The 72,089-nt window shown below is 41.1% G+C and overlaps 2 protein-coding genes and 1 non-coding gene across 8 annotated transcripts in view; 1 reads left to right on the plus strand and 2 right to left on the minus strand.

The window, feature by feature from the left end:
- LOC112407033 (general transcription factor IIH subunit 2) overlaps window positions 1–9,500 on the minus strand; it is a 20,518-nt gene extending 11,018 nt beyond the window's left edge. Inside the window, exons 1-8 of the mRNA XM_024756165.1 lie at window positions 9,447–9,500; window positions 6,757–6,844; window positions 6,046–6,123; window positions 5,689–5,725; window positions 5,394–5,480; window positions 4,306–4,356; window positions 3,936–3,990; window positions 219–324 (exon numbers count right to left, since the gene is read on the minus strand). Of these exons, the coding sequence (XP_024611933.1) occupies window positions 219–324; window positions 3,936–3,990; window positions 4,306–4,356; window positions 5,394–5,480; window positions 5,689–5,725; window positions 6,046–6,123; window positions 6,757–6,812 (470 nt within the window). The 5' untranslated portion in view covers window positions 6,813–6,844; window positions 9,447–9,500. The remainder of the gene's footprint in view (window positions 1–218; window positions 325–3,935; window positions 3,991–4,305; window positions 4,357–5,393; window positions 5,481–5,688; window positions 5,726–6,045; window positions 6,124–6,756; window positions 6,845–9,446) is intronic.
- A 3,567-nt stretch (window positions 9,501–13,067) lies between these two features.
- OCLN (occludin) lies at window positions 13,068–59,733 on the minus strand. Of its 6 annotated transcripts, none has more exons than XM_024756195.1 (9): window positions 59,566–59,733; window positions 53,173–53,289; window positions 47,909–48,581; window positions 43,832–43,993; window positions 26,874–27,019; window positions 21,097–21,312; window positions 18,810–18,981; window positions 16,210–16,251; window positions 13,068–14,592 (listed from the first exon to the last, which is right to left on the minus strand). In XM_024756195.1, the coding sequence occupies exons 2-9, from the start codon at window positions 53,220–53,222 to the stop codon at window positions 14,491–14,493; spliced, it is 1,563 nt and encodes a 520-aa protein (XP_024611963.1). In that variant the 5' UTR covers window positions 53,223–53,289; window positions 59,566–59,733; the 3' UTR covers window positions 13,068–14,490. The 6 variants fall into 6 exon arrangements, with proteins under 6 accessions (XP_024611963.1, XP_024611965.1, XP_024611962.1 ...); XM_024756197.1 differs by lacking the exon at window positions 59,566–59,733 and adding an exon at window positions 59,452–59,512; XM_024756194.1 differs by lacking the exon at window positions 59,566–59,733 and adding an exon at window positions 59,392–59,480.
- Window positions 30,719–30,830, plus strand: LOC112407061 (U6 spliceosomal RNA). The gene has a single exon (XR_003004659.1). It is a non-coding gene; the product is annotated as a U6 spliceosomal RNA (small nuclear RNA).
- Window positions 59,734–72,089: the final 12,356 nt, after the last annotated feature.

Genomic DNA, 72,089 nt, shown 5'->3' on the forward strand with positions numbered 1-72,089 from the left:
ACCTTTAAGGATATACCTCAGCGACTAAAATGTAAAATAAAAATTACTTACCAACACCATACTAAACATTATAAATGACATTACATATTTCTTTCAATAATGATTTCATTACAGCTGGGTTTATGGAGACGCATATTAACATATTATATTATCATTTCAACTTAACTCATTCAAAACACTTTGAAATAAATTATAAACAATAAGTGTAAAATACTAACTTTAGAGTCTGCATAGCCATGCTTAAGGAGTTATAAAGAGATGGCTCTCCATGGCAAGTCATATCTACAGCTTTCTTCAAAGATATTATGTGTTTCCTTGAGTTTCCTAAAATAGAAATGGAATAATCTACTTTTAATAAAAATAATCTATATATACATTATATAAATTTACCTTTCTCCCAAATTTACATATCTATGATGTTAAACAACAGAATCCCTTTGATTTACATTTTTAGCAAGTTGCAATTTTTTTTCAATTTTTGAATTTTATTTTATTTTTTATATAGCAGGTTCTTATCAGCAAGTTGCACTTTCATCAGAAATGTTTTGTTATATAGTCTCACTCGTACTGAAAAAACAGAACACAAATAATCTATTAGCACACATTTTAATAATATTAACCTAGAGTGGCATATATTTTTACTCTTAATATTTCCTATTTCATCATTTTTAATACTAATATATGTTCACATTTTAACATCTCTGAAATCACGATGTGTCTTACAATCACTGGCAGCCAGGCAGCGTTTGTGACACAGCTGTCACTGCCTGCTCAAGTGCGAACCTATGAATGCTGTTGATGTGTTGCTGCTTCAACTGTATCATGTGCATTGTTTGTGCTGTTCATGTTGAGTTTAACTGCGATTTAAAGTGTTTTTAGAAAGGCTAATACAGACGGTTATATTTTTATGTAGAAAGGCATGGAACAGAACAGTGAGGTGTAAATTTGTTATTGGTGAAGCAAAAACTCATTGATAGAAGAATGCCTGCAATTCCATTTTTTTCTTCAGGGGTAAAAAACAAGCACTTTATAAGACCCAAGAAAGAGGATTTCCACAGAGACAAAACTGTGTTACGTTGTTATTGAAATAACATCTGAAAAGACTGTCTGTCTCATGCTAAGCAATACAAATGAAGGGAAGAAAAACTGCCAAATTCTTTAGAATAGTTGACAGGCATGTCAAACCACCAAGCAGCTGGTATGAACAATTCACATATCATTTGACATTGTATCAAAGGTTAATTGCTAGAGTGTTTCCTTCTTGATGGCTCATAAAATAAAGGTATCTTACAAATGACAGAATCTGAGGTTCAATAAAATATGGTATTCTTCAGACATTTCCTCCTATTTCAACATTGTCTTCATATTAACAACAATGAAACATCGAGTTTATCATATAGCAAACTACCTTCATACCACTGAACATTTAATTTCCAATTTGTCACTATTATAGTGAGTTGGCCAGAGTTCGTTCAGGTTTTTCTGTAACATCATCGGAAAACCCCGAACGAACTTTTTGGCCAACCCAATACATACCACTCCAGACAGTATATTTGTAGAGTGAGGCTTTTTCTTCTTTCATAACATTTCCTAAGTATACTTCAAGGAATATATTTTTTTAATACCTTTTTTTTTCCCTCTTCACCGTGCCACACGGCTTGCGGGATCTTAGTTCCCCGACCAGGGACTGAACCCGTGCCCTCAGCAATGAAAGTGTGGAGTCCTAACCACAGGACCACCAGGGAAGTCCTCCAAGGGACATTTTTATGGCTCTTTTCCAGAAAATGTTAAACGAATTAACCAGACTATCAGCATTATAAGTACCAGTTTCTCCGTGGTTCAGCAAGCCATATACTGCTTTTGAAACTTCATTTTGGTCATTTAAAATATGTAAAATGTTGTTGAGTGGGCTTTTTTTTTTTTTTTAACACTAGTTTGGCTAAACTGTCTTTTTTAATAGTTATTTAATTCCTCTTTTTTTCTGGCATGCACTGTTTACCTTCTTTGCCCATATATCTACTTGGAGCTTCTTGGTGTTCTTATTTATTTGAATAAGCTTTAAAATATTAACCATTTGCCATAGTTAATATACAGTGGACCCTTGAACAGTAAGTGTTTGAATTATGTGGGTCTACTCATATGCAGATTTTTTTTCACTAAGTATGTGCTACAGTACTACATGAACTGCAGTTGGTTGAACTCACGGAGGTGGAGCCACTGAAACAGAGCACCGACTGTAAAGTTATATGCAGATTTTCAACTGTGCAGAGGGTCAGCATTCCCAATTCTCAAGTTGTTCAAGGGTCAGCTATATACTGCAAGTATTTATTCTTGGAATCATAAAATTTTAGAAATGAAAAGTACCTAAGTCTAATTCCTTCATTTCATAACTGAGAAACAAATCTAATAAGTTAAGTGATTTGCCCAAAGACATATGCCTACCCAGTGGCAGGACCAACACTCAAAATCTTCTGGCTCTCTATCCACTTTTCTTTCTACCATAACATACAAAAAAATTTTTTATCTCCTACTGTGTTATGAGTATAGAAAAAAAGCATACTTACGTTACTGTCAGTGTGGTTTATAGCAGTGATTCTGTTCAGAGGAAGAGAGGGTACTTTCAAGAGGCCTATAAGAATCACCAGAGGATTTTTCATCTCTGTGCACCCACAGAATATTACTATTAACTTGGGGTAGGGGGCATGCAAGAGGGTCGGCCCTACATCTTCTTCTTAGGGGAACTATCCTTCCTTCACTGTATAAGAATCCAGTTTAGACTACGTGGTTCAAATGGAACTTACCCTGCTTCTAACCTACTCCAGACACAGACATGTAATCCAGGCCTACCAACAAAATACTTCATTCCCTTGGCTACTTTGACGGCTCATGGATGCGCAGATCATAATCAGAGTCAATAAGAGTCCTCTTTGGAACCTGTGCTGAGGCTACGGACTAGGAGGGTCATGTAGACTTGGGCTATTAATAGACGTCTTTTCACGTCTCAGAAAACCTATCAGAGAATGAAGCCAGACAGAAACAACTATATGTGAAGTCAGCCCACCTTTCAACATGAGCCAGTAATTTCCCCTTTGCCCTTAAGCTAGTTTGTGATTTTCTGGATTACTTCCAACTGAGTTTCCGGGATGACCCCAGGCTAACATACACTTCACTACTAATTTCATAATGAAAAATTACTAATGATGGAAGTGTGTCAATTTTATGTGTATTGGTGAGGATGAAAGGTTGAGAACCACATTTAAGGGACAGTGTATTTTACAGAAAATAAAATAGAATTAGTGATGTAAGTTTGCAATGGCACATATACCAAAGCAAATAAAATCTGCCATTATTATCTCTTAAGAGAATAAAATTCAGTTAGGCATGTCATGCAAGCAGAAAATCTAATCATTAACAACTACAATTCAATTTGTTTACTCTTTGTTCTTTAGAGGTTTACCTTTAAAAAATTAATTTTAAGATTAAGTGGATCTTCTGAATGGTTAAAATAATTTTATCTTAATGCTTTCAGGATAAGAATAAACACATTTACATTCATTATAATACTATTCATGACTGTGCAGAACTCAAGTTAAAAAAAAAAAAAATGAAAAAACAGAACTCAATTTAAAACAGGTCATTTTAGGGACTTCCCTGGCAGTCCAGTGGTTAAGACTCTGTGCTTCCATTGCGGGGGACACGGGTTTGATCCCTGGTTGGGGAACTAAGATCCCTCATGCCGCGTGGGCGACAAAATCAAACAAAAAAACAGGTCATTTTAGAGACCAAGAGTTTAACAGAGGGTTTTTTAAGTGTTTTACCTAAAGAGCCTGCAGAAAGGCTTCATTTTACTTATTAGGCAACCTTACAAACAGAGTTACAAGGTTGGGTAAATAAAGCCAAGTCCTTGAGTGCTATAGAGGTAATTTTATGCATACCTGAGAGTTCAGTCAGTTTTTCAGCTCTTTTACTCTTTGTTACAATTATTCCAATCTCAAAATAAAAACAAAAATGATTATTAATTTAACAAATTATTTCTTCTTGATAAGAATGTATGTAACTAAAATAAATGACCAATTACAAAAGGAATAAGTAACATGAGAAACTTCTGATATAAACTGAGCTGTGTTCACTGTACATTAACTTCTAGAGTTATCTTGCTTTTCATTGCTAAGTGTCCCAGAAACTTATACACAATCTGAATCACTTAATCACCAACAGAATATATGTACAATGTTTTAAAAAATAAATTATATTTGGCAATAATATCAGGATGCTAATTCTGAATTACATCACTTATCTACATACCTGACTAATAGGATTTTGATCAAAATATTCCTCTACGAAGTATTCCAACAACTGTTCAAAGAAAACAAAAAGGAAATACTAGATAAGGGAAAAACAACAACCACAGAAAACAGGTTTTGTGCAATCTTTTTTTTTTTAAATTAATTTATTTGTTTTTGGCTGCTTTGGGTCTTCGTTGCTGCACGTGGGGTTTCTCTAGTTGCAGCGAGCAGGGGCTACTCTTCATTGCGGTGCGCAGGGTTCTCATTGTGGTGCCTTCTCTTGTTGCAGAGCACAGGCTCTAGGCATGTGGGCTTCAGTAGTTGTGGCACGCGGGCTTCAGTAGTTGTGGCTCGCAGGCTCTAGAGTGCGGGCTTCAGTAGTTGTGGCGCACAGGTTTTGTTGCTCCACAGCATGTGGGATCTTCCTGGACCAGGGACTGAACCCGTGTGCCCTGCACTGGCAGGTGGATTCTTAACCACTGCACCACCAGGGAAGTGCCTGTGAAATCTATTTATGAAGCATTGTTTCTACTGATTTTTAAGTTTATAGATTTTCAAAAAATGTTCAGAAGTAAAAATATTAAATAAATAAAAAATAATAAATTTTGAAATATTAAATAAATAAAAATTAAAATATTAAATAAACCTGAATTTGAAACGGTAAGTGATGAGATAGGTTTGAACTAGGCCTTGAAAGATGGAACCATTTGGACATATAAGACAGAAACAATCTAAACAAGGAAAAGATCCAATAAAGACAAACAGGAGAATAAGCAAAATTGAGGATGGGTTTTAATAAATTAGGAATAATCTGAATGTGTTTATAAGCTGAGGAGATTGATTCAAGTAAGTCAAAGGAGAATGAAGATTCAATAAAGAAAGGGATAACTGACAAAGCGAGATCCTAACACGGAGTGGAATTAAGAGCATAAATAATTAGCTATTTTGGTATACCATTTCTGTAAATGATCCGGTAGCACTTCTACTTAGCTATAGTTTGTATTAGCTCAAAAAAAAAAAAAAGATTGCTTTCTTTAAAACCATTTCTTTTACAAAATTCAGCATCCTTCCTCACATGTAGTATAAATTAGAATAATTTTAGTATACCTTTAAAGTACACGTCAGTCTATTGGGCTTTAAATCCTGGTCTTCCATTGTTCTTGATCCATCTACTACCACATAAAGATGGCGCATCTACCAAAAAAAATCCCCAAAAGAACAATTTTCAAATACATTTTTGATCAAGAAGTAAAAATATCATTTAGTATTCACATATTCTACACATATATTTTTAATATATTCCCTTAAAAAGTTTGTTTTACTGTTGTTTATTCTATTAAGCCAGAATGTTTCTCTAACTCAAACTAGTCCTGTACCAGAAAAGGAAAAAAGAATAACATACCATTCCAAGTCGAACTTGTCCATGGTGCTCAAATACCCTGTTAAAATTATGCAAACATTTTAATGGTATACCATCTACTACCTGAAAAATCATTACAACTTTTCAACTAACCTGCATTTTTTTAGTGAAATAAATCATTAACTTATGGATGCATATAATGGGCATTTTGGACAGTCCCTGAAGATCAATTTCCCTGATGAGGCACTAGGTTGCTGGCTCCTTCCCCCTATTTAGAAGGCTACAAGTCAGTTTCCCTGAAACACAGCTCAAATGAAGTACCAAGGAGTGGCCATAAGTGGACAGAAACACCTAAAGGAATATATTTTACCTTTTGTAACACACACAAAGTTTACCTACCTTTTTCTCTTTGCTTTGAAGAGAATGTCTTCTATTGTAGCTTTAAGTGATCCTGATTCATCTTCTTTAAGAATCTCCCTGTAAGCAATAATTACTTGTTTGAAAAAATAAGCTAAAATTTTATCAACCCAAGAGAAATGAAAACATATGTCCACACGAAGATTTGCACCTGAATGTTCACAGCTGCATTATTCATAACAGCCAAAAATTATAGACAATCTAAATGCCCATCAAATGGTGAAAGGATGAATAAGAACATGGCATAAACATATTAACAGAATACTATTCAGCAATAAAAAGAAATGAATTACTGATTCATGCGACAACATGGATGAACTTGAAACAGTATGTTCAGTTAAAGAAGTCAGACACAACTGACCACATATTATATGATTACATTTACATGAAATGTCCAGAAAGGGCAAATCTAGAGAAACAGAAAGCACACAGTAGTTGCCTAGGACTGGAGGTGGGAATGGAATGAATTGCAAATGGACATGAGGGATATTACTGGGGTGGTAAAAATGTTCTAAAACTGATTTATGTTGATGATTGCACAATCCAGTAAATTTTCTAAAAATCACTGAATTATACATAAGAAACAGGTGAATGTTAACATGTGTAAAATATACTTCAATAAAGTTGTAAAAACAAAAACAAAACCCAAAACAACATCTAAAAGGGAAGGGAAAGTAATAATGCCCTACTTACCATGTTCTTTCATAGCCTCCTTCCCATCGCTTAGTTCTTTCAGGTTCCTCATCCATTCTTTTCTTACTGTTTTGTATTATTCAATATTCTGTTAAAAAAAAATCATTAGATTGTGAATTGATTAAAGATGTTTGTCACCAAATGCATACAATTAAATTTGAAAAGAGCGGAAAGTAAACACACAAAGTAAAAAAAAAAACTCAGAATGCAAAAATCATCTTATTTTTTGCAATTTATTCAATAATTGTAGCTGAATGAAAAATACTTTAAAATCCTCATGGAACTCTTTTCCCATCCCCAAGAAAGAATACGAATAATTATGCACAAATTTGGCACCACCACAAATAAGCATCTCTTTACAATTAAAAAAAAAAATGTATTAAATATGTGTCATAGGACAGAACCATAGAATTATGAGAAGTGGGTACAGGTGTAGATGAAACACGAGCCACAACTGCTGCTTATTATAGCTGAGTGCTGAATACATGGTGATTCACTGTACTATCTTTCTACCTTTGTGTGAATTTTCTCATAATCAAGTTTTTAAATGAAATTTATTATTATTCATAAATGATAAATGCTTATGGCTCATAATTTTTTAAAAAATACAATATTAAACCTACACTATAACCCCAACTATTAAAAGAAAAAGGAAATAATTAGTAATTCAATAAATAGGACAAATGGTTTTGATGGATGTTACGATTAAGGATGATTGGTTTTTTGCTTCTTTATTCTTTTCTGTATTTTCATATTTTCAATATGAACATGTATTTCTTTAATAATCAGGGATACCCCACCTTGATTTTGATCTCAACTAATTTATTTTAAATTTTATTTAATTATTTAATAATTTCATTATTATTTAAATAATTTAAGTAAGCATTTGGAAAGAAACTTTATACATTAGCTCAGGCTGTCTCAAGAGGGAGGTTATATGGAAACTCTGTACTTTTCTTTTTTTGCAACTTTTCTGTAAATCTAAAATTATTTCAAAGTTAAAAATTTAAAACATTTGCGTTTTGTTTTGTCTGGATTTCACATGTTATTTTAGAAAAAAAGATCATAGGATTTGAAAAAATAATAATCAGGAATAAAACTGGTGTTGGGAGTACTTTATTAACCATAACCAAGTAATAAACACCCCCACCACATCCACACCTCCACCCTCCCCAATGGAATCTCCCTCCCCATTCTACATTCTCACTTTCAACTTCCTTCTACCATAGATGAAAGATCAAAGGAATCCTAAGTGCCAAGACATTAAGGACAAAACAAATCCCATCATTGGCAGGGGCAAAGATTAATTTTTGTGATGAGGACAATAACCAAGACCTCAACCTCATTTATTTCATTTTTCCTATAGAAAAATATACTTAAAAATCTAAATATATATCGATTTTTATAAATGGACTTCTGGAATTAAAACCTATTGACAAGTTTAAGACTGCTTTTATAGCATCACCGCTTTCTCTGGCACCTGCTACAATCAGATATTATTTGCTAAAGTTCTGTGTGTCTCTCACTGAATTAACAAGCCACTCCCTGGCGCTGGAAGAGATTCATTTGTTTCAGGAGATCAGGTGATCCACTTTAGTATCCTGAAGTAACAAGAAGTGCATTAATTCTGACATCAGTGCTATTTCAACACACCATGTTGGTGCCTTGTAGGTTTAATGATGAGTGTAGTAACACAGCATACAGTGACTAAATTGAACATTTTGATTTTCCATGGAGGTGTTTTTGTATTTATCATGAATGTCAAAAATCAAAAGCTTAAATTCTTAAAGAGGTGGCTACTGCCATCCATCACATCAATATTTAAACTGTATTTTATTTTTATTTTATTACTTTTAATTCTCTGAAAGTTCAGAAACAAAGTGAGAACTATATGAAAAGAAGCTGCAAGCAGGACCACCTCTGGCTCACTGTATACAAGGACTTCTTAATTTGAACTGTCTGCAATGGGAAATTACAGGGATAGGACAGAGATATTAAGATCCCCATAACTGCAGATGTTCAAAGGGAAGCTGGATGTTTACAAGGCATGCAGTTAATAGAGAAGGGATTTATGCAGCCTGGAGGAAAATGTACTTGGTAACCTCTTAGGTCAGCATCTCCAACTGCCTATGACTGCCCAATATTCCATCTTCTTACAAATATCGCTGGGAATCCAACCCCAGGAAAGCCACTTCCCCCTGGGGAAGGCTGGTGGTATGATTCCTTCATATGAGCTCAGAAAGCTACACGTGAACAAATGAGATCTGCACCACACATCGCAATTTATGAAGCTTTCCCTCACACCTAACCCTGCCAAGCGCTGTGCGACAGGCAAGGGTGATAACTGTCCTGCTTTTCAGGTGTGGAACTCAAGGGTCAGAGGCTGGTAACTCTATTGAGGCCACACAGCTGGAGGCTGGTGACGAGCTAGAACCCAGGACCACAAGTCCCCAAACTCGTGCCCTGCCTTAGAGCAGGAGAGCTACTCTCCACATTGCTGCCCCAGATGCTTCTATGCAACTCCCTAGACGGAATTTGCCCTCCTCCCCCTCCCACACATCCTCATTCCCCGCGAGGCGGTTCTGGGCCATTCAATCCCCGCTTCCAGCCGCGCAGCCCCTCCCGCTGCCACACTTCCCAGGCCTCGGATCCACGCCTCGGCTCCGGGCAAACCTTTACCGCGGCCTCACCTGTCCTGCTGAGGGCCGCTCTGCCGGAAGCTCTGCACAATTTGCTCTAAGGGCGCCGCCGAAGTCCTTCCGCCGCGCACGGGGGCGACGCGCAAACGTTCCGGCTGCTGGGAGCGGTTGTGGCCGGAGCGCGGCGCTCGCAGGCCGGAGCAACCTTGTTGACTTCGCGGGGAGGGACGTCCTGCTTCCTTCCAGCTCTTCGCAAGGAGGCGGGAAGAGTGGTGGGCATTCGCTCTTGGAAAGTTGGAGGCCTGGTTAGCCGTCCATCCGGCATCTGAGACTTGATTTTATTATTTACAAAGGGTTAGCATGAAGGACTCTGACCACATCAGCAGCCTCAGCTGAGCCAGCTTGCTGTGCAGCGGTTTTCCCGGACTGCTCTGCTGCTCCTGCTAAATGACACAAATATTTATTGAGCACCTATTTGGGGCCTGGTACAGTTCTAAGCACTGAGGAAATAGAAATGAAAAACTGACAAAAATCCTTGCCCTCATGACAGTTATGAAGAAAAACATACTGTATCAAATGGTGATTGTGCCATAGAGAAAAATTAAGCATGGAAGGGGGAAAGTGTATGGTTTAAAATAGGTGGTCAGGGGACTTCCCTGGTGGTCCGGTGGTTAAGACTTTCACTGCAGGGTTCACAGGTTCGACCCCTGGTGGGGGAAATAAGATCCCGCATGCCAAGAAGACAGTCGAACCATGACCAGAATGAGGGAGGGAGTTAACCGTGCTGATACTTAGGGAAATATTTCTCCAGGGAAAGGGAGCTGCAAGTACAAAGGCCCCTGGGGTGGAAGCACATTGGTGTGTTTGAGCGACAGTATGGGCAAGCAGGGGGTGAGTGGTGGCAACTGAAATCAGAAGTGCGGGTCTCAAAGCACTGTCAGAACTTTGAAGGGATGATGATGGCTTGGACTAGCATAGTATGGCAGTGCAGCTAGTGAAAAACAGCTGGATTCTCAATCTTGTCAATAGACTGGATGTTTGTTATGAAAAAAAAAATCAATGACTCCAAAGTTTGTTGCTGAGCAGCTGAGAGGCTGGAGTTGCAATTACTGAGAGGGTGGGGGGTTGGTAAGATCAGTTCAATTTTGAACAAGTTGTTTTGAGATATCTGCTAATACACACAGAATTACTAGCATTTCCCATACCTGAGAAATGGAGAGGCAAGGCACCCCAGAGCCTCAGAAAAGGATTATGCCCAGGAAAAGGAGAAAGGAACTGCTGGAACCTCTTTGGTTCCCCATCACTGCACGCTTCCCCTCTGTTGCCTATATTGTTTTGTTGGTACTAAAATCTTTCCATGTATTCTTCCCCCTCAAAAACATAAACAGAAGCCATCCTGCACAGTAGTGGAAAGAACAGACCTGGATTAAAAATCAGGCTCTGCCACACTAGCTGGGTGACCTGAAGCAAGTCACATCCCAAGTCTGATCTATAAGATGGGATTATTTCCACCTACCCTACAGGGCTTGCACATCACATCTTCGCAACTCCATAACCAGGTCCTTTTATTTCTCCCCAGAAGACAAGGTCTCACTGTTTAGTTCTGATGTTGTCTTTGCAAGGTGAGGAGGGGAAATAAGCATTGCTGATTCCCAGTGCCAGTTGGCTTCCATCTTTGCCTCCCCTACATCTTTGACTCCTTTACAGGACTCACACACAAACTCCACCCTTTTTCCTTTTACTTCCTTCCTAGTATCCCCTCTTCCTCCCTCCCTCCCTTCCAGAAACCCCCCCACTTTTCTTTCCTTCTGTTCTGATTAGCCATTCTGTTCCAAGACAGGACTCACACCTATAGAACAAACAGCTACAACCCCAAGGCCCAAGTTTCTCATTTATGTTTACTATCCACCTGTCTGGGAAGACTTTGTGGAAAAACAGGAAAAGGACAGAGGACTCCCCAATGAATTTAAATTAAAGCATATCTGTGGACTGGAGGCCGAATCATTCAAGCTTTTCCCAACTGTAAAGTTTACTCTCCTCTGAATATATCTGTCTCAGATCTTGAGTCAAGTAGGAATGATACTAAGGCAAAACAAAACAAAAATGCATAAATCCATGGTGATCTTTTGCCATTATTATGACCGACACAATATTTTAATTGCTTACAAAGTGGTAGAATAAAGAAATGATATAACCTAGTCAAACGTTTCAATTTGTAAAACTAAGCAACAACTATGAAGAATGGAACAATCTGTTCTCTGCCCATGGGTGGCTGGACACATTCCAGAGAGTTAGGAAATTCACAAACAGCTCAGCCAGTGGAATCAAGCCGAAATTCAAAGTGTACAACTTCTCAAACTGGGAGAGATGAGCTTGCCTATTGCAATACCTTTAGATGGAACCTCAATCATTCAAGCCTCGTTAAAACCCTCCAGAATTGCTTATAAGAGTATCTGATAATCTTTAACTTGATATGTAAACTCTACACTATCTGTTCAAGCATTTGTTCATTATCTATGAGTTATCACAATGCCAAACATAAGGGAATTATCTGCCTAAAACTAAAAAGAATTTACACCATAAAGCTGTACCCAGCACACACCAAACATATGGGATTGGGATGATACATGTACTTTTAAAACCCAGTTTGCTTTTAAAAGCTTGTTTTCACCATTTGGCTTTGGAAAGTAGGTATAACTGGCCATATTTATTTTATTTATTTAATTTATTAATTTATTTGGCTGCATTGCGTCTTCGTTGCTGCATGCAGGCTTTCTCTAGTTGCAGCGAGCAGGGGCTACTCTTCTTTGCAGTGCATGGGTTTCTCATTGCAGTGGCTTCTCTTGTCACGGAGCACAGGCTCTAGGTGCATGGGCTTCAGTAGTTGTGGCACTTGGCCTCAGTAGTTGTGGCTCATGGACTGTAGAGCGCAGGCTCAGTAGTTGTGGCGCACAGGCTTAGTTGCTCCGCGGCATGTGGTATCTTCCTGGACCAGGGATCAAATCCGTGTCCCCTGCACTGGCAGGTGGATTCTTAACCACTGCACCACCACGGAAATCCCGAACCACATGCTTTTTCAACAAAATCTTTGGAACAATGGTTAATAGCAGAAAGCAGAATGCAAACACAACCACAGGAGGTCAGAGATGGAAGAGACCTCTTAAATCTAATCTAAATCTCTATTTTCCAGACTAGAAAACTGCCTGAGTGGTTTTTCAAAGTTATGTCCCGAAGGTTAATGCCAACCCCCCAGGGGAATTCCCTGGCAGTCCAGTGGCTAGGACTCCACGCTTCCACCGCAGGGGGCACGGGTTCGATCCCTGGTCAGGAAACTAAGATCCCACAAGCCGCATGGCACAGACAAAAAAAAAAAAAAGCCACCCCCCACCACCAAAAGAACCACCCTGATCCTGGCTCAGAGATCAAATGTATGTAAGTACATTTGAAAAATTATTTTTTTTAACTTTCAAAGTTCAATTTTATGGCACAATTTTACAGCACAAACTCATGCTATTTGACTTTCTGCATTTAGCTGAATGGCCTTGTTCAGTCACAACACTGGCAAACTTGCCTTCATAAACTAAGTGTGCTGACTTCAGTTTAAATTTTAAGACATATAAAAATCAATTAAGTTGCTCAAGAGAGTCCTTACCACTTGGTATGAATCCAAAAGACATGAAAAACAAACTATTTATTACCTTTTGTAGTATGAACAGCACATAGAAAATTAAGAATTTCTTCAACTTGAAGAACTGTATCAGCATTATAATGGAAACCTTATTTTTATCTCTGGAAAATGATTCAGACTTATATATTAAAAACAATATACTTAAATGAGAGTTCCAAACTGAGGGGATAATCACAATCAACTTGGTTAGCTATATATCCAGTATTATCAGTGAATTTTACTTTACCAGAAAAAAACTGAATTAAAAAAAAAGCTGAGATTTAAGGGCACCATTTGAAATAATTTGGTGTTTTATGATACTGGATTCCATTTCCAGACAAATCAGCCTTCTGTTAGCCAAAGGATTTAGGAAGCTACCAGCCAGCACAGCACCCAAAACCGTTTAAAACAGTAACAGATACAACTTCTGAGTGTAGTTTTCCATAGCTTAGTATTAACAGCACTAATGACATCAAAAAGGTACATTATGGAAAGAAAACACCAGTTTTAATAATTATAAAATATATACAAAACTTGAATATTCCCGTAAGATACAATTCAAGTCACAATTGAATTGTAACTGGATACTTTGATATAATGGAAAAGGCTAGTTGGTTTAAAAAAAGCATGTAAACCATAAAAGACGAAAAGCATTTAAAAATACGCAACAAAATTCTAACCAGTAGGTTTAAACTTTGATTTTTAAAAGGTAAACATATATTTACAATCTTCAAATTTCACACATTTGTTACTTTTACATGATCTTTATTACCAGGATAACATGAAATAAAAAGCTCTTAAGCATTATACACAGAAAAAAATCAATATGGAGGCTGGTAGGACTCAGTATCCGTAGTAGTTAAAATAGGAAAAGGCCAGGGACTTTATCAATGGAGTCATAAAACAGACTTAACCAAAACTGCAAGCTAGGCAACAAGCAGTTTCACTTCAGAGACTTTATTGCAGGGCCCCAGTTTCCTTATTTGAAAATAAATGATTATAAGTAACAGTTATCTGAAGGGAGAATTCTGGGAGAATTAAACTATCCCCTACAAGACCCAATGAGCATACTTAGGTATTAACACCTGATTGCCTAGGGTGTGAAAGTTCACAGCACAGTGTACTCCAGGACCTTCCTTAAAGCTTTAAAAACCTCAAACAAAAGTTCTTAATACAAGAACCAATGTTTAAAGCATAAAGTCCTTACTTGGAGTGTTCAGCCCAGTCGATTATCAAAAGCTATTTATAAAATGATGATGATATACTGATGATATCATTCAATACTGATGATATTAAAACTACCAAAACTCTGTAATGATCACAAAGATTTGGCCTCCCAGGTTAGAGTCCAAAGTCATTTTGACTCCTGATAACATTGGAGAGATGTCAGTCAGATACTTCTTAACCTAACAACGTGGCATCTGCTGTCTATGTTTTCCGTCGATCATAATCTCCAACCATCTTCTTAATGTGTGACAATTTGCTCTTCAACTGCTTGCAATAATTCCTCTTACTTTTGTAATCTGCAGACTAAAAAAGGAGGAAAGAAAAAAGAATCGCGTAAATTTAACAAACTAAAAACGAGTTATGTTTTAGCTGCTGGGAAGGCAGAGGTGAACAACGAAAAGGGAGCATTAGTCATATAGAATTGCAGGGAGTGTTAAATGAAGTAACGTGCATAAGGCACCTGGCAGTTATCTCTAACCACATGAGCAGCTGATTCTCTTTTCTCAATCATATCTTCTAACCTGAGTTTTACAAAGGATACACTCATTTCTAATGATTTGTAAAGTGACCAAGAAAATTTATCGGCCTTTTTTTGTTAAAACATGATTTAAAAAAAACGTAAAAATCAGTAAAACAAGAAACTGGTGATATGGGGTTACTTAGAATAAAGAAAGGGGTAAATAGGGAGTGAGACAGGAAATTGTACTATGTACGTTTTTAAACTCTTGAATTTAAATTCATGACGTTCTGGGAATTCCCTGGTGGTCCAGTGGTTAAGACTCAGCACTTTCCTTTGTTATAAAGCAGAAATTAACACACCATTGTAAAGCAATTATACCCCAATAAAGATGTTAAGAAAAAAAAAAAAAGACTCGGCACTTTCACTGCCATGGGCCCGGGGTTTGATCCCTGGTCTGGGAACTAAGATCCCACAAGCTGCGCAGCACAGCCCCAAAAAATTAATGATTCTGGAATTTTAAAAATTAATATAAAGTCCTTTAAAAACCAAAAATGTTTTAAGGCAATAAAGACTGATGATGCTGGGAAAATTCCCTGGCAGTCCAGTGGGTGGTTGGGACTCTGTGCTTTTATTGCTGAGGGCCCAGGTTCGATCCCTTGCTGGGGAACTAAGATCCCACAAGCCACGCTGTGTGGCCAAAGGAGAAAAAAAAAAAAGAAGACTGATGATGCCAAGTGTTGGCAAGGATATGAAGCAACAGGAATCTACACTGCTTGTTAGGAATGTAAAGTGGCACAAACCAGGGATGCTGTTGACAGTCCCTACCCAAGGCAGGATCCCCACTTGCTCAATGACCTTGCAATTTCATGACTATGTATATACCTAGCAAATGTGTGCCTGTGTACATACACACTTAAAAATGAACCACTGCTTCATGCCACCATCTGAATGATTCTCACAAACAATACTGAGCAGAAGAAATCACACACAAATTACATACTGTATGATTCCATTTATATAAAGTTCAAAATACGCAATACTTATACATGATGTTAGAACTTAGGATGGTGGTTACCTCTGGGGTGAGTGTAAAAATTGGATGAGCATACAAGGGGTACTACGAAATGTATTTCTTTATCGGGATGCCAGGTACAAAGATGTGTGGTTGCTCTGTGAAAATTTACCAAGTTGTATACTTATGATCTGTGTATTTTTCTGTATGTATACTTCAAACTAAAAACACAAAAATTTTTTTTTTTTTTGCATCAGTGCTGGTTGTAGTTGCAAACAACTGAAATTAAGGTTCCAACTTCTTACAGTTTTCATCTTGCAATTATAGGGCCTTTTGTCTATAATCAGTGCATGTGTGACAAGGTATTCAGAGTCATTCTAAAGGTTAAATGAAAAGCACATAATAGATAAGTGCTTCCTAAAAGAATCTTACAACCTGGGATACTTACTCCCTTAACTTGTTTCAGTCTGTTGTATTCATCAGCAGCAGCCTATTAAAGAGAAACAAAGGAATATGTTTAGTGGGGCATTTTCTCTTTCAAAAATAACACTCCTGATGTTACATTTTGAAGCTAAAAATGTCATCTTATGACAAAAATATAGGGAATTAAAATAACGAAGTCTTAAAGTTCTCAAAACTATTATGGTCAGTAGGAGGGCCTGAGGAGTCCAGTGACAGGAAATTTATGACATTAAAATACTTCTCACATTCCATTCACACAGACAGGTAACTATCTGTGCTACTGCCTCTCATCTCTCCCCATGCCAATCCACGTGGCATGTAGACCCCAGAGAACTTTTTCATAAAGCACATCTCTGAGCAGGTTATATCCCATTATAAAACTGGTCTGAGCACTCCATTAAATTCTCTACTAATCTAGTCTTCTACCTTTCCAGTCTCAGTGTCCACCATTTGCAATTCTTTAAAAAATTAAGCACATTAATGCTTCCAGATTTCCGTCATGTTCCCCTTATAGCTGTACTCATGTACCTCCCCTACTGTCTGGAGAATGTGTACTGGTTACCTCTCAGTGAAGCCTCCCCTAAACTCTCCAGGACTTCAGCAGACTTTATTCCTTCTCAGAGAAGTTAGTTGCAGTACTTTCTATACATAATGTAAATATGGCATTAGTCCCATTGTCAAAGTTGTTTAGGTGTCAGTTTCTCTCTTTGAATATGAGCTCTTTGAGGGTGGAAACATGATTTGTCTTTGTAACCACAGCACTTCCACATCAAGGACACAGTAACAATGAATAAGCATTGACTGCCTTAAGAAAGGTTTACGATACCACAGAGAAGCCATAAAAGAAAACAATAAACTATATACGAAGCAAATACTTCGAAACTGGAAAGCAGATCACCCCAATTAAAAATGGCAAAGTGGGGGGCTTTCCTGGTGGCGCAGTGGTTGAGAGTCCACCTGCCGATGCAGGGGACATGGGTTCGTGCCCCGGTCCAGGAGGATCCCACATGGCGCCGAGCGGCTGGGCCCGTGAGTCGTGGCCACTGAGCCTGTGCGTCCGGAGTCTGTGCTCCTCAACGGGAGAGGCCACAGCAGTGAGAGGCATTTCATAAAAGGACTATGAAGTTCCAATAAATACATGATGTGATAAAAAAAGTTTAAATACTGGTATCTAAGACACAAGTCAGTAATTTTTCAGAAGTGAAATGTGGGTCAGAGGAGCCTCTAGAGCGTTACTAGCAGGAATACAGTTGATATAATCTTTCTGGAGGGCACTTTTGCAACAAAAGTTTAAATGTACTAACCTCTGACTCAGCAATTTCACATTCTGGAATTCGTTCTAGCAGATAAGTGGGTAAGTGTGTAAGGATGGAGAGGTTCACCAGTGTATTACTAGTAGGGGCAGAGTGTATGTGTAGCAGTGGGGAGACATTCCTAAATGTCTATTCATAGAGGATCACTCAAGTAAATTATGGTACAACCACAAAATTGAAAATTGTGGAGTTATTTTTTTAACACATAAAAATATTTTCTCAGTAAGTAGATCTTTATTATTGACATGAAATGATAACCATAAATTATCATCGAATAAAAAAGGAAGATATAAGCAGTGCCAGTAAGTATTTAAAAGAAAAACCTTCACAATGATGGGGATATCTCAAAGAAACACAGGAGGCAACCGAAAGAGTTCCCAATGGTCCTAACTAAAACAATTCAAGCAACAAAACTAAGTAGTGTTGGATTATAACCCAAAGTATAAAACAAATATCCATGAGTCTATACTGACATAAATGATTAAATAAATGGGAGGAAGTGACAAATTTCCCATGCAGACAAATTTCAAATAATTTGTGTAGGTATACTGCTGGAGCATAATTCCCCAGTCCTTAAGTGTGATCTATGCATAGTGACTTCCTTCTAAAGAGCACAATATGGAGATGGGGGTTAAAAAGTAATGAGTAGGCTTCGCAAAAAAACCCACAAAAACAAAACAAAACAAACAAAAAAAAGTAATGAGTAACTTTACATGGACAAACACTACTCCAGCCAGGTGATCAAGGAAAAAAAAAAAAAAGAGCCATAAATTATTATTGAGTAAAAAAGCAGGAAGGATATAAGTAAAATCTATGATTCTTTATCAAAGATTGTGTCTAGGTGCACTTCTGCACAGAGGGGACATTTTAACAACTAATATTTTGGTGACAAAATTTAAGGCAATTTATTTTTCTGTATGTAGTTCTGTATTATTTGAAATTTTTACAGAAGGAGCGAACTTTGTTTATAAATAGAAAAACTAATGTAGCGATTTTCTTTTAAGAAGGAAGGGATGTATTATGGACGAACCCAAACGAACTTTTTGGCCAAACCAATATGTACACAGACCATTGCTTTGTAATTCTTAACTACGTTAGTACACTTTTCAATTTGGAAAGACTTTAATCTAAGACTTGATTTCAATTACTCTTCAATGAAATTAGTTTGATAACTACTAGCAAAATCTGTATCAATATTAGTATAAAGGATAATGTAGCTCCATAGATTAGAATAAAATTCTATGTAATATATAATTATCAGATTTCAATTTACCATATACTCTTCACTTTCTTCTCTATAGTCATCCAGTTCTTTATCCAGACGAGAGAGTTCTTTATTGATCTCATCAAGTTCTGCTTGTAAGCTCTTGTATTCCTGCAGGCCAGTGTCAAAATTCCTCTTGTAGAGTTGTCTTTGTTGATCTGAAGTGATAGGTGGATATTCCCTAAAAATTCAGTGAGAAAATGATTACTTATGTATCCTTAGCAGACCTAAGATCCAGTGCTTCTTCCTCAAAGATGATAAGCTGGTGGGATGTGGAGAATGACATTCTCTTGGTTTTATTTTTTTTCTTTTTCTTTGCGGTACGCGGGCCTCTCCCGTTGCGGAGTACAGGCTCCAGACGCGCAGGCTCAGTGGCCATGGCTCACGGGCCCAGCCACCCTGGCATGTGGGATCTTCCCGGACAGGGGCACAAACCCGTGTCCCCTGCATCGGCAGGCAGACTCTCAACCACTGTGCCACCAGGGAAGCCCTTGGTTTTGTTTTTGTTGCTTATGGGTAGAGAAAGGTGGGATGCAAATGAGTTCTTTTAAGAATGATTATGCTTTTTATGTTGCTGCTCATGTTTTTTTTTTTAAAAAAAAAAACTATGCCTACTGATTTTTAGAAATAAGTTGAAAATCATTTATGAAATTTCAGGGTGGTCTTAGGAACTCATTTATTCTGAATACACAACACCACATGAGAATGGATACTTAACGTTAAAAGTGTTAAAACTGGAATTGTGGAACACAAAGGATATTTTCATCACTTCAGTGGCAGAGCAGCTAACTGGCAGCTGGCTGTTTTCTGCTACCACCTACAGTTTTCAGACTGTTTTGAGCATTGTTTTTGTTGAGGCCCGGGGGGGTGGGTGTCTTGTTTTTCCTTAATGGAAATCACTTTGATTGTAAAAGTAGACATTAAAAGGTACATGTATGAAAATGCATGCTCATTGTAAAAATAATCTGGCAATGTGGTAAACTATGAAAAAAACCCTGAAATTCTGTACCACTTGTAATCTCTCAATATGCCAGCTATTCTTTACATATGACAGTGATGCTATTAACCACCCATAATCCACTGAGGAAATACTATGAATTGTTTCATGGGACTAAGGAACTTCACAGCAATATGGAATTTTAAATGTCATATCTAAGACAGTCTAAATATCTTCATTTTACAGACAGGAGAAATTAAATGATTTGCTCAAAAGAGAAACAAGAATTCAGAATTTCTAAAAGTTTTCACTTAAATCTTGCATGATACAAGACAGGCAAATATTTTATAGACAGATGACTGAACTAGGCCAAAACTCTTGAGGGGTAAGGGGGAGATGAAATATGAGAGCCACCAGTGAGTATGGGACTTCTAGCTATACTTGCCCCATCCATCCCTCCTAATACCTTGAGAAGCAATGTTTTGATTAACCACAAGTCACACAGCAAATGTTTCTGATTTGTGTCCCATTCCTCAGAATACTTGGGCAAAAAAAGGCTATAGGTCATACACGAGTACAGCTGGCAATGATGGACTATAACAAAACCACTGACACACAAAGTAACTTAACCACGACACTAAATTGTTAACTCCACTGTTTACAAAACTGTTTCCCAAAGTCCTCTGGATTAAACTTTTAAAAGACTCTCTTGGTCTCATCGTGAAAGCTTAACTTAAAAGTAAATGCCAAAGGAAAGCCATAGCACTGGTCCGGAATTTTATAATTAGTAAAACAAAGTTCCTCTATACTTGTATTTCATTTACTTGAAAAACCTTGCTTGGGTGACTATTGGTAAAAGCATACAGCACTGGCGAAGTTTATCAGTCATTTTGTGGAGGTGCGCTGAAAGTGTTGACAGGTTTTCAAGCCAAAGTGCTTTTTAGCCAAACACATTCCCTCCAGGTCAATCTTTATTACAAAAGAGTACTAAGGGGGCTTCCCTGGCAGCACAGTGGTTGAGAGTCCGCCTTTTGATGCAGGGGACACGGGTTCGTGCCCCGGTCCGGGAAGATCCCACATGCCGCGGAGCGGCTGGGCCCATGAGCCATGGCCGCTGAGCCTGCGCGTCCGGGGCCTGTGCTCCGCAACGGCAGAGGCCACAACAGTGAGAGGCCCGCATACCAGGAAAAAAAAAAAAAGAGTACTAAGGGAAAAAAAAATATCAAGAAACTGTCTCCAGCCCTGGTTGGCAAAGAACGAAGTTGTACCACCCACCCCAGTTGAGGAGGCAACACCACCAAAACCTGGTTGTACAACCATCAGATGCGCAAGGGGTTCCAGCAAGAGGCGCCCCAGTACCTGATCCAGTCCTCCTCCAGCTCATCACAGGACTCGCCGCCCGTCGTGTAGTCTGTTTCATAGTGGTCTTGCTCTGATCTCCTCGACTTTCCTGCCTTGCCCTTCGAGGGAGCCCTTTTTGAAAGCGTCTCCAAGTTACCACTGTTGCTGTAATGAGACTGCCGGAAGTCCTCCACAGGTGAAGTCACTGGCAGCTCCTGAGCCACTTCAGGCACCCTAACAAAACAGGAATCATCTGTCCGCGAGCATTACCAGACTTTGTCAGAGCACCGAGACCACAGAGGGCAGCAACACGTGGGCCGCATTCACTCAACCAGTCACCTGCCCAGCACTGGGCAGATCCCCAGCTTCCTGCACTCAACCCAGCACCAGCCCAGCTCCCCTAATGCACACGAACAGCTTTGAGGCTCTGATGTAAGGGGAGCTCATTAGTAAGCCTTGTACGAAAAATAGATGTAAGATTTCACTTTAGGAAACACGCTGATCTGGAAGAGAATTATTGACCTGACCCGTGCCAGGGACTTACTCCACAAAAGGCTGTTAGGAAAATAACAATCACGACTCTCTTCTACAGGTTCTTCTAGTTCCATGGAATGCTAAGTGGGGAGAGGAATGCACATACGTATCTACCTTTAGAGGCTGACTCTCAGAGATAACCTGTTGGTAATATTAATTTTAGACTCCTCTGTATCAATTCTCTTTTCAAGATACAATGTTGAAAAATGAAAAATACTGAAAATTTAAACTAAAAAAACAAAAAACCTAAAAAGCTTTATATTGTAATGGATGAAAGAGCTTGTTAAGACTTTTTTAAGTTGCACTGTTAATCCTGAAGCCCTGTAGAACGAATGAAATGGAAGAGTTAACATTACACTTATTTTCGTAACGCCAATTATTTAATATTGCATCAGATTTTTAAATTGCATATAATGTTTCTGCCACAAGCAGAAAAACGAAGCCTAACATGGAATAAAAGACCAAGAGCTGTGGCAACTGTAGACTACTTCTGAGTAACAGAAATGCAAAGCTGCACTTTCCCGCTGTAGCAGAGTTGGAGTAGGGCAAGAGGAGAAACAAGGCACCTGAGACTTTCCAACATCAGCCTTGCTATTCAAGTCAACTATTTAAAAGTCTGACAGATTTCGTTTTTTATTGCTTTCAACTTACAGAACTGTCATCTTGAGCTTTATCCACGAGGTGGACTGTTTTCTAGGTGATCCAAAACTGCTTGGTTCTAACCGTTGCCAAAGTCTTAGATTTCTAATCACACTTATTAATTTCTTATAGACTCCTAAAGCTTTAGGCGGGGGTGGTAGCTGGGGTGGTGGTGGTATTTATTTCTTCTTTCTAAATTTATCCAGGTTAACGTGGCTTTGAGTGCTCTGTTAATGCTACTTCTAAAGGAAGGAAAATGTGACTTTCTCTGTGAGTCAATGATTAACGAGTTCCTAGACACTCTGCCAGGTACTATGCTTCTTAGCTTCGAGGTGGCAAATAAAACCTTTAGAATGCAGTGGGTTTGTTTGAAGTGCTGGGGGCCAGAGGGGGAGGATGCTAAAGGGCAAAAGAAATTAGAAAAAAAAACCCAAAATATTAAGGCGGGCCTCCTCCCGTAATTTTATATTAGGTATTGATATTATAAATCTTCACCTTAGAAGTTTTCCATCTCCCCTCTTCCTACGCCCTTTCAAACACTAAACAATAACTTGATACAGCATGGAAGCTAAAAACGAAATGCTTGGCAAGAAAAGTATATATAAATTTAACAGTTAGGGGATATGTGAACTCCTAGTCACCTTCAAACCTACTTTTAGAGACAAGTCTGATTAGTTCAAAAATCTGCACAAGCCAGAAGTAACCACCTGTATACTTTCCTCAGTATCTGACTCAGTCCCCTAGGTGCGGAAATCTGCCCTTGTGTAGTTTTTGACTTCCTTCTTTTTTTAAACTTGCTTTATTTTCTCTCTCTCTCTCTCTCTCTCTCACACACACACACACACACACACACGCCTTTGCTGCTCTATCTCACCCCAACAGTGTAGTTATCATGCACTTCCTTCCGCCCCTGTTGTATTGCAACCTCCATGGGAACACGAACTCCGTATTCCCAGGGGCACCTGGCCCAGTACATGGCAGGGGTTCAAGGTAATTACTGAACTGAAAAGACATTCACAAGAATTCTCTTCATTGAGGACACCCAGTATCAGGGAGGAGGGAGAAACAAAATGCATGATCACGAGTGTCATGACTGTTGGAATGACTGTTAGAATGACATCCATGATATACATGGTATTTTAAAACTGCCATCATCACTGAGGGGAATATCCAAGCCTTGCCAATCAGAGAACTCCATCTTCCTGGACCCAAAAAGGACCAATCAGAATCTTTCCAATAGATTTGATATGTAAGTTTTGGGAAAGTAAATTCCATTCTCCGAATCTGGCGCTAGAAGATCAGGACAGCCTGAGGAATGTGCATGGCTAGCCTGCTACAAAAGAAGCTGTACTGAGAATAAAACCAGCATAGCAACAAGAACCCTGATACATCTTCTGAGTCCCTGGATCATGCTGTGCTCGAAGCTAGCACCATCTCTGGGCCTTAGGCGAACCAGTGAATTCCTACAACCCGTGTAAAAGCCCCAACAGATTATCCTACCAGCCTAAATACTACTACCAGACAACGGTCTCATTGGGCACTCTAAGGTGTCAGCCTGCCCTGAAAGCTCTGCATCGCATCAGCACTCCACTTCTTTGATTTACAAAGGTTAATTCACCCTGGGTGTGGAAAAGAGAGTAGGGAGTGTACCTACTATCTCCCAAATTCACTTAAGAGAGGGTGGAGAAGAAACTATCTTCAGCTACATTCTGCTGTCTCCTAATCCGGGATTAATTCTAACTGCCTTAAAATTCGAAGGTTAGGACATTATGGTGAGAGCAAAAGGAGCCAGACACCAGAATAATTTCCATATGATTCCATTTTATAAGAGCTCTGATATGGTGACAGGCATCAAAACAGTGGTGGTGGGGAAAGGGGGGTACCCGTGGAGAAGACAACGTTTTGGGGTGCTTGAAATGCCTCTCTCTCGGTCTAAGGGTAGTTCCTTCAGTGACCACATGCGTGAACGCTCATCAAGCTGTGTATCAAGATTAGTGCTCTCTACTGAATGTACGTTATGCCTCGGGGGGAAAACATCTTAGTACTGAGGCACCTCATTCTTAATCTGGACCTCAGACAACGTTCTGATTCTAATTCCTTCTCCATCCACTACAATAGTAAGGAGAGGCACTGGTGAGTTACTAAACACCTTCAAGAAACACCTGAAGAAAGACAGGCTATGACTTAACATGCATCCCTTCGTCATCCAGGAGGATGTACGCTGAATCCTCCGTAGCGCTCAATGCTCCGCCACAGACAACAATCAACAATGTCTACTACCCGCCAGAGGCCGCAAGCTCCTCCCGTCCTTACTACACACTGTTGCATTACTACACACTGTTGCATTACTACACACTGTTGCATTACTACACACTGTTGCATTCGTTATCCCTTACCTTGGCACCATCCCCATCCTCCCCTTCTGCTGGGTTCTAAAACTAAGCATCATATTTGCATTTTCCAGGCCTTTTCCAGGAGGAGCCGCAAGCTCCTCCCGTCATTACTACACACTGTTGCATTACTACACACTGTTGCATTACTACACACTGTTGCATTCGTTATCCCTTACCTTGGCACCATCCCCATCCTCCCCTTCTGCTGGGTTCTAAAACTAAGCATCATATTTGCATTTTCCAGGCCTTTTCCAGGAGGAGCCGCAAGCTCCTCCCGTCATTACTACACACTGTTGCATTACTACACACTGTTGCATTCGTTATCCCTTACCTTGGCACCATCCCCATCCTCCCCTTCTGCTGGGTTCTAAAACTAAGCAGCATATTTGCATTTTCCAGGCCTTCAAAAAACTTCTAGGGTGTACTCCTGGAGTACAAACTGGTACAACCCTTATGGAGTACAATTTGACGACATCTATCAAAATAAAATATGCAATTTCCTTTAACCTGGCAATTGTGCTTTTAATATGTTTCCTCCAGATACACTGACATATTTGCAAAGTGATAAATGTGCAAGTTCATTCTCTGCAGAGGTTTGTAATAACAAGACATTGGGGAAAAGTGTGCATCAGTGTGGGGTTAATAAAACTAATTTTAGTATACCCATTTAATGGAATATTATGTAGCTATAAAACAGATCAGTAAACTCTGTATACTGATACGGACAATCACGAAGATATATTGCTAACAATGCATTTAATATGCTATTGTCTTTTTTTTTTTTTTTTTTTTTTTTTTTTTTTTTTTAAAAATTTTTTTTTTGCTATTGTCTTTTAAAAGGAAAAAATAACCAACATCATATTTGGCCAACGTATTTGCTTAAAAATAACCCCTGGAAGGACGTAAAAGAAATTGGTAACACTAGCTGCCCCTGGGGAGAGAAACTAGACAGCTGGGGACAAAAGGGATTCCCTTTTGCTCCTTTTAAATTTTACATCATGAATATACTGGCTTATTGAAGGATAAGTAAGATATTGAAACTGTTCCAAATGAATCTGTGAAAACATCTTAGTTCTTATAACAAGGGACAGCATGTGGGAACGCTGTGAAGCCCTGCAGGCCTTACAATTAATTTGGAGGCACAGCTGGTCACAAGATGCATTGTAGGTATTTATTTTGTATGCATGGAAGTCACGCAAATCATAGCTTGACCCTTTTACAAGGATTGCATCTCTGCTGTGTACCTCTGCCTCTCATAGCCTCACGTGATTTGGTTTTTGTCAAAATCCAAAGAGAAGGAGAAGAGAGAAAATGCTCTTCCTCCAAATCATTTACAACTGAAATCAAAAGTAAGCTTGATGCTGAAGACCAAAATAAAACATACAGAGGGTAAGGCAGAATGCCAGTCTACTTCCAAATTCCATTCCAGGGTGGTAATAAAATCTATTCTCTTCAAACTGATTCCATACTTAACTCACCTGCTGGTGTCATCTTAGGGGCTCCAGGCACCCAAACTACTATGCACTCAGAGTGGATCTCTACAAACTCAGCCCCCTAAGTGGCAGTGGAGGTTGGAGATAAAACTTTGAACAAAAATTTCCCAGCAGATAAACCTTTAACTTAGAACGATCAAATTAGCTAAAGGGAAGGTTTATTTTTTTGGTCTACGAAGGAACTTGGAGTTCTAGAATTATATACAGGAACGTTAATTTATCATCCTTAGGCAAACTACATCCAAGTCCTTAACAATATCCCCAATCTCTCTCTCTTGTCATTAAGGTGAATTAGACTTAGACTTCAGGGTAACCTAAAACCGCAACGGGGATACTATTTCCATAACCTGAATGGCACCTACTCTAGGCCAGAAACTCACTGTGAGGTTTTTCACACCACGGGTAAAACAAAATCTAGAGGTTTTATCAGTTTCACATCCCCTAGCAAACGAGATCTAATAATTATAGGAAGGAGGAGAGACTGAGAACCACACTTAGCTCTGCTATCAATCAGTAATACCCTTCCACCCTCATCTAAACTTCAAAACCAGAAATAGGAAAGAACTACATTCCGCCTCCACCTATAAGGCAGAGATCAGTCTCCAGCCTTTGTGAAAACTATTGGGTTTTTTCTTTTCTTTTTGCAAATGGCACAAAACAGCAACTGATTTATAAACACATGCAAATACTCACTTTTTCGGACTCATTCTAGCAAAAGAAGGAAGACACTACTTACGGTGTTGTTTTATAGGAAGACTCTGGATACAGTCGCTTCTCGTTCACTTTACCATTGGAGGAGTAGGCCACGGGGCTGTCCACTCTCTCCCCGTAGTCAGAAAGGGGAGGAGGCATGTCTTGTGTGCCTGCAGAAACGTTTTTAACCTAAGGAAACAGTCCCAAGAGACTCAGTTATTATTTAGCCTGTAACATAAAAGGGGGAAGAAATGAAAGAAAAATATCATATATAAAATTATGTAATATTTATCGGGCTCATTAAATATTATTAACCTATCTGACTACCTTGTTATTATCCAGTGTTAACAGTCAAATCAGCACAGAAATGGTGCTATTGTTAGTTTAACAAATCCAGAATCAATTACAAACAAGAAAAAAATCCAAATTCCCTGATCCTCATCCTGATGTGATTAGGTTTAATAATTATCCACCCCATCTTAGGAAGACTAATCTCATTTTATCCGGCCTAGGTCCGAGTTAGAATGAGAATTTTCAAGTTCTAAGGGAATGCTTATGCTGCTGTCTGGGCACCACTCTTGGAAAACCACTAACCTAGCACAAAGAACATTGATTCTTCTCAATCCATTCACCCTATACATGGAATGTTAAAACTACACTAAGAAGCTCAAACTGATTTCTGCTATGGTTCTTTAATAACAGATTTGTTTGTTCTCCCTTTACTTTCTCAATGGCTCTTATCACCAATAGCCTACAGTCACAGCACCACTGCCTTCCCTCTCTACCTTTCTTATTCCATTCTGATGTGTGAGTGAACGTGTTCTAAGAAGTAATACACGGGGCTTCCCTGGTGGCGCAGTGGTTGAGAGTCCGCCTGCCGATGCAGGGGACACGGGTTCGTGCCCCGGTCCGGGAAGATCCCACATGCCGCGGAGCGGCTGGGCCCGTGAGCCATGGCTGCTGAGCCTGCGCTCCGCAGCGGGAGAGGCCACAGCAGTGAGAGGCCCGCGTACCGCAAAAAAAAAAAAAAAAAAAAAAAAAAAGAAGTAATACACGTTGGAGATGATGCCTTGTTAACATGAAAGGTTTCCCAGAGAACCTTTGGGAGAAGGTTTTGTATCTAATAAGCATAGCCAATCAGAGTCTTAACACTACCTGTTAGATGTAGTAGGTCCAACACTCTTTAAATTTCACCTAAAAATCTTCACATTATTGCATATTACTCTGCCAGAAAAATAATAACTGCTAAGCCCAGACAAGTCACTGAGTTGGTTTGAAGTCAAGGAATAAAACTAAGGTGTGGGGGGAAAAGAAAAAAAAAACACTAAAAATTATGTCTGTGAAAAAGAGCAACTTTTCAAACTTAGGGATGATGGGATTGCTTTAGCTTGGTGATGAGCACAATGGCATCCAATTACCTGGGCTCACTCCAGATCTGCCAACTACCCAACTACAAGTTCTAGAAAACCTCAATATCTTCATCTGTGAGAAATGGGGACGCTACCTGCTTCATTAAGTTGTTTTGACAATTAAATGAGATGACGAGGCATCACATTTAGCACAGGGCCTTTATGAACACAGTAAAGATTCAGAAGATGCTGGTTTCTGGAATTAAAGCCATTGGATCTAAACAAAGAATTTTTACAAGTATTTGAAGGGGATGGCAGACTTTTAATTGGATTATTTTGCTATTATAAATCTTCACAATTAGATTCAACATAGCGTATGTCCCTGCCACACACACACAAACTTTACATTCTGTTGTCCGTCTAGCATAGCATTAAAACGTGACCTGCTCCTTTCCTGTCACTGCATTATCACATGTCAAAAGATATTTACCGACCCATCCCTTGAAGTACATAAAGGTATTTAATCTTGATTGTTTAATATTCCCATGAGTCAGAAAGGAATGGAATCACTTCCTTCTGAAAGTGGAGTTTGGCAGCAACTGGGAAACCAGGGGGTGGGTTGCCAGGGAGTGTGCTCAGATCCCACCACGGGGGGGCTGGGTGGGAACCATTCTTGGCACCTACTGAATTCCTGAGGACTTGACACCATCACTAAGCTTCACAGGCAAATACCTGGCCAAGCCAAAGGCGTATTCTAATTCTGGAGACTTCAGATTTAAAAGACCTCCCTTTCTTAAAAACCCATTTAACTCTTCTCTTTGCAAATTTAGCAGAGGATGCAGAGCTCATGGATTTCCTACTGACCCTGGCAAACCAGAAACCAAAACCTTACAAAAGAGGTGTCTGGGTGTCTTTGCAGAGACTTCCTACTGCCCAGAATGGAATGTTCTTCCCCCTTTCTTTGCCAGCTAATCCTTAAGTGGACTTCAAGTCCTGGCTCACTACCAAGTAGGGATGGTGCCACTACCTCCCGGGGGCCTTCCACAAACGTCCCTGCTGGATGAGGCGCCTCCCTGTCCTCCTATCTCGCCAGCACCTGGGCATACAAACCTCCCAGCAGAGCACGTGTGTACAGACTGTTTACGCACAGGGTGACGCTGCTCCCACACCTCTAACTTCAATGGGCGGTGGGCTGCTCTTAAAGCCACCACTGTCTGCCTGCTACAGCATGCTACATACTGAACTGAGGGATCATTTAGTAGGTACAACCTTACAGGGAAATACTATAAGCAGATAAGTTAGGGGGTCCCTGGAGAAACAGAACCAGGAATGGCTTTCTTTTTTGTTGTTGTTGTTGTTTTGTTTTTGTTTTTGTTTTGCGGTACATGGGCCTCTCACTGTTGTGGCCTCTCCCATTGCGGAGCACAGGCTCCGGATGCGCAGGCTCAGCGGCCATGGCTCACGGGCCCAGCTGCTCCGCAGCATGTGGGATCTTCCCAGACCAGGGCACGAACCCGCGTCCCCTGCATTAGCAGGTGGACTCTCAACCACTGCGCCACCAGGGAAGCCCCAGGAATGGCTTTCTTGACGTAAGAGAAGCCATTTTGTGATCTAAGCCTGGCCACAGTGCTCACCCTTGAACAGGTCTCAGTAATTTATGATCTTGAGGGAACAAAGGAATGCAGGAACGGGGAAAAGGCACTCAAACGACAGTGCAGTGATAAGGCAGAGTCCTAGTTCCTCCTCAAGGGATACACATCATAATATATCTTTGAGTTCTGCAGGTACTAAGGACCCCCACCCAGGTGGAGGATGGAATGATGATGGTGCCACTCTTGACTTCAATCAACTAAAGCTTGGACTCTGTGGACCTCTGCCCCAATTCTATGCTGAATTCTCCTCCGCTCAAGCCCCTTCACGAATACGCAAGTACCCTTAGCTTAAAACTTCCCTAATTTCACTGTTCAGACAGACACTGCTTTGGAGAAGATCCCCGGTGTTCTCCTCACTTGCTGCAAGTAATAATAAATTCTTTCTTCTCCCGATCTTTGGCTTGGTTGTGTCTATCAGCTCAACAGCCACCAAGAGGTGAACCCAGTTTTCAGGGTTTTTTTCAGAAAAAAACCCTTTTCAGAAAAGGGGAAGCAAGGGCTCAGGGTGCTAGACAACTTTCCCAAGGACCCATACCTAATAAATGGTAAGCTGTGGTTTATATACTTCAAAGCCTCAGCTCCAATACACTGCCCCTCCCTGGGCAGCCTCCTACCTTCCTTCCTCTATGGGTCTTCAAAGCCCAGCCCAGTACCCGGCACAAAGCAGGAGCCCAGAGTCTGCCGCATAAAGGTTACTTCATTTACTACTGTTCTACTTCTACACTGTATATATCCAACCGCCTTATCAGATGAGCTGCTCTGAGCTGATGTTTATCTCTTAGAGTCAGCAGAACTAGACTAGCCCGAACACTGACTTCACCCTCCAGCACAGGTCTTTCATTACTTCAACCTTCTTCATACACGTGCACAAAAAATTCCAAGGCCATGCTCGCTTGGGCAGAACATACACTAAAATTAGAACAATACGGAGAAGATTAATTATTAGCATGGTCCCTGCACAAGGATGACATGCAAATCTGTGACGTGATACATAGTTTTGAAAAAAAAAAAACACCCAGCCAGACTCAAAGGTGAATAAGAAGCAGCCTTTGTCCTCGAAAGGAGCTTAAGTGTCTGGAGGCAGAAGCAAAATATATTTATAAAACAAGGAGTAAGTTCATTTTTTTCCTTTTATGCTTCGCGTTTCCCAAAAGAAAATATTACTTTTTCTCACGGTACCAATGCAAAGTGAGTATAAACCGGCTGCTTTCAAATGACAGTGGGAGGAAGCTGGGAAGCCCCAGTGAGGAGGGACCAGTATTAGAAATTTATGAGTCCTCAGCCTGTGCTTCCTATGATGAGAAAAGGGATTTGAGACTCACTGTTATTACTGATAGGATCCCAAGCCAGTCCATAATACCTGATGATGTAGCCAAAGTTCTTTAAAACAACAACGAAACAACCCTACCATTTTAATAACTATAGTAAAATTTTAAAGACTTAGAACCTGAGAAATACTCGGCTTAATTCTGAACAGCAAATGGTGAACAGGTTTCCTCAAGTAACTTGAAACTAGCTCTAAGAAATTAGGGGCAGAAGCAAGCAGAGTGAAAAAACACAAATGCAGGAAGATTTGCCGCCTTCTACTAAGCACTGAGGGGAAAGGAAAGTTTGAGAGTCAAGCAAACGCTGGAACTGCTGCTGTGAAGCCAAGAGAAGCCTCGGGGCCTGGGGGGCTGATCCGGGGCTCCCACCCGCAGGCCCTCCGGCGGGGGAGCTGGGGTTTGGGGGCAGCCGTGGGGCGGAAGGGCACTACACGCACAGAAATCCACACGGCAGCGCCCAGCTGGCCGCTCTTCACTGGGATCTGCCTGAAGAGTTCCTGGCCCTAATGGCACCCTTGCCGCACAGACAGACTTTATAAAAGGGAAAGACGAGACAGGAGAAGACAGACGGGCTGAGGTAGAGGAGAGAAAAGACCCTGAACCAATCAAAGAATGACACAGGCAGACTCTAGAGACTAAATTCAAAAAGGACAAGTACTCTTACAGACCATGTTTAAGGAGTAGGAATTTTTTTTTTTTTTGCGGTACACGGGCCTCTCACTGTTGTGGCCTCTCCCGCTGCCGAGCACAGGCTCCAGACGCGCAGGCTCAGCGGCCATGGCTCACGGGCCCAGCCGCTCCACGGCATGTGGGATCTTACCGGACCGGGGCACGAACCCGTGTCCCCTGCATCGGCAGGCGGACTCTCAACCACTGTGCCACCAGGGAAGCCCAGGAATTATTAATTTAAGGGGACAGGAAACGTTTTACCAAGATTCACATTCCAATCAAGAAAGAACTAAAGTGTCTCTGAAATGTCAAAATGAAATAAATTCAAGTGAAATAATTTCAAAAGATCTTCACAAGAGGTAGTTATAATGAGGACAAATTTTTATTCAGAATTTAATTATACTCATTAGAAGTGTTCTATGTCACTTGTGAAAAAAATCTTTGTTAACTAACCGTCTTTGGAGAATTAATGAAAACATCGTATATCCCTGTGGGGTGCCAAGGGGAAAACAAAGAGGGCGACTCAGGGCAGCTCTCATCCCAACACCTGTCAGCACGGAGCCGTCCGACCCTGGGACCAGGATGGAGCTGCACGCTCATGCTTATCAACGCTACTGACTCACAAGCAGCCTCTCCGCCCCGACTCCTTGAAGTCAGGGATGGAATAAAAAAAGGTCAAGAATGTTTTAGGTCAATTCACCCCTGTAAAACAAAGTTTGGGAAAAACCTTTCTCTCCACACAAATCAACTGCATACTTCATCTGGAATGAGTACAAGCAAAAGGGAGGGAGGACAGCCACGCCCCATTTTGCTCTTCGTTCCAAGCTCACACAACACGGGGAGTCAGACTAGACCTGCATCATGAGAGGGAAGTTCATGTGTCAGGCAAAACCTGACCCCATTTGGTCCTCACCATTGCCCGGTGAGATAGGACTATCTCCATACTCAAATGAGGAAACTGAGTCTCTAAGGTCCAATTAATTTGCTCAAGGTCACACAGAAGGTGACAGGGTAGAGGGGGGATGTAAACCCCGTCCACCTGACTCCCAAGCTCAGCTGTTTCTAGCATAACAAACTGATACCTCAGTAATTTAAATATGGCTTGAGGTACCCATCTCATCTGGGCACTGACTATTCCCAGTAAGAAAAGGAACTATTCTCATTGCCTTCACTCCTCACCACATCCGAGTAAGATACGATGTGAATCCATTTTGAAGAGTTTTATTTGCCTACTGGACTATCATTCTAAAAGCAGCTTTTGACACAAAATTACTATGGTATGTGCTTAGTCATCGGGTTCCTTTTGTTTATGTCTGAGTGTAGGAACACCACCCTCAAAAGGCAAACAGAAGGGGTTTTCCTGCTTGGTAATTAAAGTGGAGAAATATACCAGACATCCGAGGGAGGAGGACCTTCATCTCAAAGTACCATGTCCAGTTTTACAACCCGAGGTCCACCTTCCGGGCCATGTGCCCTTGCACTACAAGTTTTCAAAACACTAAGTGGTCCAACTCGTTTTTCCCGTTTTGATATTTTACACTCACAGATGCTCCCCCAACAAGAGCCTGAAAACTGCCTCTGGAAAGTTCCCTCAGACTTTTCTCCACCCTTGGTGGCTTGAAGGCAAATGCTCCCAAACAGACTAATCCCACAAAGGAAGAGATCATGGACCAGGCTTGGGCAAGTCTGATCAATTTACGTTGATCAGATGGCTCTGGGGATTTAGCAAACACCATGTTCCCTATCCGAACGCAGGCTGCCCACAGGGAAGTACTAACATACACCAGGCAAAGCTGAATTGTGGGGCTTCCCTGGTGGCGCAGTGGTTGAGAGTCCGCCTGCCGAACAGGGAAGCCCCAGCCTGCATTTTAACGCTCGTGTATCTCATGCCAGCCTCCCCAGCAGGTGTGCCGCAGGCACAGTACACCTCAGAGCCCATGCCAGCCACCACCTAGGGTTCCAAATCCTCTTCAGTTTACTGTAGTACTCCACACAACCTCAGCATTTTCTAAGCATGCCATGCCTGGAAGAGACCTTATGCATACCTTAACTCAAATCCCACTGGGCTTGCAGTATTATAGCTGCAGCCTGGCTCTATGGAACAGTGGTTCTCAAGGTGTGTTCCCCAGACCAGTAGCATCAACATCACCTGGGAACTCAGAAATGCCAGTTCTCAGGTCCCATTCCAGATCCACTGCACGAGAAACACTGCGGGTGGGCCCAGCAAGCTGTTTTAACCAGCTCTCCCTGTGATTCTGATGCTTGCTAACGTTTGAGAACCACTGATGGAGGACAGTTTTCCTCGATGTCACAGACAACTGCCCTGTTTAGACCATTATATCTATAGTTAGAATTAACTCTATTTAGTGCTGGAAATCTAGGAATCCCTGCATTCAGAAAGCCACAAGGCACTCACCAGCTCTAGCACACATCCTACCTCACCTTCCATTACAACTCTCTACACCAGCCCCCGAGGATGCCCTCGACAGATAGGGCCTTCCGTCCTCCACGCTGCTGGGTTCTGAAGGGTCAGTCCATGGATAGGACACTTCCATTCTTGTTCCATTTCATGCCACCTAAGACCACAGATAATAGTAAAACCTTTCCCAGGGTGAGAGCCCGGTATACCAATTGTCGGCAGCCCACAGGAACTGCTCTTACATTAAAGAACACTTGTACTTACTGGTTGAAAATAAGAAAGCTATTCGAGTTTCTTCAGCTGTCTAACACTGATTACCACCACCGCCCGATCCCAGTCACCTGCCCCACCTGGACCTGTTCCCCGTTCCTGTGTGCAAGGAGATGATACGCAGAGCCTGCCTACACCCTTCAAAAAAACATTTGTTCTTATCTCGCAGCAAGCTTACAAGTAAGAGGAAAATTAATAGTTTAACAACTGCAACCAACATTAAATGTATTTATATTTTGGGTACTCTTACCCAAGCTCCCTTATTTGATGCCATCATTGCAAATACTAACAATTATTACTCTGGCTAAAATTTATTGGGCATTAATAAATTATGTGCTGGCCCTGACCTAAGCCCTTTAATTGTTACAGGATCAGCATATACATGCTGTAGGTGAAACTTTTATTTTCCCCATTTACACATGAGAAACCTATTAAATGAACAGACAAAGTGATTACCTTCATCAGAGTCCAAGGATACCAAAAGCTACCCAAGGCTGACCACAAAGGACGGGGTCCAGGACCCTGACCCCTCTCTACACCCAGGCCTGATCATCCTTACTAGCTCCTACCTTGACAGGTAAATGTTGGGAACAATGCTATAACAATGCTGCATCACAATGTCAAAGCCTTAGAAACTTCTAGAAATAGGCTACCTAAATAATACACTTAATATGTATGTACGTATGTATGCATGTATGTATGTATTTATTTATGGCTGCATTGGGTCTTCATTGCTGCACGTGAGCTTTCTCCAGTTGCAGCAAGCAAGCGGCTACTCTTCGTGGTGGTGTGCAGGCTTCTCACTGCAGAGCACGGGCTCTAGGCATGAGGGCTTCAGTAGTTCTGGCACGCAGGCTCAGGAGTTGTGGCTCTCAGGCTTTAGAGCACTGGCGCGGTAGTTGTGACAACATGGGCTTAGTTGCTCTGTGGCATGTGGACTCGTCCCCTGCATTGGCAGGCGGATTCTTAACCACTGCACCACCAGGGAAATCCCTACACTCAGCTTTTAGATCTAAACATTTCGTACTTAAAAACAGGATCTTGTTTAACAACCTTTATTTACTACTTGGTAATAATGAAGAAATAGTTTATGGCATGTTCTCTCCAAACTTGGTTTATTCCTGCTTCTGACATAAATTATGTGGCATAACAAGAAAAGGTGCCACTTAAGAGACAGACAGAAAACACTCCCTGAGAACTGGCATGCTGATTTGTGGTAGAGATAAGCACTTTACACATACATTATCTCATTTTAATGATAGTTTTATTAACTATGAACTATTTCCCCCAATTCTACTGGCAAAGAAAACTGAGGCTCAGAGATCTCAAAGGAAAAAAAAAAAACCACACCAAAAAAAATACAAGTTATAAAGGCAAATGTAACACTTGTCCTGCTGGTTAGTACATCAGGCTTGAGACAAATTACTGAAGCCCTCTGCAAACCTCAGTGTCCCCTTGTATAAGAATATTCACACTGTAAAGATGTATAGAGTGGCTACGCCTATAATGGCTACTCAGGAAATGGTGGTTCCTACCTTTCTTTTACTGTGACTTTTTAAAAAACTTTATTGCCAAAATTAAGACGTGAAGCTCAATCCCAAGTCAGCCTGATGTACTATACTGAAAAGAGCACTGAGAAACCAGAGTCCAAACTTCTAGCCCTGACACATCAAATCACCACCAACAAGCCTCCTTCTTACTACTGTGTCTGCCTCGCAGGTCTTCAGCTTCCTTTGTGTAAGTCCACTGAGACAGACTGGATGACCTTACCCTAAGGTCCCAGACTGCTCTCAGATTCTGTTTTCTTTCACTTTACCAAAGCCAAACCAAAACTTACTCACAGGAGCACCTGAAACTGAAGTGCATAACTTTCAGTTACTATTTCACCAGAATACTGCAGGTATCAACAAAAACTAATCTTAAGTACACACATTTTACAATCAACTCTTTAATATTTACCGTAGGTGTGTGCTTTTCCAAAGCCAGACTCCAGTTCTAAGTACTCACTCTAGAGAAAACGAAGATGTATGTCTTGATATTTATACTTATGACCTTCTGGAAATGCAGGTGGGGGAAGAGAGATCTGAACACAAAGATTAACATGAAATACTCATCTTCATGGGCATAAGGGTATCAGCCCCTCCCAACTCAGCTGCAGCACTCCTGGCTGAAGAGTCCCCCTACCAGCATTCTCAGTGTGTTGGCAGGACGCAGCTCCTTAAACCACAGTCCCCTGCTGTTCTGTGAGGCCAAGCTCAAAGGGGCAGAAAGGGATCTGAGTGGCGTGACACCCTCCCGGGAAGAGCCAGCAGACTACTGAGAGCACTGGGGTGAAGCGGGCTCAGAAAGCTACTCAGAAACACGTCCTAAGCTATTCAAATCGCACTCTGCATTTAAACCCGGTCAGACGACACACACATAACAAATAAAAGGGCAATTACAATTAACCCATGTAGCTCATATTCAGGTAGTAAGTATTATCCACAGAGCAGTTTCTCTAGAACCATCTCCCCATCCCACACAGTAACTGTGGGAACTGCCACATGCTGGATTATGTGAGAATGGCCCTGCCCTTGGGCACAGTGGGTTAGTGTGAGGATGGCCGCCTGACCCAAGGCTACTTATTCATCAGGGCCCCTTCCCCAGGCAAGTCTCAGACAAAGCACTAATATGAACAACTCAGAGCTCTAAGTAGCTGCTTTCTGCTACCCTTCTCCATGCGAAAATGAAGCCTACCAGGCAGGAGGGAGTCAAGATGAGAAAGCAGATCCCAATGGACTTGAAGTCCTGATTTTAGCTGTTCATGAAACACAGCCACATCCCTACCTCTGTGGCTAAGTTGTTTCGACTCTTTCTAGGATTTCATAAATCACCACCCAAAATCTTGCAGATAGGGCTTCCCTGGTGGCGCAGTGGTTGAGAGTCCACCTGCCGATGCAGGGGACGCGGGTTCGTGCCCCGGTCCGGGAAGATCCCACATGCCGCAGAGCAGCTGAGCCTGTGAGCCATGGCCGCTGAGCCTGCGCGTCTGGAGCCTGTGCTCCGCAACGGGAGAGGCCACAGCAGTGAGAGGCCCGCGTACCGCAAAAAAAAAAAAAAAAAAATCAACAAAATCTTGCAGATATATTCCTCTTCTTACCTATACTAACTTAAGTTCTGTCTTTGTCAACTGTAACTAGGACTCATGCAACACCAAAATTCTTTTCTGCACAGCCAGCTGTCTTCCTTTCAACATCCCTGTAAGGCAGACAGCCATATATTACTGGTCTTCTTCATTTTCTCACATGCATCTCACATTAGTCTTGAGAGGCAGACCAAATAATATAGCCAATTTTATGGATAAGGAAACTGAGGATCAGAAGGGGTAATCTGTTTACCAAAGAATGCTGGAGTCAGGACTCAAACCCAGAGCTTTAGGGTCCAGTGCTGTTGTCCCTCCACCAGGAATTCTCCCCAAACTAGACTTCCTTGACATACATGTGGGTTAAAAATAACAGAAATGATTACCTAGAGTCACAGCAAAAGCAATGAAGCTAGAATTCAAACCCTGGTATTCCACCTCCCTGATATACTGCTTCTATTAGACAGAAGTAGAAAAGACAGCATTACACAGCAAGAGTAGAAGAAAGGGGAAGACTACCAGTCCCACAGGGCTGTTCATCTGAGACTAAACGAAGGGTCTCCTCTAAAGCAACACAAAAACCCTGCAGGGCCTAGTTTTCTGGCCAGTACATAGTAACACTACTTAGGGCAACGGAGAGGAAGTCCACTCAGAGTGAAAACAGCTGAGGGTACCTTCTCTGATTACAAAGGAACCATTAGTTCCATTCCCAGAACTGAGAAGCACTTCAGTCATACAATCAAGGCAACAGAAAAGGGAAGGAACACATCATGGTCTTTTCTAATTAAAGTAGGGAAGTCACTCTGGAGACAGGTCACCTCTGGGAGCAGGCAGAAGCAGGTGGATGGGAGAGTAAAAAACACATGGGGTAATGTAACTTAGACCTCGTATTGTAATTCTTGGGTAGGATGATGGGTGTTCATTATGAAAAAAATCAATAAATACAAAAAAGGCTATGAATGGACCAAAGACAACAAGGTCATGAACTAAGAATTGGGAATAATTTATTTCTGTGTACCTGAAACCAATCTGAAAAAAAAAACAAAAACAAAGAGACAGAGAAAATGTAATCACTAAGGCTTTCCCTAAGAGCACACTAGCATGGAAATGCTAGACTAGGGCTCTAGTCCTGGCTTTGTCACATTATGTGAGCCCAGGCACGTAAATTAAAAATGATTTCCATTTACATAACAGCTAAGTTACCTTCAACATCAATTTTCTCCATTTTCAAAAACAGTACCACATACTTACTGTAAGAAAATTATTTTACATAATTATTCTGGTCAAAAATTGGAAAAAAACTAATATGAAACAACAGGGATTGGTCAAATAGATCTCTACAATGGAATGTTATTAGAAAAGGTGTGTGGAACCAGAATTTCACACACCACTGATGGCTGTATAAATTGGTACATCTCCTTTGAAGGGCAATTTCTTACTCTCTACCAAAGTTACAGACGTATGTATATACATACCCCTTGACTCAGTAATACTCGCGAAATTTAGCCTATAGGAGTATATATATATAGACCGACATATATACAAGTTATACAAAGTTTTCTTTTTTAAAATCCTATCATTGTTTATAATATTAAATAATAAATATATCCAACAATGAAAGATTGATTACATAAACCACAGTATATCCATACCACAAAGAGGCTATGAAGTGGTAAGGAAAGACACACTGCAAAGTAAAAAGGGGATGTGCAGACAGAATGGTATGATCAGTACACTAACTTCTGCATAAAAAAGCAGGAAGTGTATTTTTCTTTGGTTTTATTTTCACAAAATAAAACACTGAAAGGAATCATAAGAAACTAAGAAGAGTACGTACAAGTGTGGAGAGAGGGTGAGGAAAGATACCCAGAAATGGGCAAATGGAAACACAAGGATGGCAGGGAAGCTGCCTGAAAACCTGTTTTTTTAAAAAATTGTAATTCTGGCCATAGGCTTTTTACTTATTTATTTAGTTAAATTTTATTTATTTATTTATTTTTGGCTGAGTTGGGTCTTTGTTGCTGCACGTGGGCTTTCTCTAATTGCGGTGAGCGGGGGTTACTCTTCGTTGCAGTGCACAGACTTCTCACTGCAGTGGCTCCTCTTGTTGGAGAGCACAGGCTCTAGGTGCACGGGCTTCAGTAGTTGTGGCACATGGGCTCAGTAGTTGTGGCTCACGGGCTCTAGAGCACAGGCTCAGTAGTTGTGGTGCATGGGCTTAGCTGCTCCACGGCATGTGGGATCTTCCCGGGCCAGGGCTTGAACCCATGTCTCCTGCATTGGCAGGCGGATTCTTAACCACTGCGCCATCAGGGAAGCCCTGGCCACAGGCTTTTTTAAAAGGGGTAATTAGAAAGCTTTTATCTTGCCAGAAAATACAAAAATTAAAACAGTACCACACCAACCAATGCAACAATATAAATGAATCTTATAGCATTATGTTGAGTGGACATAAAAGCACACAGGACGTAATTCCATTTATGTGAAGTTTAAGAATAGGCAAAACTAATTGATGTGATAGGAATAAGAGGAGTTACCAACCCCTAGGGGATACTGACTAAGAGGCATAAGGAAACCTTAGACCCTGGAATGTATGATATCTTGATTTAGAGGCTGGTTACAAATGGGCTTATACGTGTAAAATTTCACCAAGCCATACAATTAAATAAGTGCATTTAATGTACTTTACTGTGTGTGTATAGATATACATTACACTTCAGTAAAAAATTTTAACAATATCAAAATTGTTTTTGAGAAACATTTAATGAGATAAAAAGCCTATATCATGTTAAATCAAAAAAGGTAGAATTTTACACTGATAAGGACTATAATCATACTTCTGAATTAGAATAAGAAGTAGGAAGAGGAGGAAAGGATTAAAGAAAATACACCAAAAAGGTAACTCAGGATGGCAGAATTTTCTTTATACTTCACAGTATTTTCAAAATTATTTAATTAAAATAACCATATTTTTTTAATTCAGAAAAAGTACCAATTAACCTGGGGTTTGAGGACATAATAGAAAAAATAAAGATCTACAACTTTAATTAAAAGAGCCTTTAAACATTTAAAATACAACAACGTTGGTACAAACTTAAGTGAGTGACTGACTACAAAGGACCAGGTTAACATCCAAACAGTGTGCAAACATGGCCTGTTTATTTTACAAAGTACAAGATATCCAGAAAGGGGAGGGAAAAAAAACAACCTTAAAAATCCCTAAGAAGGCAGAGAAACCATTGTGCCGGAGATTCAGAGACAGGAAATTAGAAAATTACAAATTTTCTCATAGATAATACAAAAAGACTGAAATCTGCTTAAAACTCTGAAGGCTCGGCTGTTGAGGTGCCTTTGCTCTTGGGGCTCTTATCTTAAAGATTTTAAAATTCAAGAAAGCCAGTAGAATTTAATTATGAATGTCAGGATGTACCTACCCCAATGTGTAGGGAAGGAGTAAATTTAGTAGGTAATTGCTCCTTTAGTAAGTTTAGTAAGATACCACCCCCGCACCCCCAAACAATCCACTATTAGCTGTATGGAGAGTATCTTGTCTTAGTTCTCCACAATTAGAATTCAAATTTTAATTCTCATTTAGCACAAGTAATTAATTCTAGATTCTCTTCCATTATTTCAAGTGGAGATAATTTTTACGATATTACTTTCTAATGACCAAAAGGAAGAAAAAACACTAATCCACTCCACTGCCAGGCACTTTATTTTATTTTGCTTTATTTTCTAATTTGTAAATTTATAATTTTTTTTTTTGCCGTGCCACGCAGCTTGCAGGATCTTAGTTCCCCGACCAGGGATTGAACCCGGGCCCCGGCAGTGAAAGTGCCAAGTTCTAACCACTGGACTGCCAGGGAATTCCCCCACTTTATTTATTTATCTTATTGGAGTATAGTTGATTTACAATGTCGTGTTACTTTCTGCTATACGGCAAAGTGATTCAGTTATACATATACATATAGCCACTCTTTTTTAGATTCTTTTCCCATACTCTACTCAATACCCTGTAATGCCAGGCACTTCGGATGCAGCATCAAACATTTCCACTTGCGCAGCTGTGTTATCGGAGTGAAATCCATTCGAGCAGAATACTGCGTAAGAGCAGAGAAACCTGAAGAACAGTCTGCATCTGGTTGTGGAAGTAAGTTGAGGCAAGAATGAAAATGTGGGATTGAGTTCAGCAAAGCAAACCTGGGCAGGTGAAGGGAGAATGGAAGGCAAAGCACAATACCTGTGACTAAAACTGCCTCCCAATAGCTTACTTCCAATAGCCTTCCTTAGGCATTTGAGATGGCGGAACAAGGGAAAAGGAAATGAGGAATTTTCAAGTAATTAAGTACCACATAAAACATCAGTGTGCTCAAAATCCTATGTCTGCTATTCAACAGATGATTATTTAGTTTCATACGACAAAACATTTATTACTACAGAGAAACTATGATGTGTGAAACAACCTACAGGCTGGCTATCAAATTTCCAGGGATTCAGCGAGGAAGCATTATAAAAATAATGCCTCTTTAAAAGTTAAGCCTTTCTGGCTTTGTTGTCATCATCACCTCCATAAGTTATTATGGCTATCTTTTGTCAAATTATCCAAAGTACCCAGAACTTATTAAACCTTCATGACAGTAAAATCAGATGAGAAGCCGAAGTTCACTGGGACTCTAATATTACTGGCACTGGTCTCTCTTGAGTCAGTTTTTTAGGCTCTCAAAACCTTAAGTAAACAAATCCAACAGCCAGTGAAAACTGACACACCCAGAAACTCTCAGTGAAACCTTGACTTCACAGTTCACAATAGACTGTCCTATTCCCTCTACAGGTGGCCTTGCCTGGAGCTAAAGGTCAAAAGAAAACAATCCCCAACACCTTCACATTTTACTGGTTTGGGGGGTGGGGATGAGGAAGAAAAAAACAACAAGCAGGCTTCAAGGAGAGGTCGGGAACACCGGCACATACATAACATACCTTCTGTTTCTCCTGACTGCTTCGTCTTAGTACCTTCACTAGAAAAATTTCACCTACATTCAAATTTCTTCAAACATCAGATGGAGGATGCTAGAGCTAGGAGCCTTCAAGATGATCAGTATCTTCACCCCCAACCTGACCAGCAGGACCCACCCTCAGCCCACTCCGCTCTGCTCCCACGGGCCAAGACCAACCTACCCTGGAACCAGGGTCCAGGATTCTCAACTAACCTTCATGGCAAGAAACCAATCTGCTCAAAGAAACCTATGAAGGCAGATTCTGAGGCTGCTCTCAACAACATCCTAACAGAGTATTTCTAACAAAGTTTGGAACACCCCTAAAAACAGGTTAGCTATCAGGAACATGCATTTGGGAGGTATTTTTGGTAAGAGGGACTTTCTGCACTTCAGCAAATCGCATCATTTAGGAAGCCACCTACTGGTAGGATTAACAGTATATGAAAAAAAAAAATTGCCCTAATCTCTCTCTGCCTTCACTAAAGCATTTCATATGTCAATATTAGTACAGAATTAGCCCCTGTGATTCTCCAGGCTGTTCCACATGTAAAAAGTTTAAAGACCTGCCACCTGCTACCACCCCAAAAACACCCTTGCCAATCTTTTTTTTTTTTTGCGGTATGCGGGCCTCTCACTGCTGTGGCCTCTCCTGTTGCGGAGCACAGGCTCCAGACGCGCAGGCTCAGCGGCCATGGCTCACGGGCCCAGCCGCTCCGCGGCATGTGGGATCTTCCCAGACCGGGGCACGAACCCGTGTCCCCTGCATCGGCAGGCGGACTCTCAACCACTGTGCCACCAGGGAAGCCCCCCTTGCCAATCTTGACCAAAGACAGTAAACATCCTGAGCACTGGTATTTACTTCCAAAACAATCAGCAGGATAATAAAAAGGAAGGGGAGAGGAGATGTTTTTGTTTTCCAAAGCCACGTTATTTCCTTTGTGGTTTCTTTAAAAGCCATTTCTTCTCAGTGCCTAGATCCACTTCTTAGAAATAGAGATCTGGCTTTTACCCGTAGTAAAACCATGTCCACTCATCCCACTTTCTTAACATTCGAAGTAAAACGTGAGGCCACAACTTTTGCAATATACAAAGACAATAATTCTACAAATAAAGTTTCACAAAGCAGAATAGGTTAAATTTAGAGACAAATCTGGGGGTCTAATAAAAAACTGGACATTTACTGACTTTCTTAAAACACTTACCCACTCTTCGACATTGGGGGGTTGCTCATCATAAATACGTTCCTTGTCCCACAAAATATTTGACTTGTCATACCGGTCCATCTTTCTTCGAGTTTTCACAGCAAAGAAAATTATTAAAGCAAAAGCCACAATAACCATAAACGCCAGCACAATGGCAATGGCCTAAAAAGAGATGAAAGATATTGACATATTCAGCTTTTAATTGCTTACTTTATCCCAACCCACACTCTACAAATACCTAAGGCCCTACTAAATATCTGTTGTTTAACTGCTATAAAACTGATACAAATGGTTACATTTTAGAAATATAAAACCTAGCCCAAGCTAGTTCAGCTAAGGCTAGCAACACACACACACACACCAACCTTGATTCACATACACACACACACACACACACACACACACACACACACACACACACACACAACCTTGATTCAATCCTTGGAATGAACATGAATCCCTGTTTTAGAATTATAGAAAACTAGCTCCAAAGCCTGAGCACCAAGGGGCCATATTTCCATAAACAGATGAGAATGCCCAATAAATTAACTCATCACTGGTATACTTCTAAAAGGTTGGAAAATGTTATTCTCAGAAGTAGTTTTATTATTTTCTTAACATCTTTATTCGAGTATAATTGCTTTACAATGGTGTGTTAGCTTCTGCTTTATAACAAAGTGAATCAGTTACACATATACATATATCCCCATATCTGTTCCCTCTTGCATCTCCCTCCCTCCCTCCCACCCTCCCTATCCCACCCCTCTAGGTGGTCACAAAGCACCAGCTGTCAAAAGTAGTTTTAAATACCCAGTCATGCTTATAGCCTTGTTCGTAACACGTCTGGCACAACTTTTGACACTGAATGTAAATTTCAGTCTTACCATAAATTATGCAGATACACTCTAACCAAGCTATAAATTAGAGAGAAAGGGCTAATGATCCATTTAGTCTGTTAGGTTCCTCTGTTTTAGGTGTCTTTTGTGTGCTTACTAGAAGAGCCTGTGACAAGGAAACCCTACCCCTGACAGTTCTCCTAGTGTCTGACAGGTATGTTAAGTGGTACACTGGCCTGGAGGCACTTGGGAGTTGAGACAGGTACCAGGGCTCTGGCCTGGATGTCTGCTAACAGGTAAGAGGAAGCTCTCTTTGCAGCTGTCTATGTAACAGTGGTATCCTTTTTCAAAGAATACAGGTTTCGGGTAGTCAGAGGACTAAGAGGGATGTCAGTGTGATAAGAAAGGAATACCAGCCCTCAGCCCTATTTACCACAGACACTCTGAATGTCAACAACAAAACTCTGAAACCTACATTTCAGTCTTCAAAATAATGGTAGTTATTGGAGAAGGTCTAACCCCCAAAAAGTGACTCATTCTGGTAAAAGAATGAAAATTCCTGGGTCAGTGTAAGGAGAAAAGAAAAAGGAAAAAAGAATAGTAAGTTAGAAACATTTTCTTAATTAGGATGACTCCTGGTTACCGAAAGCAAGGTTCTCCACCCCACCTGCACATTTGAATCACCTGACAGCTTTTTGAAATACTGACTTACACAGTGAAAATTTGAAAACATTTTTATAAGAAATTAAAGAAGACCTAAGTAAATGAAAAGACACCCTATGTTCATGCATCAGAAGACTTATTGTAAAGATGACAATTCTTCTCCCAGCTAGGATTTTGAAGGATTGCATTGATCTACAAATTCAACACAATCCTTCAAAATTCTAGCTGGCTTTTTTGCAGAAATTGACAAGCTGATCCTAACATTCATATGAAAATGCAAGAGACCTAGAATCTAGCCAAAAGAATCTTGAAAAAGAAGAGCAAAGTTGGAGGACCCCCCACTTCCCAATTTCAAAATTGATGACAAAGCTACAGCAATCAAGAAGTGTGGTACTAAAGAGAACTCCCATATGACCCAGCAATCCCACTACTGGGCATATACCCTGAGAAAACCATAATTCAAAAAGAGTCATGTACCAAAATGTTCATTGCAGCTCTATTTACAATAGCCCGGAGATGGAAACAACCTAAGTGTCCATCATCGGATGAATGGATAAAGAAGATGTGGCACATATACAATGGAGTATTACTCAGCCATAAAAAGAAAAGAAATTGAGCTATTTGTAATGAGGTGGATAGACCTACAGTCTGTCATACAGAGTGAAGTAAGTCAGAAAGAGAAAAACAAATACCGTATGCTAACATATATATATGGAATTTAAGAAGAAAAAAATGTCATGAAGAACCTAGGGGTAAGACAGGAATAAAGACACAAACCTACTAGAGAACGGACTTGAGGATATGGGGAGGGGGAAAGGTAAGCTGTGACAAAGCGAGAGAGAGGCATGGACATATATACACTACCAAACGTAAGGTAGATAGCTAGTGGAAGCAGCCCCATAGCACAGGGAGATCAGCTTGGTGCTTTGTGACCGCCTGGAAGGGTGGGATAGGGAGAGTGGGAAGGAGGGAGACGCAAGAGGGAAGAGATATGGGAACATGTGTATAACTGATTCACTTTGTTATAAAGCAGAAACTAACACACCATTGTAAAGCAATTATATCCCAATAGATGTTAAAAAAAAAAAAGAAGTGTGATACTGACCTAAGGACAGAAACACAGGTAATGGAAACAAATTGAGAGTCTAGAAATAAATCGTCACATTTATGGTCAATTCATTTTTGACCAGGGCAGGAAAATAACTCAATGGAGAAATAGTCCTTTCAACAAATAATACTAAGACAACTGGATATCCACATGTAAGAAATGTTGGACCCCTTCCTTATAACATGCCCCAAATTAACTCAAAATGGATCATGGACCTAACTGTTAAGAGCTAAAATTATAAAACTCTTAGAAGAAAACATATAGGAGTAAATCTTTGTGACCTCGAATTAGGCAAAGTGTTTTTAGATACAACACCCTTTTAGGGTGCAAAAGCAATGAAGCAAAATTAAATGAGACCTCACCAAAATTAAAAAACTTTTGTGCAAATAACATCATCCAGAAAGTGAAAAGAGAATGACAAAAATGGAGAGAAAAATACTTGCAAATCTTATTATAAGGGACTTGTATCCAAATATATAAAATTTCTTACAACTTAATAAAAATCCAAATAGCCCAACTAAATAACGGGAAAAGATTCTGAATAACCATTTCTCCAAAGAAGATATACTAATAGCCAATAAGCACAAGAAAATATCATTAGCCATCAAGGAAATGCAAATCAAAACCAAAATGAGGTACCACTTCACACCCATTAGCATGGTTAGACTCAAACAGACAAAAACAATGCTGGGGGATGTGGAGAAACTGGAATCCTCATACATTTCTGGTAAATGTACAATAATGCAACCTCTTTGTAGAACAATGTGACAGTTCCTCAAAAGGTTAAACGCAGAATCTCCATAAGACCCATCAATTCTACCCCTAGGTATATACTGAACTCAAGAGACGTTAAAACATAAGTTTCACAGAAAAATTCGTAACAGCCAAGGTGGAAACAGCCCAAATGTCTGTTAACTGGCCAATAAATAAAATGTGGTGTATCCCCACAATGGAACGGTATTCAGCAATAAAAAGGAATGAAGTACTGGTACATGTTCTAACACGGATGAACCTTAAAACATTAATGCTAAGTGAAAGAAGCCAATCATACAAAAACACATATTGTATGAGTCTGCTTATATGAGATATCCAGAATGGGCCAAACCATAGAACAGGATTAGTGGTTTCTCGATCTGGGGACGGTTAGTGAAATGAGGAGTGACCGCTAATGAGGATGGGGGTTTTTCCTGGGGTAGTGAAAATGTTCTAAGATCAACTGTGGTGATGGTTGCACAGCTCTGTGAATATACTAAAAATACTGAACTGTATTTTAAATGGATGAATTGGATGGTATGTTAATCATACCTTAATAATGACACCCAGCCCTTCTCCCAGTTTCTGATTTAAATAGAAGTGGGGCGTGGCATCAATATTTTTTTAAACATTCCCAAAGCGAATCTATTAAGCATCCCAAGAGGAGAGCCTCTGACCCAAGGAAAGAGGGGAGAAAAGAAACAAAACTATCCCTACCTCCTGGGGATCCACCACACAGTAGTGATATAAATATTGATCCACATAGACTCCAGCAGCTGCAGGTGTATAAAACTGGTTGCAGAGGGCATATATTTGTGAACTGTAGAGAGACCCAGATGCCTGGGCAGTTGGGTTGACTCCCATTATATAGACAATTGTGGCAATAAACACCATAACGGCCAGGACAGCACTCACTATTATCACAGTCAAATAATATCTTCTTGTTCTAGATATTTCAGCTCTTATAACGCTGGTAACAAATATCACCAATGCAGCAATGAAACAAAAGGCAGCCATGGCCAGTAGAAATCCCTTTGCCGCTCTTGGATCTGTGTAGCCTCCTCCATAGCCATAACCGTAGCCATAACCATAGCCATATCCACTTCCGTAGCTACCAAAGCCACTTCCTCCATAAGGGTAGCCACCTCCCACTAAGGTTCCATAGCCTCTGTCCCAGGCAAGAGTGGAGGCAACACAGGCAAAAATGGCAATGCACATCACGATAATAAGCATAGACAGAATCCGAATCACTCCTGGAGGAGAGGTCCATTTGTAGAAGTGGAGAATTTCATCTTCCGGGTAGAAAGAATACGCTGGCTGAGAGAGCATTGGTCGAATGTGCATCTCTCCACCATATACGTCATTGCTTGGTGCATAATGATTGGGTTTGCTGAAAAGCACATGAAAATTTTAAGTTAGCCATTTTTAGTGGTGAGCAGAAAGAACAAATAAAGTACCTGGAATAATTTGAACAAACCACTGGCAAATAAAACTATGATTTGTACTGTTCCACTGTAATGGGGCAATCTGTATCCCCCCCCACCCCTACAAAATTCAAATATCAAAATCCTGACCCCCGGACTTACCCGGTGGCACAGTGGTTAAGAATCCACCTGCCAATGCAGGGGACACAGGTTCGAGCCCTGGTTTGGGAAGATCCCACATGCCGCGGAGCAGCTAAGCCCGTGCGCCACAACTGAGCCTGCGCTCCAGACCCCGCGAGCCACAACTACTGAGCCCGCGTGCCCAGAGCCCACACACCACAATGAAGAGTAACCCCCGCTTGCCGCGACTAGAGAAAGCCCACGCGCAGCAACAAAGACTCAACACACCCAAAAATAAATAATTTTTTTTTTTTTTTTAAATCCTAACCCCCAATGTGATGGTATTAGGAGGTGGGGTCTCTGGGAAGTAATTAGGTCATGAGGGTGTAGCCCTCATAAATGGGATCAGTGCCCTTATGAAAGAGGCCCCAGAGAGCTCTCTCACCCCTTCTACAATGTGAGGATACAAGAAGTCTGCAATCTGGAAGATGGCCTCCACTAGAACCGGACCGTGTTGGCACCATACCTTGGGCTTCCAGCCTCCAGACTGTGAGAAATAAGTTTCTGTTGTTTATAAGCTACCCAGCCTATGGTACTCTATTACAGTAGCCCCAACTGACTCAGACACCCATTGAACAGTAAACATATCTGTGCACGATGCATCAAAATCACCTGGAGGGTTTGTTGGCCCTCATCCCCAGAGTTGTTGAGTCTGCAGGTCTGGGGTAGAACAAGTTTCTAGATGCTGCTGATGCCGCAGTCTGGAAACCATACATTGAGAATGACTACTTCGTTTCTACGGAACAGAGGTTCTCAAATTTTGCGGCATACTAGAATCACCTGGGGATGTATAAAATCCCCAGACGGAGCACTCCAGACCAGTTAAATCATAATCCCTGGGGACGGGACCCAGGGAGTTTAGAATAGTGGTATCAGCCCTTTTGCCTTTGTGACTGAAGACCGATTCCTTCAGACTTGACACTTACAGTGGCCTCCACTGGGTCACGTGTAAATCCTGGCAGCCTCGCTCTCTTACCTAAGAATGCACATTCATTCACTTATCATTTGGTGGCTATTTACTGGAGTTGCCAGGCTGACGCCTGCTGGGCTCTGTGCTAGGTACTGGGGATACAACAGTGAACAGGACAGCCTCAGTCCAGGCCCATCACAGAGTACAGTCTGTCAGGGCAGTAAGACATTAAACGAAGCACTACATGAACTACAGCCAGTTATAGCAAGAGCTACAAAGTAGATCAATTACCAATGAGTGCTCATCAGAATGGTGGCTAATCAATCAGATCAGAATCTCCTTTATAAAAATACCTTGCAAACTCCAGTAATTTAACGATAAACACACAGCTTGTAACAGACACACTGATGCGTGGACACACTGAATCTAAAACCTGTGGGCCCTGGCGAGGCAAAATTCAATTCCTAAACCAACTAAAGCCCTTTTGTTTTTGTCATTATTTCTATAGACCGCCTTCTTCACTCCAAAGGAGACGTCTTACTACTGGGTGCCACTAACCATAGGAATTAGAATTACCCGAGTACCGTAAATGAGAATGAAAAGGAAATGGAGAAACTGGAGAGAACAATGAAAATGTCAAGAAAGAAAACTCGGTAAAACATTCTACTTAGATACTTGGGCTGTTTCCATTTGGGGCTGTCATGAACAGCGTAGCTCTGACACAGTCTCCAACATACATCCTGGTACACACAGGCACTTTTTTTTAGGGTATATATCCAGGAGTAGAATTTCTGGGTCAAATTTTTTTTTTTAATTTTCAGCTCTACTAGACAATGTCAAACTGTTTTCCAAAGTGACGGATTCACTTATACTCCCATGAACACCGCAATGTTCACAGAAACATTGCTTATGATAACCCCAAGCTGCAGTGCCTACAGTGCCATGGGTAACTGTGATACAGCCTCACAATGGAATGCTACAGAGCTGTGCTATTGTGACAGCCGCTAGCCGCACAGATGGATGGAGCACTTGAAATGCGGCCAGTCCCAACTGAGATGTGCTGTGAAGTATAAAACACAAAGTGCTCATAGTATGAGGGAAGAATGTAACATCAGCAGGAGAGAACCCTAGTATTGACTACGACTTTGAGTGATAATGATGTATCAATGTAGGTTCCTCAATTGTAACAAATGCACCACTCTGGTGGGGATGTTGATAATGGGGAAGCTATGCATGTGTGGGCAGGGGACCTACAGGAAATCTCTGTATGTGCCTCTCAATTGTGCTGTGAACCTAGAACTGCTTTAAAAAATAAAGACTGCTAAAAAAAGAATATAAACTATCTTGTAAATCAATGTTTATATCAATCACATGTTGATAACATTTTGGATATATTAAACGAAATATATTAAAATTAATTTCTTTTATTTTTAATATGGTTACAAGAAAACATGAAACTACATATATGGCTCGCACTGTATTTCTTTAGCACTGCTCTGAAGCAAAAAAATGAACTACAAATTCATGTAGATAAATCTTACAAGTTGAAAGAAACAAAGCAGAAAAGAATACATACAGCATATTATGTTCATACAAAGTTTAAGAACAAGTAAAACTAAACCATATTGTTCAGGATGTACAAAGTGGTAAAATAATAGAGAAAAGCAAGTGATGTCCACATGTCAGAACAGTGGTTTCCACAGGAAGGAGAGGACACAGGCAAAGACTGAGGTGCTCTATTTCTTGACTGAGATGATTATTTTGCTTTGTATTTATTCATCATTTTATATGCATGTTCTGTGCCCTTTTCTATATGTATATTTCACCACTGTTTACAAAAATAAGTGTGAGGTTAATGGAGCACTACTCAGGTACTATATTCTCCAGCATATCTCATTGCCATAAACAACTGTGTCCCTACCACATTCAGGTATCGGTCAGGAGGCTATGTAATAGAAGCACATCCTCTTACTACAGTTATCAGAGTTAACGCTACAAACTACTTAAAGGAGGAAACCTCTATCAATGTTTGACAGAAAATTTAAAACTTAAGAATTCATTGTTAAATCTCCAAATGGCTAAAGACACCAAGAACCCTCAACTTTGTTTCTTGTTTTAATATAATTAAGGAATCACTTAAAATTAACAATGTGGAAAACATTATTGTTAAGTGAAAGAAGTCAGTCACAAAAGACCAAACATTGTATGATTCCATTTCTATGAAATATCCAGAATGGACAAATCTAGAAACAAAGTGGACTGGTGGTTGCCTAGTACTGGGGGGAAATGGGGAATGACCGCTAATGGATAGAGGGGTTTCTTTGGGAAGGGGATGATGAAAATATTCTAAAACTGATTGTGATAATGGTTGCACAAGTCTGTGAATACACCCAAACCAATGAACTGCCCATTCTAAATGGGTGAATTGTAAGGTGTGTGAATTATATCTCAATAAAGGTGTTATTTGAAAAACTGACAATCTATTGCCAACAGTCACCTAAATAAGGTTATTAATATGGAAGCTTCATACCACTGGTGAAAAACAAAAAGGGGGCTTCCCTGGTGGCGCAGTGGTTGAGAGTCCCCCTGCCGATGCAGGGGACACGGGTTCGTGCCCCGGTCCAGGAAGATCCCACATGCCGCGGAGCGGCTGGGCCCATGAGCCATGGCCGCTGAGCCTGCGCATCTGGAGCCTGTGCTCCGCAACGGGAGAGGCCACAACAGTGAGAGGCCCGCATACCGCAAAAAAAAAAAAAAAAAAAAAAAGAAAGGGAACAAATATATACACAAATATAAGCCTAGACTATATTAGAGCAAATATTAAAATCAAGTGATAATGGGCTTCCCTAGTGGCGCAGGGGTTGAGAGTCCGCCTGCCGATGCAGGGGACACGGGTTCGTGCCCCGGTCCGGGAAGATCCCACATGCTGCAGAGTGGCTGGGCTCGTGAGCCATGGCCGCTGAGCCTGTGCGTCCGGAGCCTGTGCTCCGCAACGGGAGAGGCCACAGCAGTGAGAGGCCCGCGTACCACACACACACACACACACACACACACACACACACACAAATCAAGTGATAATAGCTCCCAATGCAGAAAAAAACTGTCATCCTGGAAGTTATAGGTAAGAGGGAAACTCACTCTTCACCACATACCCTTTGGTTCAATTTGATTTTACAAATCAACCAAACACGTAACAGTTTTATTTTATTTTATTTTATTCTATTCTATTCTACTGTTTTATTTTATAGCAAACACATAGCAGATGAAAGTTTCAACTACACCTTTTTTTTTTAAACATGTAATAGACTTTAAAAAAAAGAAAAGGGGAATTCCCTGGTGGTCCAGTGGTTAGGACTCCATGCTCTCACTGCCGAGGGCCTGGGTTCAATCCCTGGTCAGGGAACTCAAATCCCACAAGCTGCGAGGCTCGGTCAAAGAAAAAGAAAAAGACTTACGTATTTACTTACAATTCATCAGGTCTGTAAGGAGGTGGACTTTCAAAAGGCCTGGATGACATGGCTGATGTCAGCGGTCACCTGATCTTCAGGATGAGCAATGCCCCGCAGCTCCCAAGATAGGCCAATCTAAGCAACATAAGTAGGGTAATGACATTACTACTGAGCTCATAGTTTCCCTGCATCACTAAGAAAACTAGTGATACCGATCTCAAGTAACCTCTCACTCCTTGGTTATTTCTCTTGTCCTTTCCACTGTCATTTTTACACACTGGACCATTAATTCTTTGAGCACAAGAAATCACTGAGTGTAGGCCTCATTTGGCCTGGTAGTCCTCAGGGCACCTAGCATCGTGCTCTGCACATCACTGGCATATGAATATTGTTTAAACTTGAAATTTAAAGTTGCAATAATGAAAATTTCACAAAGGTTTTTACAGCATAGGCAAAAGTGGTATTTTTTAAAAATAGTCACCTCAAAGAACACAAATATAGATGCATAAAAGAGAAAATTTCTTAAAATACATTTATTCTGTCTCATATTACTTTTCAAAGTTCATATAAAATGAGATGCATATGGAAGTGCATACATAGCTGTGTCCAGCATATACCAGCCCTTCAATGTTAATTAAAGCATAATCTGGTTTAAAAGTATGCTTTTCTCATTAAAAAGGGTTACAAAAAGCATCTATAAATAGGACGATTATGGACACTTTTCCCTTATCTCCTTTTCCAAGTCTTCAAAATGGAATATAATTTTCAAAAAAGGAAAAACATCAAACACACACTGTATTAAAGAGTCCTCTTCACTAAGAAAAGCAGAATACTTTTCTTCTAAGATTCCTCAGAACAAAAATCCCTGAACATCTGAGAGGCAATTTCACTCAATCAACAAGTATTTATTAAATGCCTACGCTGTACCATAGGAGCCAGTGGAAGTTAAGTATGAGACCAAGTTCTCCCGAAGGTCACGCACAAAGAAAACAGCATCTACAACAGGCATTATTTAGGGCTGAACTACACGATTAACTGCAGTTTGGAGATAACAGGGAAGACTTAGCAAGAAAGAGCCAGAAGCTTGGGGGTGGATGGTGGGAAGGACATGAGAAAGATCTATAACCTGAGTATATTAAAGTGTCTAATATTTTTTCCTTTTCAAATAAGGGTCGTGTAATCATACATTACTAGGTTTGCAACAGTAAATCAATTCAAACCCTTTAAACTTTGTTCTTTCAAATCAACAGCAACTATCCTCCACAACCTTAAGAATAGTCAATTACAAATTTCTCAAAGAAAATTTGTGCCAAAGAGGGGGATAATCCTCACCTCTGGACTGGGATAAATAGGTTAAGATAATGTATTAAAGAACATGAGCAAAAAGCATTTACAGCAAGGTGATTATTCTGAAGGTGAGAAATTTCAGTGTTTAGGCACTTAGGTATATTGTATCCATTTTCAAATACCGGTGGCAGGATAAATGATTTTAAATACGTAAAACTCAATTTTTAAAAACTAATAGTATAAGTACTAGATAACAGAAATCTGGCTTAATAACTGTTCATTTTTATAAGTGTATTTCCTTGATCAGAATTTCAACAAAAGTTAACAAGCTATCCCAAACTTATCCAGTATTTACAGAGTTAGTGCTTAGATCTAGGAATGATACAGTTACTAAAAAGAAACAAATCTATAAAAAAAATAAAATCAAAAAAAAAAAAAAGAAAGAAACAAACCCCTGCAGAACCGTGAAATCTGAACATCATGTTCCAACTAGGTGCCTCTCCAGGAGGTAGACTTAGATTGTTAAAGATCTAGAAAAACTATGTCCTAGGACAAATGACTGGAAAAACAGGAAATGTTTGGCCTGGAGAACTCAACATTAGAAGGACCACTATGGGGCTTCTCTGGTGGCGCAGTGGTTGAGAGTCCGCCTGCCGATGCAGGGGACACGGGTTCGTGCCTCGGTCCAGGAGGATCCTACATGCCACAGAGTGGCTAGGCCCGTGAGCGATGGCCGCTGAGCCTGAGTGTCCGGAGCCTGTGCTCCACAACGGGAGAGGCCACAGCAGTGAGAGGCCCGCGTACCGCAAAAAAAAAAAGGACCACTATGGCAGTCTTCAAATAGCTGTAGAGCTGTCTTTGTAGTCCTAGAAATGGTTCCTTTAAAAGAATAAAAACACTCCAGAGGGTCAGATCTCATCTCAATGTTAGGAAGTCTCTCCACACACCCTCCCAAAATAACAAATAACAATCTGACCTCATGCCATTTATGCCAGGCTTGTTTGGTATTTGCAGGGGGTGGGGAGAAGTGGACTGGAGGACTTCTAAGGTATCTTTCAAGGCAGCCTGTGACTGGGTTTTAAGGTAAGGCAATAGGAAAGAGAGGACCAAGAACGCTGCCCAATGCCCAGCACGGCAACATTAACAATATCTGGTCAATAAGTGTATGCTGAATGAAGGAAAAAATGAGAAGTGAAAGGCCACAGGATCTGGCTGAAGGGGCTCACTGGTCACCTTCACAGAACCTTCGCAGAAACTGTGTCGTAAGAATGATAGGGACATAAGTCAAACACCTGACTCAGAGTCAGGGCCAAAAGGGAAGCAGTTGATCCTTACTGAATATGTTAAGTTGATGTTAAAGTATAAAAAAGTTCTCTCTTTGAAAATATTTACTGGCCAAAAAAATCTTAGAAAACTAAGTTAAGATAAAAAAGGAAAGCCTGGGACTTCGTGGTGGCACAGTGTATGAGACTTCACACTCCCAATGCAGGGGGCCCGGGTTCGATCCCTGGTCAGGGAACTAGATCCCACATGTGTGCAGCAACTAAGAATTTGCATGCCGCAACTAAGGAGCCCATGTGCCGCAGCTGAGAAGCCCGCCGGCTGCAACTAAGACCCGACGCAACCAAATAAAAATAAATAAATAAATATTTTTAAAAAAGGAAAGCCTGAAAATGCTATGCTTCAAAAGTATTCTTTAAAGCAAACTGTCGGACTTCCCTGGTGAAGCAGTGGCTGAGAATCTACCTGCCAATGCAGGGGACACGGGTTCGAGCCCTGGTCTGGGAAGATCCCGCATGCCGCGGAGCAACTGGGCACGTGAGCCACAACTACTGAGCCTGTGCGTCTGGAGCCTGTGCTCCGCAATAAGAGAGGCGGTGATAGTGAGAGGCCCGCGCACCGCGATGAAGAGTGGCCCCCCCTTGCCACAACTAGAGAAAGCCCTCGCACAGAAACGAAGACCCAACACAGCCATAAATAAATAAATAAAGCAAACTGTCAACAAGTAAAAATAAACACTACTATATTTAAGGGCAGTCTGTTCCTTTTTGATCACATACCTTTCATTAATTTGCTTTTAAGAAGTTGTTTATGTTTATATTAAATGATTCTATTTAGATTTTGAAATTAGGCAGAGTTTGAAATGGACTAGCTCTGAGTCAGAAACCACATTTTAAATTAGCTCTCCAGATGATTTTTAACCACGCCATATATTTTGAGAATCATTGCCTAGAATAAAGGCATCAATCCAAGGAGGGCCTTGATCTTTAGGGTTTCCTGTTTAGAACGCCCAGATCTTTACGTGGCAGGAAACTCCCGATCAGGTCGCAGCTCAAATGTCACCTCCTCAGAGATGTCCTCCCGGTTACTCATTCCATCCACCAAACCAATTTATTTTCAGAGCAAATTTCCCCTCTAATTATTTCTTTCTTTCTTTCTTTTAAACTGCTACCATCTCCACCCCAAAAGGAATACCAGCTTCCCAAGCACTTAAATGTCTGTCTTGATCATCACTCTTATTCCTGATCCCTAGATCCAGTCCCTGGTACAAAAGGATGCTCAATCAATATTTGATTTATAAAATCAACAGCCCAAATTAGAGTTGGGATTTCAATCCAGCAGTGAATACCTTGAAGCTCTTCACGTAACTAACACCCAGGAAATACAATCCTTCAAGTTAAGTTCAACAAAAGTAGTTAAGTGCTTACAGTGTGAGGGAAAGGGAGAAAAAAGGGTCAGACTCACAACTGTACAGGCATCACCTGGGAACTTATTAGAAAGGCAGAATTCCAGGCTCCACCTTTGACCTATGAATCAGAATCTGTATTTTAATAAGATCCCCAGATGATTCATACCACATTCAAGACTGGAAAGCATGAAGGTACAGAACAGCTGCAACCCTGGAGGCAAATTTTGTGGAAAGGTGTAACAATGGTCTTTTTACTCCAATAGTTCCATAAATAGTAATGTGGATGAAAAAAGCCCACTAAAATTCTAATCAAGTAAGCCTTGAAATGCAACTAAAGAAAACTTCCCTCTGGGAGGTTCCTGGGAAGGTGAAAGACATACCAGTTACTTTATGTGGTTGAAAGCAATCTTCTATCATTTTGAAAGGGCAATAACTACAGCATTATCTTTGGAAGAAAACAGGAAGAGTTTTACCTTTACATCAAGCAAGATGGGGAACACTTATATGAGGCCATAAGGACTAGTCAAAGGTAGAGAATTCCAGAAAAACTCCCCAAATCTGGTTCTCACGCTGGAATATCAAGGACTGTGGCTTTAATGATATACCTTTCCTGATTAGCTGAAGTAGTTTTCAAGCCAGCCCATTTGTAACATGTTTTCCCCACCCGGTGTTTACTCACTTTTAAAATGGAGTTCTAATAAGATCTAGCTTTTAGAAATGCTGGGGTGATTACATGATATAAAGCACAACAGGCTTTTAGCACAGTGCCTTACACATAGGAGGCAATGCTCATCGTTTCCCTAAATTGCCTGGAAGTTGTGGAAATCTCGCTCTCCTCCCCGCCATACTCTAACAAAGAAGGTGCCTAATAATCAAATAAACGCAGAACTACAAAAAAAAAAAGGCTACTGCTTTGTCCGAGGAGTTATCAATTACTGTGGCGCCACCTTTTAAAATGTCTATTTTAAAACACCAGGAAGAGAAAATAAAGATTCAATACGTACAGTGCAAAAGGAAACACTGCTACACTAGGGAATACACAGTTTGAGAAATCCACCTCTGTCTGGAAAGAACCAGTTTTCAATCACAAAAAACACAAGTGCCTTAACGGGAAGGGATTCTCTTTTCCCGGGATCCCAATAATACACCTGTTGTGTGCGAGGGCCACACACTAACCTGGAAGGCTGCCTCCTCCCAGCCCTGAGTCATTTCCCAGGTGGGTAGGTTGCCCGGCCAGCCCCAGGGCCGGCCCGAGGATGCCGTGCCTCTCCTCCGGCTCAGCTGCTTCACCTGGGACACGAGGGGCTTGGGCTTGCTCTCCCAGCCGTAAGGTGCAGAGGCCATTTTGGCCCCCTCATCCCACCTGCCCCGCACACTTCCTCCAACGCAGGCAACATGTCGGCTGCGCGCGGGGCCTGCCCTTCCCGGGGTCTCAAGACCCGGCGGCCTGGCCGAGAGCAGGTCCCGGCGGCCGTGCGCCCCCGCAGCGCCCAGGAGCACCCCGGACGGTGCGCGCCCGCGCTGGCCGAGCAGGGACTGCCCCGAGGCAGGTCCGCCCGTCTGGCGGCGGCCTTTAGGTCACGGGTGAGAATCCCATGCGTGAGCGGCTTCCCTCGAAGTACAGCTTCATTCGAAATTAAATCCCCGCCCCCCAGCATAAATCGACTCGGGCTCACACAGCTCCCACCAAGGGGGTTGAAAACAGCCGATCGGCCCACCCCAGGTCTCCAGGAATACTGCACGGATTAAACCCGGCCACCCCCTCTCCTCCAGGGACACCCAAAGCGAGTGGGATGGGGGCGGAGAACAGCAGGCTCCCCTCGGAGTCCGAGCCGCCCCGCCCCGGCCAGCGAGCTGCCCCCTTGCTCCAGCTTTCAAGCTCAGGGCCCTCTGCCCGAGGACCTCCCAGAACCGCAGCCCGGAGAGCTGGGCGCAGGATTCTAGTTGTTCACCAACCTCCCGCCAGCCCCCAGGAAAGCGAAAAGTTGCCCACGCCGCCTAGACACTGGTGGCTTTAAGCGTTTCCATCGAAGGAGCTGACGGGCGGCTCCAAGCGGCCCCTCGCCCCTGGGAGGCAGCCTCCAAGTTCGCCCGGCGCGGCTCTCTCCGCCGCCCCGTGCCTCTCCGGTTCCCGCGAGTCCCAGCCCAGGAGCGAAACCGCCACCGAAACCAGCGCTGGGCGTCCTCCCCCTGCGCCTTCCCTACAAGACCGGGGGGCCTTGGTCCCCCCGTGCGACCCAGGCGCCGTGCCCAGCTCTCACCTCCTCACTGCAGCCGGGCCCAACCCACCAAGGACGGCGGGAGCCCAGGAGCGCGCTCACCTGGAGGGCGCACCTGACGACGTGCAGACCGCCAGCTCTCAGCCGGGACTCCGCAGGGGACCCAGCCCTCCTCCTCTCCCTCCCCTCCGCCAGAGCCGCGCCGGCGAGCCCCACCTGCTGCACCCGGCTCGGGCTCCTCGGCGATCTGGCTAGTTCTACCCGGAGTCCCGGCGCCTCCGCCAGAGGAAGGAGAAGCGGAGAGGTGGACAATAGCGAGAAGGAGTGGTGTGGCGGCCTCCTCCCTCTGTGACCCATTCACCTGAAACTCCGATGGGAGAGGGAAGGGAGCGGTGTAGAAGGAGGCGGGAGGAACCGGCCTTTCCCCGCACACCCCTGCTGCTCCCGGCCTTAAAGGAACAGCGCGGCGTTTCTGCCCGGGTGGGCAGGGACGGAGACCAGAGGGGCGGCGTGGGGTGGAGGCTTGGGCTCCCCGAGGGTGGAGGGTAGTCCTGGACCACTCTAGGGAGCGCTCGGAGATCCGCGGGCTTCGGGTGGTACTGCGGAGTGTTTGGCGTGTGAGGTCTGGAGGGGACCGTTCCTCCTGACGAGTGTTCAAGGGTGCTCAAAACTTTGGCAGGAAAAGCACGACCTGACACAAAACTTTCCTGCTCCAAAAATTTGGTTAAAGTTTTGTTGGAAAGAAGCATCTAGATGTGGAAGATTTTCAAAACTCATGCGTAAATTTAGGAACTGTTTCTGAATCTCTGGATCCAGAAAAAGACCATTACTCGGTAGTTCAGTGAAGGTGACGTATTGCAGATACTGGTGTCGGTAAATTTGCCATCAAAATTCAGTGTATACTAAGATATACCTTATTACCATTTCAGGGTCCTCTGCCCTTTCTCCCCAAATTTAACTATGGCATGACTGAGAGTCTGCCCTTGAGGGGATTTAAACTATTTGAATATTCTCTGAGGCTTAAGGAAAAAGAAAAAAAAAAGCCCTAGTTCTGTGTGCTCTGTTCTACTTCTTGATCTGGAGGCTGTTTCCAAAGGAGTGTTCAATTTAGGGAAACTCATAGTCTACACTTAACGATGTGTACACTTATCTATATGTTGTATTTCAATATAAAAAAATTGCACTGCTGAATGGGACAGTTTTAGTTCTTGCTATTTAAGTGTCTGCATATTGAAGGCTAGAATTTAGGTTTCTTAAATCCTGCTTCGCTTTGTGTTCCAATCTGGAATGTCAGCATTGCTACATTCAGTCCAATCCCACCCACTTCTCAACCTCTAATTAAGTGGTTAGAGATGTGACTTTGCCATACATTAGATCTCAAGGCACAATTCAACACTTAAGGAAGTAAAACCATTATATAAATATAAAGTATTTAAAATGATGACAGCCTTAATGAGTAATTAATCTGATTGGTTTTCTTTGTGGAAGTCATTGCTGCAATTACTTTAATATGACTATGTAGTTTTTGAATGATGCAGTTTAAATTGGTATTTTAACACTGGGGAAGTCAGGTTAATCCTCTTAAGTTCCCTGTCAGATTACTGAAATCTCCAAACATTCCACTTGGTTTATAATTAAACAAGGGAACATTTCCTAATACTCTTACATTTATAAACACATGTCTTATTTTATAGTGTACTTTTGACTTGTTCTGAAGAGAACTTAAGTTTTTTTCCCCACTTTTCAGAAATTGAAATACATTTCATATACTGTAAAATCCGCCCTTAATTTTAAAGTGTGTATATAATTCAGTGGGTTTTAGTATATTCACAAGGCTGTACAATTATCACCACTAATTCCAGAACATTTGCATCACTGAAAAAGTCTATTAGGAGTCTCTCTTCATTTCCTCTTGCCTCTAAACCCTGGCATCCACTGATCTACTTTCTGTCTCTCTTGATTTGCCCATTCTGGACATTTTATACTAACTGTTAATATAATATGTGACCTTTTGTGTCTGGATTCTTTCACTTAGCATAATGCTTTCAAGTTTTATTCATGTTATAGTTCCTACCGGTAAATCATTCCTTTTTATGACTCAATAATATTCCATTGCATGGATATACGACATTTTATTTAAACCTTCATCAGTTGATGGACATTTGGGTTATTCCCACTTTTTGGTTATTATGAATAATGCTGCTATAAACCTTCATGTACAAGTTTTTGTGTGAAATTATGTTTTCACTTCTCTCGGGTAAATTAAGTATTTAAACTAAACTTTTTATCATTTGAAGAGAGTGACATTCATATCATGTTATTTTTCTTATTCCCATTTTAAACCTAAACCCAAAGAGATGTTAGGATGGAAGGTTAGTTACTATGTTTTATTTGCTTTCCTAATTCATTCATTCAACAACCATTTTCTAAGTGCCTACCATGTACACAATAGTGCACAAAACCCCAAAATCCCTTTCTTGGCAAAGATTACACTCTAGTTACTGCTGCATTCAGGCGTATGGAATAGTAGGATTTTTTGAACTTGAACTATATGAAATTGGTAATAGTTGATCATTTTAAACTACAAAATGGCAATTTAATATGGTTTAACTTAAAACTAAACTAAATTTCTATTGGAATGTTGTATACCATTTTTGTTCCATTCAGATTAATTTTCCAAACAATACTCATAACATTAAAAAATCTAAAAGCTGTATTCTTTTAACTGTTACCTAACAGTGTGCCTATTAGGTAGTAGTTGAAAATGTTCAGAAAGAAAATTCAGCCTTAAAACCTAAACACATCAGTAGCAAAATGAAATTTGTTAGGTGGTAAATGATGCAATGCTGGATGTAATCATGTTACATAATCATAAATTGTAACAAAATTTTAATTAGTCAAATATTCCTTCTTGGCAACTCATTGTAGTATTAACCACTATTATCCACTAATGAACATTATTTGGTGAAAATCCTCATGACTCAGAAACAAAGTAAATATTATTCTCAGAGGACCCATGATTAGAAATTTGTTGACTGTACTTGCAGTAAAATGAATAAGATTAAAAAAACAATTCTTTTATTCCTTTTCATATGTAAAGGAGAAAGTTAAGAGCTCAGATTATCGTGTCAGAAATTTGGGTTCAAAATCTCAGTGTTAAGAGTTTAAAAAAAACCAGCAACTCAGTGTTGCCACTTATTAGCTGGAAGGGAAGCTAAATGCATAAGCTTCATTTTTCTCCGCTGTAAATTTGGGATGATAATAAGTAATACACTTTATAAGATTGCTGGGAGGCATGTGGACCATTCACCAAGATAAACCAAATGCTGGGTAAGAAAACAAGTCTTGATACTTTCACCTGAGACTTTTTTTTTTTGCGGTACGCGGGCCTCTCACTGCTGTGGCCTCTCCCGTTGCGGAGCACAGGCTCCGGACGCGCAGGCTCAGTGGCCATGGCCCACGGGCCCAGCCGCTCGGCGGCATGTGGGATCTTCCCGGATCGGGGCACGAACCCGCGTCCCCTGCATCAGCAGGTGGACTCTCAACCACTGCGCCACCAGGGAAGCCCAAGTCTTGATACTTTTAATAACTCACTGCTGTATCCCAGCTACCTGAAACAGTCCCTGTCATGTCACACAGTTATTCTATAAATATTTGTTGAATGAGTGAATGAATATAACCCTGATTCCTGAATCCAACATGCCTGTGGAATTGTGTGCATCTCTCAGATAGCATGCTGCCACTGTGAAAGCAGTACATTCTTAATAGCATGTCAAGGGTTACATCTCTAGTATGCGGTCTTTTTTTTTTTTTTTAACAAAATTTATTTATTTATTTGGCCACACCACTCGGCTTGTGGGATCTCAGTTCCCTGACAAGGGATTGAACCTGGGCCATGACTGTGAAAGTGCTGAATCCTAACCACTAGACCACCAGGGAACTCCCTAGTACTCAGTCTTAGAAGAGAAAAGATAGGGGATTGGAATATTTCTACTCTGCCTCACCTGCTTAGTGGATGAATGCAACAACTGGTGTTTGTTCAAGGGCAACTCAGTTCGGAGTCACTGAGGGCTCTAGGTTCCTCACCCATTCATAAGGTGGGAGGCTGTCAGTCCACACAGCACAGTTTCCTTGGATAGATTTATGGAGGAATTTATGGGGTAGTCACCAGGAAGGCAATTTCTGAGAGGATAATGACACTTGGTGACTAAAGCTCTACCTCCTCAATTCTTGTGTATTAAGCAAGATCCTTCCGGAAGAGACAGTTCTTGAACTGGAAATTCAACAAGTGGAATAATAGTAACCACCATCATTTACTCAGGATATCTGTGTCCGTGTGCCAGGCACAGTACTATGTGCTTTATGAACTTTTGTTTTTCTTTATAACAATTTTATGATGTGTTATTATTTCCCCCATTTTTGAAAAACTAAAAGCTCAGAAAGTTTTGATCATTTACTCAAGATTTCTGCTAAGTTGTGGAGTCAGGACTCAAACACATGTCATCTACCTCCAGAACTAATGTTCTTAACAGTTTTACTATACTTTAGCATCACTTTTTGTCTTTTAAAACATCCAAACTTTCCAAAAAAACTACCCATAAAAAGAGTTCATAGTGCAGCTGTAGAAAAAAATAATCCTAAAAGAAAATATTGAGTACAACTCAGTGTTATGGATATGAATGAACCAATTAGAGCTACTCCCCCAAACAGGGTGAATCTTTCAAACATAAAACTGAACAAAATAAAGGAGTCCCCCCCTGCCAATACAGTATGATTCCATTTATATAAAGTTCAAAACCAGGCAAAACTAAACTACATCATTTGGGGATTCACACGTAAGTGGCAAAGCAACAAAGGAAAGCAAAGGAATTGTTATAAAAGTCAAAGGAGTAGTTATCTGTAGGAGAAAAGAGAGGGTAACGATGGGAATACAGGAGTGGGGATGCTCTTGAGGTGCTGGCAATAATCTGTTTCTTCACCTGTGTGCAGGTTACACGGCTGTGAGCCTTACAACAAGTTATTAAACTGTACACATATGCTTTATACACTTTCTGGTAGGAATTTTATATTTTATAATAAAAATTTTATTTAAATGAATAGAGTTTAGGGACATTCTTAAAAGGTGGTTGGATACCCATATCTAGGTGTTTTGTTTTGTGAGTAGTATTCCTCAATTACTAACAGAAGATCACTTTATAGGATCCGAGTAAGTAGAGATCATCATCTGAAGAGGGAGAGGGAGGGTCTTGATCTGGATCTGGACAGAATATTTCCGTAATTATACGGATGATGCAGAGAAAGAGATTTGGGGCTGATTCTTTGTGCTTTAAACTGCATCAGTCATCTACTGCAGTGGAAAATTGGCCTTACGAGGCCTTTTCAGGAACTGGCCTTCCTGAATATTCAGCTCAAAAAAGGAAAGAGGAAAAAGTAAACATTAACCAAATACTTCAAATGCCGTGTTCTCATACCGAATTTTAACTTCTTGGGGCTCTTTGCCTCCTGGGTCCCCAAAGTTTGAAAAGTACTGATAATAAGCTTGTAACTTAAAACAAGGAATCCCAACCCTAGAAAAATCACTTGAACTGGGTCAGTATGAAACGGATATACTCTAAGCAGACAACAAACTTCCCATGACATTCTAGACACTCTACTGGTTCTAAGACACATTCTCTTATCCATTACAGGGGTTTCCACATGGCAGCTTTTGTGATTTTCTTTGGAATTTCTTATTTTATGTTTTTAATTAATTATTTAATTTAACTTTATTTATTTATTTGGCTGAGCCGAGCGGCTTGTGGGGTCTTAGTTCCCAGACCAGGGATTGAACCCAGGCCACAGCAGTGAAAGCACCGAGTCCTAACCACTGGACCACCAGGGAATTCCCTTTACTTGGAATTTCTTTAGGAGAAAATTTAGGAGCCTGTAAAGAGGAGCTCACTACAGCTCCTGAAACGTTGATGCTACACACAGAGAGTGTGGTCTAAATGGTACATTTGTCAACTGCAAACCTAAAGAAATATTTATTCAGTCAAAAAATATTTTCTCAATATCTTCTATGTACTGGATCCTGTTCAGCCCTGGAGATACAGTGGACTCAAGACAGACAGGATCCCTTGTGGAGGTTTACACTCTAGTTGGGAGAAGCCATGCAATAGTGATGACTAAACTGGAAATGAACAAGATAATGGCAGACAGTGATGAGTGACTTGAGGAAACAGGCTAAGGGGACAGAGAGGGCTGGGAGAAGCAGCGGGGAGAGCTGCCTTGGGCAGAGTGGTCACAGGCTGCTGCTCTGAAGAGGTGACATTTGAGCTGAGACTTTAATGATGAGAAGGAGCCAGATCTGGGCCAAGAACACCCTAGGGCAAAATCTAGGGCCACTTTGGAGATTCAAAGCACAGGAGGCCAGAAGAAGGGGAGAGAGTGGGAGGTGAAGTCTGAAGAAGGCAGAGGTCAGATCCTGGATGCTGTGCCACCTGAGTGTTTGTTTTCTTCTAACTGCAACCAGAAGGCTATGGAGGGTTTTAGGCATTTTATAGTGATGAATTTATGTTTTGAATTTCATGCGATTTTGTGTCAACCTCAGCATTTTCCTGTTTTTTTAAAAATAATTTTTGGTAACTCTTGAGTATTTATCTTTAAAGTTTGTAGCTTCTAAGTAGAAAGGATTAAACCTGAGAAAGGGAGCCAGGGTGATCTGAAACCCAATTGATACTATCTTTGAGAAATGTAAACCACTCCTATTCATCTTCCTACATGAATCTTAATTAGAAAGATTGGCCTCTGTGCCTAAGAGGTACCAGATGCAGAGGGACTAGAAAAGGAGAGGGTAAGAGAAGCTCTACCATAATCACATAATTATTTATTTTTCTTGCTTTTTCTATATTTTTTTTAAAAATTTCTCATTGAACAAGCCTGTATTATTTTTTAAAATTAGGAAAAAGATATTTAATTTTCCCCTAATTTACTATGTTGGAAAATTTAAACCTGTAGAATAGTTGAGAAAATAGCGCAATGAATTATGTTCTTCACTTAAATTCACAGATTAACACTGTCCACATCTGCTTGCTTGCCCTCTCTCTCTCTCTCTCTCACACACACACACCCCATACATACAGGAAATGTATTTTTTTCGCTCAAACATTTATACCCAGGGGCTTCCCTGGTGGCGCAGTGGTTGAGAGTCCGCCTGCCGATGCAGGGGACGCCGGTTCGTGCCCCGGTCCGGGAAGATCCCACATGCCGCAGAGCGGCTGGGCCCATGAGCCATGGCCGCTGAGCCTGCACGTCCAGAGCCTGTTCTCCGCAACAGGAGAGCCCACAACAGTGAGAGGCCTGCGTACCGCAAAACAAACAAACAAAAATTTATACCCAAACCCATTTATACTTTTATTTGGTTCAACCATTTAAAAGTAATTTGCAGATATGATGACACTTCACCCCTGCATACTTCAGCACGTATCTCCTAAGAACCAAGCCGTTTTCCAATTCAACCACTGTCTTAGTTTGTGATACTTTAACAGAATACCATAGACTAGGTGGTTAATAAACAACAGAAATTTATTTCTCACAATTCTGGAGGATAGAAGTCTGAGATCAGGGTACCAGCATGGTCAGGTTCTGGTGAGAACCCTCTTCGGGCTTGCAGATGGCCGTTTCCTCCTTATGTGGTGGAGAGGGCAAGAGGGCTCTCTGGGATGTCTTTTATAAGGGCGCTTTTCCCATTCATGAGGGCTCCACCCTCATGACCTTATCACCTCCCCAAAGGCTCCACGTCCTAATACAATCACACTGGAGGTTTGGATTTCAACATGTGAATATGGGGGAGACACAAACATTCACTCCATAACAACTATCATACTATTAACATATGCCCACAAATGAACATTAATACATAATCTTATCTAATATGCAGGACATATTCACATTGCTCCAATTGTACCAAAAATGTCTTTTACTGTTTGTTGTTTTATTTTTAATCCAGAAGCCAGTTAAGGATCATTCCTTGCATTTCATTGTCATGTCTCTTTAATCGCCTTAATTCCTGAACAGTCCCAGTGCCATTTTTATCTATCATGACATTGTCTTTTCTAAAAGAATATGGTCTAGTTGTTTTGTTGAATGTCTCACAGTCTGGATTTGTATGTCCCCATCCCCACAACTATTAGATTTGGAGGAAACACTGTTGGTAAGAATGCCATCTCGATGATGTTGTGGACTTCATACTCCATCACGTCCAGAGGCTGACACTATCAAGTTGTCCCAGGGTGAGTGATGGTCAGTTTGAATCAGGTGGTACCTTCCAGAACTCCCTTTTCCCTTTATAATTAATATGTATTCTGGTGGGGTGGGGGGAATACTTTGATTCTTTGTGACTATCTTATTCCCCAACAACTTTTTTTTTTTTTTTTTTTTTTTTTTTTTTTTTTTATCATTGTGGTGCGCGGGCCTCTCACTGTCATGGCCTCTCCTGCTGCGGAGCACAGGCTCCAGACACGCAGGCTCAGTAGTTGTGGCTCATGGGCCCAGTTGCTCCATGACATGTGGGATCTTCCCAGACCAGGGCTCGAATCCACGTCCCCTGCATTGGCAGGCAGACTCTCAACCACTGCGCCACCAGGGAAGCCCCCCAACAACCTTTTATCCAGTGAAAGCTTTTAGTGCCCATTGCTGATTCTTGCCTGACTCAAGTATTGCATCAGTTGGTGCACAATGTTTTTTTTTAATACTATCAAATATTAGTATCGACACTAACTAGGGAATTCCCTGGCGGTCCAGTGGTTAGAACGCCACGCTTCGACTGTTGGGGCATGGGATCGATCCTTGGTTGGGAACTAAGATCCCACATGCTGGGCAGTGTGGCTAAAAAAACAAACAAACAAACAAACACTATCTAGTACTCTGAAGGGAAAAAAACCCAAGAATTTAAAAGTGTGATTAAAAGAAGGTGGAAAATATTTTAATTCATTAAAATATTGACCTTACATGAATAAAAATTTTTAGTGATGCAATTTCTTTCTGTTTTGCCTTTAAGGAGTCAACCAACCTCCTCACCTGCATAATATATGTATTGCTTGTTTATTTACTGAGGGTAGGTGATGTGGGAAGAAATCAAAGCATACTGTTGTATAGCACTCTTCCCTCACGTAGTCTAGGAGATGAAGTGTACACTTATACAAACAAAAAATAATAAAAGGACAGCTAAGTGCAGGGTGAGTGGTAGAGATAACAACACTTTCTCAGTGGAACTGCTTACCTGGCTGCCCATATGCTCCTCCCACCCCTGTCTCTGTGACTTGCCCTTTGCTCACACTAATTTTTCTACCTGGAATGTTCCCTGTCCACCCTGGTGTCTGCAGGTTCGTGTACTAAAATATTGCCAAGTGCTTTAAGACTGAGCTACCACCTCTTCTATTAAACAATAACAAAACCTTCTTTAACTTCTCTTCTTCTCTAAGAAATGGCTTCTTGGGCTTCCCTGGTGGCGCAGTGGTTGAGAGTCCGCCTGCCGATGCAGGGGACACGGGTTTGTGCCCCGGTCTGGGAAGATCCCACATGCCTAGGAGCAGCTGGGCCCGTGAACTATGGCCACTGAGCCTGCGCGTCCGGAGCCTGTGCTGCGCAATGGGAGAGGCCACAACAGTGAGATGCCCTTTTTTTTTTGCATATGGCAAAAAAAAAAGAAAGAAAGAAAGAAATGGCTTCTCCACGTATTCCAAAAACAATTTACCTCAATCTTTTGACTGTCCAGTGTTAAATCACTGTCTAACTTGGGTTATGTAAGTATGTGGGCCCTTCTCTTAGACTGTAGGCTCTCTGAGGGTGAGCTCTCCTTGCCTGGGCGCCCTGGAGACCCCTCCTTCTTGTACTTTGCACTTCAGTTACTTTGAGTAAATGAACAATAGTCAGTGCCTCAATAAACTATCCCTAAGTATACGGGGGTTGAATTATGCCGGTAATAATCTTGATGAGAAACTCTACTCTTGCCCTCTGTGCTTATATTTTTCAAACATGTCCCTTACAGTAGTAGGTTAACAAGGAAGTTTCCTTTACTCCTTCCTCTAGACAGAGGGGAAAAAATAACAGGAAACCAACCCACCGCAAACAATGAAGATGAATATCAAATATTTGTTCCTTTCCATACAAGAGGAGTTATGCATGATATTAGGTCATCATAGTTGCACTTGAAAGAATCAAAGTTGCTTTGAGCTTTAAGAATTTCCAGTAGAGCGATTTCGCTGTTTTTATCTAAAGGAAGTAGTTAAAATACAGTCTTTTAACAGAAATAAGTAGATATTATTTCAAATATCCATAATCATCATCTGAAAGCTGCATTCATTATCAAACCTGTGATCCAGGAACCTGGTCTGATGCAGCAGGCAGATAACTTGCTTCCCTTCTGTGTTCCCATACACTTTGTACATTGTTAAAAAAAAAAAATAGAACATACAATTTGTTGAGTAACTTCTCCGTGTCACTAAAATATCACATGTTAAAGATTATGAACATTTTATAGAGAAGAAAACTGGGTTTCATAGATGATTAAAAAAAAACCTGTCTTCAAATACACAGCTAGAAGAGCATAAAGCTGGGATTTTAAAACACATGTGTTTCTGACCCCAAATCCATGCCATCATCATAGGACTGTGCTTATTCAGATACCTGCCCCTACATCAAACTGTGAGGTCCTATGTCCACATTCCCCACCCCAACCCTTGGTACATGAATTCGGAGCACAACTGAATCTGAAAGATTAGCACTTTCTTCCTATCATACCGAATCTCAATTTTATTCTTATATTCACCATCCCCATGCAGTGAGGGGCTGAGAGGCTGACCCTATCCTAGCTCCAGGGGAGGGGCATATTGGCTAAAGATAATTCTAGTCTAAAGAACTCATACAACTCAACAGGAAAAAAACAAAATAATCCAATTTTAAAAATGGGCAAATGACTTGAATAGACATTTCTCTAAAGAAGATATATGAAAGGTCAACAGGTACATGAGAAGGTGCTCGACATTACTAGTCATTAGGAAAATGCAAATTAAAACCGCTGTGAGGTATCACCTCATGCCTGTTAGAATGGCCATCAACAAAAGACAAGAGATAACAAACAGCCCCACTGTTCATGGGCTTGTAAACTGGTAAAACCACTATAGACGACAGTATGGAGGATCCTCAGAAAATTAAAAATAGAACTACCATATGATCTAGCAATTCCACTTCTGGGAATATATCCAAAAGAAACAAAACACTAACTTAAATAGATACCTGCACCTCCATGCTTACAGCAGCATTATTTACAATAGCCAAGACATAGAAACAACGGAAGTGTCCATCGCTGGATGAATGGATAAAGAAAATGTGGTGTACATACAACAGAATATAAGGATGGACCTTGAGGGCATTATGCTAAGTGAAATAAGTCAGACAGAGAAAGACAAATACTGTAGGATCTCACTTATTTGTAGAATCTAAAGAAAAGAAACAAAAACAAAACACCTCATAGAAAAAGAGATCAGACTTGTGGTTACCAGCGGTGGAGAGGAAGAGGAGGGGGGCACTGGAGGAAGACAGACAAAAGGTACAAACTTCCAGGTATAAGATAAATAAGTACTAGGGATGAAATGAAAAACATGTGACTATAGCAAGCACTGCTATATGATATATGGGAAAGGTATTAAGAGAGTCAATTCTAAGAGCTCTCATCACAAGGAGAACATTTTTTTCCTTTCTTCTCCCTTTTCTTTTTATTTTCTCTGTATGAGAAGGTGGATGTCAGCTGAACCCATTGTGGTAACAATTTAACAATACACATAAATCAAACCATTATGCCCTATGCCTCAGACTTATTCAGTGATGAATGTCAATTATTTCTCAATAAAACTGGAAAAAAATATTTTAAAAAATGAAAAGTGAAAACCATTAAAAAAAAACAAGAAAGACACCTAGACCCCTTGCCAGTGATTGGCTCGAGAACTCACCCCTAACCCTAATCAGTGCTGTGCGTAGCTGGACATGTTGCTCTAGCACTGTTGGCAGCCATCTTACAACCACAAGGGGAACGAGCCCAGGGATCAAGTCCAAGCCCAGAGGAGGCAGAGCCAAGAGAACTAAGGAAAACCGGAGACTGGAGCCCACTCTGGACTCGCAGTTATGTGAGATAATACATTGCCATATTATGTAAGCTACTTTAAACTTGGGTTTTTTTGCTTCATTGGGCTAAAATAATCCTGATATAGAAAGTATAGTCATTTAGTAAATATCCATAGAATAACAGTGCTTTAGGGCCAGGAAAAAGGCTAGTCTCTTTATAAATAACCCTTCCAAGGTGGGAATGATCATCTCCCCCATTTTATAGATAAGGAAATTAAGCCCAGCTGGTTAAGTGATTTGCTTAAAGTCACAGAGCTGGTCAATACTGAATTTGGGAATCAAACTAGGATCTTTTGACACCGTGGCTCCATTGCCTTCTATACCAGTGAAGGGATGAAGGTCCTCACTTTCGCTTAAGGAAGAACTCATTCACAAGAAGTTATAAAACCATTACTTGGCAAGATTCATTTCTTCTGCCTATTTTATTAAAGAGACATTGCCACAAACCTTCAGTGACATAAACGAAAACATCCATGTCCAAAATGTCGCAGCCAATCTTGAGGATTCAGCGGAGATGGGCTAGGTTATGCTGACATAACAAAAACCTCAAAAAGTTGTGGTGTCTTTAGAACAACAAAGGT

Source organism: Neophocaena asiaeorientalis, unplaced genomic scaffold, assembly GCF_003031525.2.
Source record: "Neophocaena asiaeorientalis asiaeorientalis breed wild unplaced genomic scaffold, Neophocaena_asiaeorientalis_V1.1 scaffold376, whole genome shotgun sequence".
Classification (NCBI taxonomy): domain Eukaryota; kingdom Metazoa; phylum Chordata; class Mammalia; order Artiodactyla; family Phocoenidae; genus Neophocaena; species Neophocaena asiaeorientalis.

Bases quoted from the DNA above. Each gene is read 5' to 3' on its own strand.
- OCLN (XM_024756195.1), bottom strand. From the start codon at position 53,222: ATGTCATCCAGGCCTTTTGAAAGTCCACCTCCTTACAGACCTGATGAA. The intron at 27,020-43,831 runs GTAAGTGTTTTA...CTGTTTCCTTAG, and splicing joins CCCCCAATGTCGAAGAGTGG to GTTAAAAACGTTTCTGCAGG. The intron at 18,982-21,096 runs GTACTGGGGCGC...CTGAATTTTTAG, and splicing joins CTGGAGGAGGACTGGATCAG to GGAATATCCACCTATCACTT.